Source organism: Drosophila virilis, chromosome 4 (genome assembly GCF_030788295.1).
Source record: "Drosophila virilis strain 15010-1051.87 chromosome 4, Dvir_AGI_RSII-ME, whole genome shotgun sequence".
Classification (NCBI taxonomy): Eukaryota; Metazoa; Arthropoda; class Insecta; order Diptera; family Drosophilidae; genus Drosophila; species Drosophila virilis.
Window position 1 is genome coordinate 17,272,466 of NC_091546.1, and position 60,948 is coordinate 17,333,413.

Below are 60,948 nucleotides of genomic sequence, written 5' to 3' on the forward strand. Positions count from 1 at the left end.
TTAAGGGTAATTCTTTTGCCTTCAAGTCGCTGGCATCGAGCGAAAAATGTTAACATCTGCACGTTAAGATGGTTTTCCACCTTGCATCTGACTTCGTCAGTACCTGTCTCGCTTTCTGAGCTTTGCTGATGGCATCTACTGAGCTGCCGATATATGTATAAGTTTATCGCGATCCTGTTGACCGCGCGACTTTTGCAGCACGGTTTGCTTGCAACGCGTGCCGCATGCTATGGATGATATCTTACTGGCATAAAAGTACATTGCCATATGTCACGTTCTGGTGGCCGCTCGTGACGCGGTCATGTGTGTGCTGCACGGCTGTGTTTGGGTTACAAATGGATTGCTGTGTGTTTGATTAACGCACGGACACACCCCAAACAGGTGACAGACCGTACGAATCGAGGACCATGCCTCGTAATGTTATCATCACGTCCACGAGTTACGTACGCTGCAAAGAATAAATAGTTAGACTGCGAAAATGTGCAGCATTTATTATGATTCAATGACTCGTCATCAAATCAACAGGGCGTACAACCATTCCATATTACTCATACGCCACGTACTACACGTTAAGGCCTTTGAGTCCCTTTATGAAAGTGAATTATTATTATAATTGTTTTATATTATTCATAAATTTGCATTAAAAATTACTTTTGTTTAAAGAATTTAAGTTTAGCTGGCATATTTAGAAGTTACCTAAATTTAAATTTATTGTAAATTGCATGGTACAGTCAAATTATATAAAACGAAAGGGATATTTGAATAAAATGAACACAATATAATTGAAGCTTGCAATTTTTAACAGCCTTTTTTATAGCCTTTAATAATTCATTATAAAAAAAAGGTTACCCTGTCCTCAGGCAATTCTTTACACTTCAAAACTGGATAACATATTTTAATTCCATTTCTTACGAATGTGCGCCTAATAAATTCCCAGCCAATATATAAAATACAAAATATACTGGTTTTCCGACAGTATTATAAAAAGTCTTCAAATTCGAGGACATTTAAACAGTTGTTTCTATTCTACCCTTAAAGCTGAAGAACCTGTTTGAAAATTACAACGGAATAACCTTGAAGACATTAAAAGTTATTTTGAAAAGTCGGTCCACAATTGTGACAGATTCTTGTCAAGCAATACCGCCTTCAATACTTTGGGCTGTCGCCTGGATAAAATCAAACACATTGTGCCACACATGTTGTCTATTGCCCTATATCTGAAAAACAGGAAAAATGATTAAATGGTTGTTATTAAAGATAATACACAACATTTTTAGGTTGACTTTTGCATTGAAATTTGTCTGAAATTTTCTTTGGAATACTAGATAAAAAATTTTACATAACTATGCCAATTTATATACATATTTTCAGAATCAGCTCCGTTGCCTCAGAAGTATCACGAACAATCGTTAAAAAACAACCGCAAGAATTCAATATATTGATAAGCTAAGGATGTTTGTTATTTTGAAATATTAATAATTTTTTGTGTGACCGAAAACTTACCATTCTTGCCCTTTTTGGCCAAAGCTTTATCTACTTTTCTACGCTGCTAGATGAAGTTCTTTCTTCGGTCTCCACTTTGTCCATATCTTCAACTGCTAAAGGCTTGTTGGTAGAAGACTCGCAACTTGAAAAGGAAATTATGCTATGATCGGACGAATAATCACCGTCTGATTCATTTTCAAGCATTTCTTGGAGATCTTCAGCATGCGTTGCTGAGTAGAAGTGATTGTTGCAATGCATTATTAACCCAAAGTTGATCGATTTAATAAGGACTTTTTGCAGCTGAGCTTTGGTTTGCTTGCGAGTTGCTTCATCGGGTTGCGCACCGCTAAACTCTGTCAGCAGATCGTCAAATGGAACTGGCGCCAGAGTTTCGCGTAAATACTGAACAACTGTCTGTTCATCGATATTAAGAGTCATTTTGAAAAATTCGGAACTAATTAATTATGACTGTTTCTCTACAAATATTAACGTAGAAAGCAATTTTTCTCTTTAAGAAATATTAAGTACGAATGATTTATGACAGTTTTTACATGGCACATTTAATTGACTTAAGCTCTTCATTCGATTTCGATTTTTAGTTTAATTATGATTTTATCGGCAATAAAAACAACTGAATTCTTTTCAAGTGAAAATTTCCTTTCCTAAGCAATTAATTTATATGCATAAAAAACATATACGATTAAATAAAGTGTATAACTTCAGTTGATAATTTTAATTACTTGACTGTGTTACGTTTGTCAAATTTGTCATTAAGATAACAATAATTGGACACAGATTTAGGATAGGATTTTTATTACAAACTGATTATTATTTGCCTCATGCACGTTCAATTATCCTTTTTGTGCCATTCAAATGTTTAATAGATTATTGTCATCTGCATGGCTTATACATTTTTCGATTATATTTACAAATTTACGAGGCGTATGAGTATTTGTAATAATACGGAAAACATAAAATAATCGTAAGCTGCATACTTACAGTTATTGTCGGCCAGAAACATATGTAATATTATTAATTTAAGAGCTCCATATTTCTGTGCGTGACTGTAAGTGGATTTTTAATGATAACCGATCGGTTGAGAACTGATTTTACATAGCATTTTCTATTTAATATTTAGCATTTAATCGCATAATAATAATTCCATTCTATTTTAACTTAACTTTTACCTCTATTAATTATGTTAGTGTGTATCTCGTAATAAGGAACAAGTGATATTATTAATTTATATATACACAAGTTAATCTTCGTCACGTTAATATTATTCATTTATTCATTTTAAAGCAAAATACATAAACTATTTGTGCGCTGTTTAAACCACACGCGGCAAACTTCCGCTGTGAACTAAATGTTAAATTTCTGTGTGTGTTGCTTTTGTTGCTGGCGAGCAGTAAAATAATGGGAAAATATCATCAGTGCCAACATAACTGATGGTAATTTGGCCAATTGTTTGCAACATGTTGCGCATCAAGCCTTAGCACAAGCTAAACCATTTCTTATATCGTCGAGTCCTTAAACTTGGTTTTGTCCCACTGTCAAAAAGATAAGTGGACGACTAATATAAATTGTAGGAATTGCTACACACGCCTCGTTTCAATTGGCGAGCTCATGTGCAGCCTCTCCTGAAAGTATGCTAAGTAAATACGCTGTCGAGAGCATTCTGTATATGTATAATGACCCTGCCAACACATCTGTGCTTACAGTGTTTTGGGGATGCCACGAAAGAGATATCTTTCCTCACAAAGTTGTATTCCCAATTGTTTTTGTTGGTTTGCTTTCCTTGTGAAATATGGCCAATTATGTGGCTGAAATATCATGTGGTTAGCTTCTTTGGCTTCTAAATCTATATTTAAATGCTTTAAATGGCTGTGCCGCAAAAGTTCACACAGCAAATTAGCGAAATCAATTCGAGCATTTTGTCGAGAGTGGCTTGGGGTCAAGAGTTTTTAACACGCACACTGACACATCCACAGCTCTCGTAGCTCTCGGGCAAACATTTTGTGAGGTCATTTGGGAAATTGCTGAGCAAAACTTGGACCAGGCAAAAGGGCAAAGTTTCAACCAGTAGCTTAAATTGCATATTTTTGTTGATTTTGTTATAGGGGAGTAAGAACTCAATATATATATATATATATATATATAGTGACATATCCATAGTCGCACCCACCCTTTAACATAACTTAGCACATAAGCATAAGCACAATTATAAACATTTCTAATATTGTAAACAAAGAGCCTGGTGATAACATCGACATTGGTCAAGATCAAACTGTCCCCCTTTGGTAGACATAAACAATTCACCCTAAATATCACGCCACTGTCAATGTTCCCATCAGAGTACTATCCCACGCATAATTGCTGACGCAGCTCAAACTTCACTCAATTTTGACTCAAACTCTCTCAAAGCGAAGTTTGCTAAGCGACCGCAACAGTTAGATAAATCAGTTCATATTCGGGAAGCAAATCTGAATGTACTCAACAAAAGTAGCCGTTAAGTGAAAATAATAAATTGAAATATATTTTTTTATAGTAACCTAACGTGTAAAACTTAATTGGCGCAGCCGGTAGGATACGTCGGGAAAAATTAAAGATCGCTAAAGGATAATTAATTCCCAGATCTAACGCACAATCGCGACCGAAAGTGTTGTCGGAGTGTAATAAAAATTTTCTCGAATACGTATCCGCACAAGAACCTTCGGGTCATTAGTAGCTTAATAATATTGACCCTTTGGGCAATAAAGCTACTACAGTTAATAACGACTGGCTTTGCATATCGTTTGATCCCTGCAATACGTTATTACTGAGTCTTTTTAAGACACACACACAAAAAAAAAAAAAACATTTACACAATAATCCATCACAAACTTTAACTTAAAATAAAAGTGCAAAATCAAAGAACAATAAAGTTCAAACCTACAAACTCAAAACTATTCAAAAAAAAGTGTATTACACCAAGATGACAATGGAATTATCAGAACAACACCTCAACCAGGCCCTTTCACAACTTAGACAGGTGCCAAGCTTTGACGGATCAACGGATCAACTAAACGCCTTCATTAAAAGGATAGATTACATCCTACACCTGTATCCAACCCGAGATGTTAGACAACATAGCATCTTATACGGAGCCATCGAATTGCAAGTCACAGGAGATGCTCAGAGAATATCACAAAGGACAGCAGCCAACACTTGGCAGGAGCTGAGAAACGCATTGATTGAAGAATACAAAGTGCAGACACCATTTGAAGAACTCCTTCGACGCTTATACAACACGAATTACCAAGGAAACGTCCGTAAGTTCATCGAGGAGCTCGAGAATAAATCTTTTGTTATTTTAAATAAGTTAGCACTAGAAAATATACCTAGCAATACAACCCTTTATACAAATGCTATGAATAACACAATCAAAGATGTTATTACAAAAAAATTACCAGATAGGCTTTTCATGATGTTAGCCAGACACGACATTACGTCGACACAAAAACTAAAGCAAGTAGCTCAAAGAGAGGGATTATATGAAAATAGCGTTACTGAAAAACCTAAAAATAATAATGTTCAGGGAAATCCAAATAACAATCGTAGGAACATGGGAAATTATCAGCAAAATGCTAACCCAACCACCATTTCAAGTGGCTATTCCAACACGAATCAGAGTTATCACGCACAAAATAAACAGCATAATAAGTCCGAAGACAATCAGAAAGCTCACCACGAGTTCCAACAGAAATTAAGTCAAGGTAGATACCAAAATCCCTTAAACTACCAAAATCAGTCCCATTCACGCTTGAATGCACCAAACCCTCCGACTAAACGTCAAAGAGATAGTAACAGTGGGCAGATGAAAATGGATACATCCGAAAATTTTCATCAGCAAGCCTCGGAACAAACAGAAGAAATCCATTCATAAAATTGATTATGAATGACGAAGTTCTAAAATGTGTCATCGACACAGGTTCAACCATAAATCTAATGAAAACAAACCGCTTAAATTTTCCAGTTTACAACGAAACATTAAAGGTTCACACCATAAATGGTGTTATTGAATTAAAACAAAGTATACGATTAGGAGCAAGCAAAATTTGTCCGAGCAAACAAAAATTCTATATTCACGACTTCTCAGAGCATTATGATGTTCTGATTGGGAGAGAATACCTTGAGGCATGTCAAGCAAAAATAGACTATGCACAAGGATCCGTAACCTTAGGAGAATTTAACTTTTGTTTTAGATATAATGACGAAGAGGTCGAAGAGGACATGACCGCACAAGAGTGCCTTGATCCACCCTCAACAGAGGACAGACCATTTAACTTCGCTATTAATAATGAATTAATAGAAAACAATGAGTTTAGGCTAGAGCACCTAAACTCAGAAGAAAAAGAAAAAATAAAAAAAGTTTTACATGAATTTCGTGATATCCAGTACCATGAAGGTGACAATTTGACTTTCACTAGTACAATTAAACACAAAATTCTAACAAAACATGAGGACCCAATTTACAAGCGTCCATACAAATATCCTCAAATATACGATGAGGAAGTAAATAAACAAATAAGCGATATGATAAAACAAAATATCATACGTAAATCCAAATCCCCTTACTGCTCACCAGTAATAATCGTTCCAAAGAAAAACGATGCATCTGGAATGCAAAAGTTCCGGTTAGTCATAGATTACCGCAATCTCAATGAACTAACTATTAATGATAAATACCCTATCCCGATCATGGATGAAATATTAGACAAACTTGGAAAATGTCAATATTTCACAACCATTGATCTAGCCAAAGGCTTCCACCAAATCCAAATGGATCCTGGTTCAATACCCAAGACCGCATTTTCGACTAAACATAGCCATTACGAGTACACTCGCATGCCATTTGGTCTTAAGAATGCACCTGCAACGTTCCAACGTTGTATGAACAATCTCTTAGAAGATTTAATTTTTAAGGATTGTCTGGTCTACTTAGACGACATTATTATTTTTTCCACTTCATTGGAGGAACACATTTTGTCGCTACAAAAGGTATTTAAGAAGCTTAGAGAAGCTAACTTAAAACTACAGTTGGATAAATGCGAGTTTATGAGAAAAGAAACTGAATTTCTCGGTCACATAATCACAACTGAGGGTATAAAACCAAATCCCAACAAGATACAAGCAATTGTCAAATTCCCAATTCCAAAAACCCCAAAAGAAATTAAATCATTTCTAGGATTATGTGGTTTCTATAGGAAATTTATACCAAATTTCGCTAATATAGTAAAACCATTAACACTTAAATTAAAAAAAGGAGCAAAAATCAATATAAAAGACAGAGACTACGAACTAGCGTTTGAAAAGCTAAAAGTACTCATAACATCCGACCCAATTTTAATATACCCTAACTTCGAAAAACCATTTTCATTAACTACAGACGCGAGTAATATGGCAATAGGGGCCGTCCTTTCGCAAGAGCATAAGCCTATATGCTATGCAAGTAGAACTCTCAACGAGCATGAGTTAAATTATTCAACGATTGAAAAAGAATTATTAGCAATCGTTTGGGCCACTAAATACTTTAGGTCCTATCTCTTTGGTCGACAATTTCAAATCCTTAGTGATCACAGACCACTCGTCTGGTTAAATAATATGAAAGAACCTAACATGAAATTACAAAGGTGGAAGATCAAGCTAAATGAGTTTGATTTCCAAATTAAATACGTCCCAGGAAAAGAAAATTATGTGGCAGATGCTCTGTCCAGAATTCAATTAAACGAAAACTTCTTAGGCGAAGATACAATTAGCACAAGAGCAACAATACATAGTGCTCAAGAAGACAACAGTAACCATTTACAAATCACAGAAAGACCACTTAATTATTATAATCGACAAATAGAATTTGAAAAAGGAACCGAGAACGAAACAAAAGTTACGAATTACTTTCACAAAACCAACATAAAAATTACGTACAAAGACATGACTAATACGCATGCCAAAGAATTAATAAAAGAATACTTATGCACAAAGAAAAGTGTGCTATACTTCCACAACGAAGCAGATTTTCCAATTTTTCAAGAAGCCTACTTAGAAATAATAAGTCCGAATAATTCAACAAAGGCAATGAAAACTAGTACAAAATTAATAGACCTTCAAACATATGCAGAATTCAAAGAATTAATATTAAAAAAGCACAAAGAATTATTACATCCAGGAATTGAAAAAACTATCAATTGGTTCAAAGAAACCCACTATTTCCCAGATTATCAAAATTTAATTCAAAATCTAATAAATGAATGTGAGATTTGCAACATCGCAAAAACAGAACACAGAGATACAAAATTAACTTTCGAAATAACTCCGGAAATCGCTAATATCCGAGAAAAATATGTAATGGATTTTTACATAGTAGGAGATAAACAATTTTTATCTTGCATTGATATCTATTCAAAATTTGCATCATTAATAGAAATAAAAAGTAGAGACTGGCTAGAAACCAAACGAGCTATATTACAAGTGTTCAACCAAATGGGTAAACCCATCGAAATAAAGGCAGACAAAGACTCAGCTTTTATGTGCACAGCTTTACAATTATGGCTAAAATCAGAAGCAGTAAATATTAATATAACCACTAGTAAAAATGGTATATCCGACGTAGAACGATTTCATAAGACAGTTAACGAAAAACTAAGAATCATTAACAGCGACTCAGACGTCGAAAATAAACTTACAAAATTTGAAACTATACTCTACACGTACAATCATAAAACAAAGCACAAAACGACTAACAGAACACCAGCGGACATATTCATATATGCAGGTACACCAGAGTATGACACTCAAGCTAATAAAGAAAAACTAATAAATAACCTCAACAAAAAACGAACAAATTATGAAATTGACACTAGATACAAACACTCACCGTTAGTTAAATCAAAGACGACAACCCCGTTCAAGAAAACAGGAGAACTAAGACAAATCGACGACAAACATTTTGAGGAAACTAACAGAGGCAGGAAAATAACACATTACAAAACCAAATTCAAAAAGGAAAAGAAGACTAATCAAAGCAAATATAACAATTACAGGTCAACAACAGACAGCGATCAAAACATACAAGCACCAGCTTAAATTAATTATTATAATATTACTATCAATAACTGTAAACTATATAAATGCACAGAGTATTGAAATTAATCCTATCAAAGCCCATAACGGATATCTCATATTTAAAACAGGAACCATAGACATTCCGACAGATTACGAATTCCACTGTTTAACGGTTAATATAACAAAAACCGAAGAAACTTTTAACAATTTAATTGAACAAAGTAAAGAATTCAATAACCTTATACAAATCGAATACCTAGTAGAAAAATTAAACAGAGAAATAAACGGCTTAAAAATAGCCAAACGCAGCAAAAGAGGTTTAGTTAACATAGTAGGAACAGCATATAAATACTTATTTGGAACATTAGATCAAGAAGACAAAGCAGAAATTGAACAAAAAATAAGCAACTTAGCAGAAAACAGCGTTCAGGTTAACGAATTAAATTACATAATAGAAGCTATAAACAAAGGAATAGAAATCATGAACGAACTAGATCAAGAGAAACAAAAAGGAAAGAAATTAGATATCCTTATATTTAACTTACAACACTTTACAGAATATATAGAAGACATTGAGATGGGAATGCAGCTCACAAGATTAGGAATTTTTAACCCAAAATTACTAAAACATGACTATTTGTTGCATGTTAATTCTGAGAAATTGTTGAATACAAAAACTTCCACTTGGTTTAAATCAGATACAAACGAAATACTGATAATATCCCATATTCCTCGAGAAATAATAAAAAGCCCGGTATTCGAAATAATTCCATACCCGGATGAAAATAATAATATTTTGACAGAAATAGCTCATGAAAAATATTTTACCCAAGATAAAAAAGTTTATAGCAGAGAAACAAAAAAATTAATTAATAATGAATGTTTAACAGGAATTTTAAACCAAATAACATCAGAATGTAGTTATACTAAAATTTTGCAAAATTTTCAAATCAACTACATAGAACCAAATATAATTTTAACTTGGAATTTACCAAAAACTATATTAAACCATAATTGTATAAATAACGAAATAACAATAGAAGGAAACAATATTTATTTGTTGGCTGGCTCGAGGTCCCGATGATCGAAAAAAGCAACGTCGTTTACCAAATACCATGTGGCGGGGATAACAACAACAAGTGCAATAGTGTCTACATAGGTACAACAAAATCGAAGCTAAAAACAAGGATTAGTCAACATAAATCGGACTTCAAACTAAGACATCAAAATAATATACAGAAAACAGCACTTATGACCCATTGTATAAGAAGCAACCACACACCAAATTTTGATGAAACAACAATCTTACAACAAGAACAACACTATAACAAGCGACACACATTGGAAATGCTACACATAATTAACACACCAACCTACAAACGACTAAACTACAAGACAGACACAGAAAATTGCGCTCACTTGTACAGACACCTCTTAAACAGTCAAACAACCTCAGTAACAATCTCCACGTCAAAAAGCGCAGACGTGTAAAATAATGTATGTAAAATGTTCGAAATAATGTTTAATTTATTGTATTATAATTGTTAATTGTTTTTTGTATCTTGGTGTTAGTGCCCTGAAGACGGTTTGCCGATGTGCAACCGAAATATATCGGAAGAGAATTGAATAAAATTGTTTTTCATTGTTTGTTTTAACAAACACGGACCTCGAGCCAGCCAACAAATAAATATTGAAATATGGAAAGGTCGCCAGAGCCATCAATAAATATCAACGGAAGGCACGCCGTATGCACAGCAACCAACATGAGCTACGCAAAAATAAAAACTAAATACAAGGATTCGAAAAGAACAATTAATAAATTCCAACTAACACTGGTAAAATTAACTAAACTTAAATCTAGTTTAAAATTTTTGTTAAAATGTAGAAAATCAAATTTAATACCTAACTTCATCAAAAACTTGACACAGCATTTGACCATACTGACCACTGACAATAAAACCCACCCTGACATAACAAGAACATTGACTAGACACACACATTTTTACCATACCAAAATATTAAACTTACTTATAAAACACAAACACAACCTATTACAAGAACAAACAAAACATATGGAAAAAGCAAAAACAAACATAGAACAACTGATGACCACAGATGACGCAAAAGCGTTTTTTGAGAGCGAGAGAAATATAGAAAACAAAATAACAACAACACTCAAGAAAAGACAAGAAACGAAACACGATAAGTTACGAGATCAACGGAACCTAGCCTTAGCGGATAACAACACGCAAAGAGAGTGGTTTGTAAACAAAACAAAAATAGAATTCCCGCCAAACGTCGTAGCGTTACTCGCAAAAGGGCCGAAGTTCGCTCTCCCAATCAGCAAGAGAGATTTTCCTCTCTTGAAATACATCGCAGACGGTGAGGAGCTAGTGCAAACAATAAAAGAAAAGGAAACACAAGAGTCGGCGCGCACAAAATTCTCTTTGTTAGTCAAAGAGCATAAAACCAAGAACAACCAAAACAGTAGGGATCGAGCAATACTGGACACAGTGGAACAGACACGAAAATTACTGAAAGAAAATATAAATATTAAAATTCTATCGTCGGATAAGGGCAACAAAACCGTAGCAATGGATGAGGATGAATATAAAAATAAAATGACAAATATTTTAGACGACTTATGCGCGTATAGAACATTGAGACTGGATCCGACATCAAGACTACAGACAAAGAATAACACCTTCGTAGCACAATTATTCAAGATGGGTCTTATTTCAAAGGACGAAAGAAATAAGATGACTACAACAACAGCGGTACCTCCGAGGATATATGGACTACCAAAAATACACAAGGAAGGAACTCCACTGAGACCAATATGTTCTTCCATAGGATCTCCATCTTACGGGCTGTGCAAATATATAATACAAATATTAAAAAATCTGACAATGGACTCTAGGTACAACATCAAGAACGCGGTAGATTTTAAAGACAGAGTCAACAACTCCCAGATTAGAGAAGAGGAAACATTAGTATCTTTTGACGTAGTATCCTTATTTCCCAGCATACCAATAGAATTAGCACTTGACACAATAAGACAAAAATGGACCAAATTAGAAGAGCACACGAATATACCGAAACAACTATTTATGGACATAGTTAGATTTTGCATACAGGAAAACAGATATTTCAAATACGAAGACAAAATATACACACAACTTAAGGGAATGCCAATGGGATCACCGGCTTCCCCAGTAATCGCAGATATATTAATGGAGGAACTGTTGGACAAGATTACAGATAAATTAAAAATAAAACCAAGACTCTTGACCAAATATGTAGATGACCTTTTTGCCATAACGAACAAAATAGACGTGGAAAATATTCTAAAAGAATTGAATTCCTTCCACAAACAGATAAAATTTACAATGGAATTAGAAAAGGACGGGAAATTACCATTTTTAGACTCTATTGTAAGCAGAATGGACAACACACTCAAAATAAAGTGGTATAGGAAACCCATAGCCTCCGGACGAATACTCAACTTCAATTCAAACCACCCAAAGAGTATGATAATCAATACAGCACTAGGCTGTATGAATAGAATGATGAAAATATCGGACACAATATACCACAAAGAAATTGAACATGAAATCAAAGAACTTTTGACCAAAAATGACTTCCCCCCAAATATAATCAAAACATTATTAAAAAGACGACAAATCGAAAGAAAAAAGCCAACAGAACCTGCTAAAATATACAAATCACTAATATATGTACCACGACTATCAGAACGCCTCACAAACTCAGACTGTTATAACAAACAAGATATAAAAGTAGCACACAAACCGACGAATACATTACAAAAATTCTTCAACAAGATAAAGTCGAAAATCCCGATGATCGAAAAAAGCAACGTCGTTTACCAAATACCATGTGGCGGGGATAACAACAACAAGTGCAATAGTGTCTACATAGGTACAACAAAATCGAAGCTAAAAACAAGGATTAGTCAACATAAATCGGACTTCAAACTAAGACATCAAAATAATATACAGAAAACAGCACTTATGACCCATTGTATAAGAAGCAACCACACACCAAATTTTGATGAAACAACAATCTTACAACAAGAACAACACTATAACAAGCGACACACATTGGAAATGCTACACATAATTAACACACCAACCTACAAACGACTAAACTACAAGACAGACACAGAAAATTGCGCTCACTTGTACAGACACCTCTTAAACAGTCAAACAACCTCAGTAACAATCTCCACGTCAAAAAGCGCAGACGTGTAAAATAATGTATGTAAAATGTTCGAAATAATGTTTAATTTATTGTATTATAATTGTTAATTGTTTTTTGTATCTTGGTGTTAGTGCCCTGAAGACGGTTTGCCGATGTGCAACCGAAATATATCGGAAGAGAATTGAATAAAATTGTTTTTCATTGTTTGTTTTAACAAACTCGGACCTCGAGCCAGCCAACAAATAAATATTGAAATATGGAAAGGTCGCCAGAGCCATCAATAAATATCAACGGAAGGCACGCCGTATGCACAGCAACCAACATGAGCTACGCAAAAATAAAAACTAAATACAAGGATTCGAAAAGAACAATTAATAAATTCCAACTAACACTGGTAAAATTAACTAAACTTAAATCTAGTTTAAAATTTTTGTTAAAATGTAGAAAATCAAATTTAATACCTAACTTCATCAAAAACTTGACACAGCATTTGACCATACTGACCACTGACAATAAAACCCACCCTGACATAACAAGAACATTGACTAGACACACACATTTTTACCATACCAAAATATTAAACTTACTTATAAAACACAAACACAACCTATTACAAGAACAAACAAAACATATGGAAAAAGCAAAAACAAACATAGAACAACTGATGACCACAGATGACGCAAAAGCGTTTTTTGAGAGCGAGAGAAATATAGAAAACAAAATAACAACAACACTCAAGAAAAGACAAGAAACGAAACACGATAAGTTACGAGATCAACGGAACCTAGCCTTAGCGGATAACAACACGCAAAGAGAGTGGTTTGTAAACAAAACAAAAATAGAATTCCCGCCAAACGTCGTAGCGTTACTCGCAAAAGGGCCGAAGTTCGCTCTCCCAATCAGCAAGAGAGATTTTCCTCTCTTGAAATACATCGCAGACGGTGAGGAGCTAGTGCAAACAATAAAAGAAAAGGAAACACAAGAGTCGGCGCGCACAAAATTCTCTTTGTTAGTCAAAGAGCATAAAACCAAGAACAACCAAAACAGTAGGGATCGAGCAATACTGGACACAGTGGAACAGACACGAAAATTACTGAAAGAAAATATAAATATTAAAATTCTATCGTCGGATAAGGGCAACAAAACCGTAGCAATGGATGAGGATGAATATAAAAATAAAATGACAAATATTTTAGACGACTTATGCGCGTATAGAACATTGAGACTGGATCCGACATCAAGACTACAGACAAAGAATAACACCTTCGTAGCACAATTATTCAAGATGGGTCTTATTTCAAAGGACGAAAGAAATAAGATGACTACAACAACAGCGGTACCTCCGAGGATATATGGACTACCAAAAATACACAAGGAAGGAACTCCACTGAGACCAATATGTTCTTCCATAGGATCTCCATCTTACGGGCTGTGCAAATATATAATACAAATATTAAAAAATCTGACAATGGACTCTAGGTACAACATCAAGAACGCGGTAGATTTTAAAGACAGAGTCAACAACTCCCAGATTAGAGAAGAGGAAACATTAGTATCTTTTGACGTAGTATCCTTATTTCCCAGCATACCAATAGAATTAGCACTTGACACAATAAGACAAAAATGGACCAAATTAGAAGAGCACACGAATATACCGAAACAACTATTTATGGACATAGTTAGATTTTGCATACAGGAAAACAGATATTTCAAATACGAAGACAAAATATACACACAACTTAAGGGAATGCCAATGGGATCACCGGCTTCCCCAGTAATCGCAGATATATTAATGGAGGAACTGTTGGACAAGATTACAGATAAATTAAAAATAAAACCAAGACTCTTGACCAAATATGTAGATGACCTTTTTGCCATAACGAACAAAATAGACGTGGAAAATATTCTAAAAGAATTGAATTCCTTCCACAAACAGATAAAATTTACAATGGAATTAGAAAAGGACGGGAAATTACCATTTTTAGACTCTATTGTAAGCAGAATGGACAACACACTCAAAATAAAGTGGTATAGGAAACCCATAGCCTCCGGACGAATACTCAACTTCAATTCAAACCACCCAAAGAGTATGATAATCAATACAGCACTAGGCTGTATGAATAGAATGATGAAAATATCGGACACAATATACCACAAAGAAATTGAACATGAAATCAAAGAACTTTTGACCAAAAATGACTTCCCCCCAAATATAATCAAAACATTATTAAAAAGACGACAAATCGAAAGAAAAAAGCCAACAGAACCTGCTAAAATATACAAATCACTAATATATGTACCACGACTATCAGAACGCCTCACAAACTCAGACTGTTATAACAAACAAGATATAAAAGTAGCACACAAACCGACGAATACATTACAAAAATTCTTCAACAAGATAAAGTCGAAAATCCCGATGATCGAAAAAAGCAACGTCGTTTACCAAATACCATGTGGCGGGGATAACAACAACAAGTGCAATAGTGTCTACATAGGTACAACAAAATCGAAGCTAAAAACAAGGATTAGTCAACATAAATCGGACTTCAAACTAAGACATCAAAATAATATACAGAAAACAGCACTTATGACCCATTGTATAAGAAGCAACCACACACCAAATTTTGATGAAACAACAATCTTACAACAAGAACAACACTATAACAAGCGACACACATTGGAAATGCTACACATAATTAACACACCAACCTACAAACGACTAAACTACAAGACAGACACAGAAAATTGCGCTCACTTGTACAGACACCTCTTAAACAGTCAAACAACCTCAGTAACAATCTCCACGTCAAAAAGCGCAGACGTGTAAAATAATGTATGTAAAATGTTCGAAATAATGTTTAATTTATTGTATTATAATTGTTAATTGTTTTTTGTATCTTGGTGTTAGTGCCCTGAAGACGGTTTGCCGATGTGCAACCGAAATATATCGGAAGAGAATTGAATAAAATTGTTTTTCATTGTTTGTTTTAACAAACACGGACCTCGAGCCAGCCAACAAATAAATATTGAAATATGGAAAGGTCGCCAGAGCCATCAATAAATAGAAGGAAACAATATAATAAAAATCTTTAATTGTTCATTGCAAATTAATGAAATTTCAATTTCAAACAATATGTTAGATTATACTCAAAGCATTTACGTAAGCAATGATGTTATAAAATTAGAACCACTTTCGTTTGTACAAACGAAACAAATTATAAATGCACATACAAAATTTAACAATGTATTCCAGATAATTACAATAACCATATTTGTAATCATATTAATAAGTTTAACACTGTATTTGACATATAAGTTCAAAAGCATACCTAAGAAATTAATTATAAAATATAAAAAACCCAAAGTAGAAGAAACACCTACAATAATAGGAGATATACCAATTCTAAAAGAAGAAAATGTTACACTATATCCAAACTTAAACACCTGAGGACAGGCACTTTTCTAATGGTTGGGGGAGTGACATATCCATAGTCGCACCCACCCTTTAACATAACTTAGCACATAAGCATAAGCACAATTATAAACATTTCTAATATTGTAAACAAAGAGCCTGGTGATAACATCGACATTGGTCAAGATCAAACTGTCCCCCTTTGGTAGACATAAACAATTCACCCTAAATATCACGCCACTGTCAATGTTCCCATCAGAGTACTATCCCACGCATAATTGCTGACGCAGCTCAAACTTCACTCAATTTTGACTCAAACTCTCTCAAAGCGAAGTTTGCTAAGCGACCGCAACAGTTAGATAAATCAGTTCATATTCGGGAAGCAAATCTGAATGTACTCAACAAAAGTAGCCGTTAAGTGAAAATAATAAATTGAAATATATTTTTTTATAGTAACCTAACGTGTAAAACTTAATTATATATATATATGATTATATTTATATATATATATTTTTTAAATCAGTAACACTCTTTGACCTTAGCTTACTTGCCCTGTCTACTGATTGCCTGCCAAAGAAAGTTGATATTTAAGGCACATTTGTTCATAAATATATTTTTCTTATGAAAGTTAAAGACAAAATATTCTTAAATGTTCAACTTAAACGGAAACTTAACAAACCTGACACTGGGATATTTTGTTTTCATCCAACCCGGCCCAAATGTCTGTGTCTGGCAATACTTTCGTGCAACATTCGGCAGCCCCGTACCTCAGCACGATTGATAATGTTTTCTTGTTGCTGCACCTTGAAACTGTTATGCTGTACTGCTTCGCTAAAGTTGTAGATTCGCTTATTTACCTAAATTACAGTAATCTGTTGAAGTTGCTCATGTGTAATTCTCACACATCACTCGGCTCGGCTCGGATCAGCTGCAGGCGTTCAGATAGCGAGTTTACGTATTTACATATGCAAATGTGAATATTTGAACACACTTGGCTCCGTGTCTAATCCAATTTCAATGGCGTAATCCACCATGACTGACACTAAAAGAGAAGTCGAAAGACGCCTGACAATTGGCGGGTTAATGCCTTGGTGGATGCCAGTTGCCATTGCTTGCCCAGAAGATCTTTACGCACCAGGGCACTGCAAATGCTTGAGTACTCAATTGAATTACTCAGGCACATGGTATATATGGGCTTGTAGTTGAAGTACATAAAATATCGTATTTCAGTTCAGCCAGAAGCTGTATAAGTTGCGGTCTTTAATGCCAGCATAAAAACTCAAAGTTGACCACTTTATCTCAACTTTTCTTAAGTTTTATGAGTGCACAGATTCTATGAAGATTTCTGTCCTGACTCAAATACTTGCAACGTGCTCGGCTTAACAGTCAAGTTGGCAACTTTATTAGACCACGAAAACGGGTGCATTCAAAATGAAATTGCATTGCATAAGGCTTATCAAAATGTTTCAGACAAGCGTGGAATACAAAAATATGTATCTATAAACACAATTAATTTAACTGCCTACTCAGAGTTTTTTTTATATTATTTTATTTTATTTCATTGTTTAAAATATAAATTACCGCTCCGCAAAGTATATAAACAGAAAGGAAGTGTCTTTCATACTGCAGGCTCCCGTTTGAAAACACAATTTAATACGCCACCACACTAGTAAAAAATAGTTTTATGAGATCTCTCACGACTGTCGCTACTATAAATATGGCACATAGCAATTTGTGTTTAATGCATTTTTAAGCTGCTTGTGTGTAAGAGGGGGCGTGGAGTGTGTGTAGGTGTAAATGGAAACATCAACTAGATACGCCAGTAGTGTGTGCATTTCATCTGCGTGTACTATATATGCATGTAATTTTTTGACTGTATATATTTTTATGTTTTATTTTCCACAATGTGAATAATCAAATTATTTTTGATGGCAATGTTGACAAAAAAAAAAATTATATTTGGTTGATATAGTTAGTGAATGTTTGGTTCTTGTCGAATTCTTGGGCAAGCATCTACCTTAATTTCATTCCTAACTTTTCGGTTTTTCTCTCAATTCTGTTACACTCAACATTTGAACGAAGCAATTAAAAATGAGCTCATTTTGTGCACCTGTCTGCCAACTTTTAACTATTTATTTTCTACATTGCAACCAACCAGCAGAGTTCTTCAACAAAATATTCTCTAAATTAAATAAGTTTGAAGGCAGCATTCACCTGGCCAATGGCTTCACTTAGCCTGATTGATGGTCTTCAGTTTTATTTATTTCATTGTGGTTTCTTATATTTAATTTTCAAGCTTTACGTCTTTGATACAAACAATTAGGGAATAAATAAAATTAATATGCTCGAGCTATTGTTTACTCATTATTATTTTTTTAAGGTACATTTTTTTTTCTAATTTGGTTTATTATGAAGTAGTTGTTGCCATTTAATTTATTTGCTAAATTGAATTAAATCCTTGTCCAATATTCTGCAACCTTTTTTGCCTTCAACAAAAATTTTACTGTGAGTCACTTTATTTATTACAATCAATTTTCGAAGCTTGCGTAATTTTGGTATGAAAAATAATAATATTATTAAATCTAATTAAAAATGCAAGCCTTCCTTCCTTAAAAGTTTCTTAGCAGTTGTCGGAATTTTTATTTTTAATATATTTTTAAATATGCTACAGCCTCTGTCGTTTGTTTATGCTGCACATGAACCTAATTCTTTTTTTTATTGATTTGAATAAATTATTGGCCTGCAAAAAGACGAAGATTTAAATTACTGCATGCACTTTTATGCACTGTGCGTGTCTCTCTATCTTGCTCGAATGCTGTGGTCTAGACAGCATTCAAGAGCCAGTTAATGTCACGCATTCAGCTTTAATACCCTTTTCATTTCCTCCCCAGCACGATGTCTTGGCAAACAGCGCCACATTTGTTTTTGCTATTATTGTACTTTAAATGTTGTCATTGCTTTTACAAGTCAGTTACACAGTACACAGTACAGTAAAATATATGTATGTGTGTATCTTTGTAGGCTTGTATAGGTTTGTGTATATAACAGGCTCTCAAGTGTGAATTGTAAAATGAGTTCGCACTTAAGATTAAAATCAGTAAACATTGTGGTTCACCTCGGCCGCATATCTACATACAACCTGAGGCTTTTCAAGTGAAGTGAATTTATGCTTATCTTAATTAATGCGTGGCTGAAGGTGTTAAAAATAGACAGATATGTTGATGTGCAGATGGCAGATAGCAAGATAATATATTTTCCTTGCGAAATGCGAATTTAATTAAGTATATGTGCAACCAATTACAAATACACCCATCAAAATAATTGAAGACATGTTGATGCAAAAAACTCAAGGCAGGTCAATGCACTGCCTTCTTTCACTAGTGTTTCTTGAAGGAACATACGCCTCGTTCTCTACCATTCAAGAATGTTTTCCAATAGGAAGAAAATTTCAGATCCTTAAAATGTCACACAATGCTACAGATGACTGGCAAATGGTAATCAATAAATCACAGTAAACATTCATAAAAGATTCTTTAAAAATAATTTTATACAAATAAAGGTTCTATAAACTGTGACGCACTGAAACATATAGTCTTGGAAGTTGGATATAGGATATCTAATATTTCAGCACCAATGAAGAATAATGCTCACTTTCCTTGTTATAAAAGTTACAAGGCTACAAAAGAGCAGCAGCAACTGGCTCGCAAAGTAAAAAACACCACACAAAAAGGCCCCAGCTGTGGCCCCAAACTTTTGCCATTCGCCTGGTGAAAGCTTTTCACTCAACATTTCACAGTTCCTGTCGAATCCTTGCCTTACTTTAATAATGACAATTTACTGCCTTACCTTTTACAGCCCTTAACTGCTTATTCACTTGATGGCAACCAGGCTTGGCATTCCTTGCTTTTTGTTGATTAGCTGTTGTTATATATTATGAGCCCATTATTTAGCTTTAATACCACCTATCACGCACACAAATGATCAAGAATATGTGCATATATTCTTACAAGTTCAATCACCAATAAAGTTTATCAATAGTTTAATTAACAATTGATAATTGGTTAAAATCCTTTGTTGAGCAAATGAGACTTAAGGGTTATAGTCTTTTGTATACATAGATATAAATCATAACATTCTTCTTACTCAATATACTGGTTATCAGTGGCTTAGTTAATGAGCTGAATATTATCTTTTATTCACGCGTTTACCTCAAATTGTTGTTATTGTTGAATAACCAGCTATAAAAATTAGCTTCACAGCGTAGCCTGATAATGTACCTTAACGATCTTTTGCGTTCTTAAATTCTTAATATCACGACGATAAATGTATGTTGTTTCAATTGACTTCTGATGACATTTGATAGTTTCGCGTACCAACTGGTATTTGGCATTCGAGTCAGATTTATTTATTGAGACATTTATGCTTTCGAGATTTATGCTTCATTTTGATTGAAGTTTATGATTGATTAAGTTTGATATTCGCTCTTTTCTTAACCTTGGCTTCGCTATGTAATCACTGAGGAATCTGATTTGTATTCTGCATGAAATATATTATATATTTTATACATACATTATTTTAAACTTTATATTAATTTAATATATATATATATATATATATATATATATATATAGATATATTACATTATATATATATATATATAGATATATTACATTAAACTATTTATTAATTTAATTTTAATGCATATGTACATCATCATATCATACGTAGTTGCATTAAGAACCTGATCCATGTTTGTATAAGCATTCTTATTAACATTAATTAACAAACTTTTCAGTTACAGGACAATTAATAATTGAAAATACAGTTGAACCCTCTACGTCCGGCTCTGCCAACAAGATTCACTTTATTGTGTGTCTTTGCGTGCATCAGTGAGTTTGTGTGTATGCGTGCTGCTGTTTCATGAGAGAAAACTTTTAAATAAACCATCAACTGCAGGGAAAAATGTAAAAAATCAGCATAAAAAGAGATTGACAGGTGCTATTTTGCTCTGTAAAAACAATACATATTTGTACACCCTGTACGCATAAGGGGTCTAGTCGAAAGAGCCTGACTAAGAGAAACTCTGTAACTAGCTGTGAATGATAGTGTAAATAATGTAAGCTTTTATAGTTGAAAATGATCTAAGCAAGCTTACTTTTAACTGAATTAAGGTACAAAAGCATCCTTATAGTTCTTTGCTGTTTCTTTTTAAAAGGCAGCCTTAGATGTATTCCCAGTTGATGGTTGATTTTGATCAATGCCAATTAAAGGAAATGAAAAAAGTTTTTAATTCTAATTAATATCATATTAAAGTAACCGATAAGAAATAACATGTTGTTAAGCTCACGGTTTGCTTGGATGGTCAACAATTTCTTATTCCTCATTTCTTTCTTTTTTCTGTAGTACAATTGATTTGGGTTTTAGCCAAACTTCTTTATTTGCTTGCTCCACGCACAAGTAAATTGATTTCTAAGGCTGTGCAAGCGAGAATGGTTGGGAAACATGATGAGTTGGGGAAAATGGGGCATGGACCACTTTTCCATTAAATAATGTTATTAGCCGCAACAATTTCAGTTAGCCTTTGTGTTTGAGCCTTTTTGTGCAATTGCTTAGTGTTGGCCAACTGACCATTTACAAAGCATTTTCACTTGGCCTTTTTGCCGTTTATTTTAGCTGATTTCATTGTGATGAATTCTGTAAGCTGTGGGCTTACTGAGAGCCAAGCCTCATATTACAAGTATTTACTCAGCTGTACGAAAGATTTTCGTCATCATTTCCTAATGGATTTTCTTGTATGTACTTATCAAAGGGATGGTGAAAGCAATTTTGACGATGCGTTGATTACTTCAATCAATTTGTTTTAACTAAAACAGATGAGCGATTTTTTCAAGCTCAAGTCTTCAAAATTTGTTATAGTATATTTTAAAAATTATAATTTGACATTTTCTTTTGATAATTGGCTTTTGCATGAAGGAACATTTATCTGCAAATTTTTATTTTTGATTATCTAGAACCTTCAGTATAAAGTATAAAGGATACAGTCCTCTCCCAGTAACAAAATTCAATAATATTATTGCATTTCATGCTAAATTGCTTTTATTTGGATAACATTCAGTGCACGACTTAGCACCGGCCCTTAAATCATAGGAAAAACTGACAAATGGAAGAAAAAACAAAAACTTCTGAAACTTGTATGTGTGCATCTGTGATATTTTGCAGTCAATTCAAGGGGGCTCAATAATGACCAAAAACTAAAGGCCAGGCCAATACGTTCATTACAGTTACTTAATACATGATTCTCAAAGCTTATTGATATTGATTTTCTGCTGGTATGGTGTGGCCTGGTCAAAAATCTGCGACTATCTGACACAGACCAGGCAGCCGTCACTTGTAAAATATCTGACCCTTAATTAAGTATCAACAGGCAATGTAACTTACTTGGTTGACTGCTCTTCATGTTGGCCATCAAATTGCATTTACGTTTTGCCTTTGTTGTCCTTTATTGGTGTGATATCAGTGAGACACATACCCAAAATAAATATCAATCAATGCCCTTACAGAACTTTCAGTCCGTACTGTTCGAAAGTTTTAATTAAAATCACGTCAATTTATTATTTGGTCGCGTATAGTAACCCTTATCATTACACCCTTGCACAGGGCATCATAATTTTGTCGCAATATTTGCAATACATCAAATGACAAAAGTTTTCATATAGCAAGCTAATACATCGACCTTTTTAAAATATGATGATGATAAATAAAAGTTGCATACGAAAATCACAAAGTTAATGAAAAAATGCGCTGTCTCTTCAGTTGCCTACCATAAAAACTGTTCTGCTTAAATATCCGCAAGGGTATCATATCTTCGAAACTTTGAAGAGAATTAAATTCCTTGCTTAATTTATTTGGCAAATAATTTCTTGACATTTTCTTGCATAAATCTCTATCCAAATTGTAATTAAATTTGCTGGCATGTTAACATGTAATTAATCAATGCTAAATATTATACAAGATTTGACTTTCAACTCTCATTGAGGCTTATGTTGCGTGTGCCAATTATGCATAGTTACTGATCTTAAAATTATAATAATTTTCTATTAAGTAATGGAATTTAAAAAAAACTGTAACATACAATTTATTGAAAATATAAATTAAATGTTGCACATGACATTGCCTACTTCTAGGGTGGAATTGCTACAAGAGAAGTAGCTTTAATTAATGCGAATTTACGTGCTATAACCTAGGTATATCCTTGTCGAGAACTCATCAGATAATAAATACTTTCTTAACATAAGTTATATGGTATTTACAACTGTTATGGAACAAATGAACATTTCTGGAAATTAGTTTAGGATTTTCCGGGCAAGCAATTAGTAACATATTTAATTTTAATTTATGTAAATTAAAGCAACATTTTACTCAAACTTGAACACTTAAGCAGCCCAAAAATAATTTTCCTTTCCAGGCAACGTACATAAAATGAAATCCACCCAAATATTCTCCGTGCATGAAACGCAAAGGGATAATTTTTCGGCTGAAGGCAAGCTGTCCTCTGCAAATTGTTGAATTATATATAAGCATGCATATGTATGTGAGTAAAGTATAAATAAGTGAAGAGCAACAAAAAGTTTTACATTTATTTTTTTATTTATCTTTGGACTGGCAAAAAGCAGCAGGAAGACACAGCAAATGTGCCACAAAATTGCGCCAATGATGAAAGCCAAAGTTCTTCTTACGACGCCCCATAAAGATGATGGCAATGCCCTCAGATGCCCCTAATTGAGTGGGAAAAAGGAATTTTTCCATTTGTCTGCATAGCGTCTGGAAATGTGCGTTTAAAAATGTATACTCGTAACTGCGACAAGTTCTTAGGAGCCCCAAAAATAACGCAGCCAGTGCAAAGCCAACGCCACTTTCACAATTATTATTTATGTGGACAACTTTCTTTCATTAACTGTTTTTCCGGTGCCGGGAAAAACAAATGAAAACTTTTGCCAACTTGATGACTGCCTAATGTCCTTGCGTCCAGCATAGTATAAAACAATCATAAAATATTATTTTATTGTCTTTAGTTAGTCGTTAGATACGCTTTCTTTAAGCATTTACTCATTCAAGTTTTCGCACTGCCTTTGTTCAGCTTGGCTTTTGCCATTGTTGGTTTTGTACCGATTGTGTCCCTTTATTTGGCCACAACAAAGAGCGTGTTAATTAAATTATATAGCTTCAAGCCATGAAATAAAATTAATAGTTTCATGGAAAAGTAGGACATAGACATCAAAGTTAATGCGTTTCCGACCCGCTTTAAATATTAATTTAAGCTGCTGATTATGAGTATTTATTGACGAAGATGGGAACAGCCTTAATAGATGTCAACTGACAGATATTTAGTTCCTAATTAGTTTGATATTTAGCAAAAAAGCTTCAACACTTGCATAATGCTAATTTATCATCAATTTCCTATGACAGTTTTTTAAAGTATAGGTATGCTTGATTTACATTGGTGAAAACTAGACTACAAATTGTCTAAAATCGTATATATGTTATAAACCCACACTGCTTAATATCAGCAAAATACTTTAAACTGGCTGAGAGGATATAGTTGTTCAAACAAATCTTGGATTACATTTTATATTGGGCATAATGTTTGTATCTACGGAAAGTTAATGTACCTCATTGAAGTGCATTCGTGCAGCGCAAATTTAGTACGAATTCAACAAGACTTGCACAGTTGCCTGCATCTTACCAGAACAGACACAAATGTACAGCAGATGTTAACCAAATCATCTGATACTTCTTCAGCTACGCTTGAGCAAATATGAAGAATCAATCTGACGTATAACTTGCAACTGTCATATACAATGTTTTTTTCTCCAATAAATATTTCAAAGTTGTGTTTGGGTGACTCTGTAAGCTTCCATTTCCCCTTTTTGCGAATATCAACTTCTTTTTTCATGTGCAACATGTAGGATTTGCATGTCAGTTTGTATAAATACTTGTCTCCAAATATGCTCGGCGTACCGTATAGGGTTCAGCGAGCCAACAAGTCAGCAACTGTTAAATGAGCAATTTACACGGAGGGAGTTTACCTGCTTTACTCTGGCACCCAAATAAAATGAACGCGTCATTTCTGGTTCTTTCAATAACTTAAGTTAAATTTGTATTAGAATAAATTTAAAAAAATTAAAGGTTTTACATTTTTACATGTTTTTAATACTTTGTATATAAGATATTGTCTTCTTTTGATGAATAGAAATTATTCATTATTTTATATGTCAAGAAAAACTTTGTGCTGAAATAAAGAAAACCACTTTCACCTCAAGGCACGCCATATATTATAACTATGATCCGAACCGCCAACATAGGCTATGATATGAAACTAGTTGTCTTTCAATATATAAACTTTCGTATATTCGTGTTTTGTTATTTAAAACGTTGGACAACAAAGTGGCGTTAATGTCATTAAAAAAACATTTGCCTCCATTAAAATGTCAATTCGTTGACTTTATTGCATTACACTGCCAGACCATTAAACTCATTAAAATTTGACACTGTCCGTGAGGTTGAGGATAGTCTGGCAATTACATGGGTGTTGCCCAACCGAAAGCGAATCAGCCTGAGTTACGCATTCAATTTATCTATCTCACAATCCATGAGCTTCTCATTGTCTCCGCAGCTGAAGTGATTAACGTTCGTCGTTGCCCCATTGTCTGGCCGAGTGGAGAATCGGACAGCCGCGCGTTGAGCTGTGCGTTTATCAAATGTCAATTAAGCTGCGGTTTCCAGAGTGATGCCAGTGGACCCATTGCCCTCACAGAGCGCCATCGCTTACCCATTCTGGTTGCGTTTGAATTGGTTTTCGTTGCCACTAAATGTTTGGGCCTGTTGTTTGGTTTTTTTTTTTTTCATGTCTATGTATTGGCTGTCATACAGATGCGGAGGTTCGTTGTTCTGGTTATTTGCTGCAGTTGCCTTCTCCTTGCCTTATCCTGCATGCAATTTTTCCTTATTCATCCTTATTGTGGCCTTTTTGCGCGCTCTACAGACATCGAGTATCTGGCAATCATAAGATACGCTCTTCTTGGAGTTGCCTGCATTTTACGTTGCGCACTTTATTTCCTTTTACTCAACTTTTGATTGCTTTTAAATTCATCCCAGTCAGACAGTTGCATGCATATTAAATGTATCTCAACTGGGTACGTTATGCAATTGCAGACACACAAAAAGCGTTTTACTACACGATAGTTAAAGTCGTTTGATTATATTGCCGCGGTTTGCTTTAGTTTTGTAAGAACCAAAGAATTTTACAGGAATTTATCAAATCCTCTCCTTGTTATGTTGCGATTAGTGGTATTATCTTCTATAGTTGGAACTAGTATCTCCTTTTCTATATAGACACAAAGGTCAAAAACAAAGCAATACATTTTATTAACACCCAGCTGGTATTGTCGCATCTTATAAGATAATTTTCATGAAAAAGGGCACTTTTTATACTGATGTTATTGTATTCCAGAGAAATACGTTTATGGATTATTATTTAAATGAAAATAATAAATAAAAACCTGAGATTTAAAGTCACAGTAAAAAGAATTGAGGGATATTCAATATATTCATATGTTATTTAATCAATAATATTCTTCTGCTTTGACTTAAATCAGATCTGAGATGAATATCAAATAATATTAAAAACGCCTAGTTATTTGAATTTGTAAGGTATACCCCTTCTGTTTTTTCAGTGTACACATAGTTAAGTTTGCGCCGAAAATGGCTGTCACGGAAGTGCCCCAAAGAGCATTGGAGAACTTTGTCGATGGCAAACTGTGACAAAAACAACTTAGTTTTACTCGGACCTTTAACGGGGGCGTTAAATGCTTAATGTACAGCCTTGGCAAGTATATGTCATATACCACTGACAAAGTTTATCGGCTTGTTATATTCTCACAAACATTTGGCCGACAGCCGTCAATGGTCGCTCTGTCCTTGGTACATTTCAGTCAGCCTTTGTCCAAGCCATCAACGGACATCCTGTCGTGTCTGTGAGCTGTGGCATAAACAAGACAAGGATATGTCATGTTCTCTCCTGTCATACTTGAATACCAGAAGGACAAACAGGCAAATTGTTTATCTTAAGAAAGTCACGTAAAGTGTCCAACTTTGACTTGGCTAACAGCCTAGGGTCGACTTCAACATTGAGCGTATGCGTTGCCTTTCAGCTAATTTTTGATTTTTCCATCAAGTTCAGCATAATCCTGATTTAAATTTTAATATAAAGTAGCTTTTCACTTCGTAAATATTTGCCAACCCTTTGACGAACTCATGAGAAATTTAAATTATGTTTTGTAATTAAAACAAATCTAGTCTTGGCCAACAGTCTAATCAAGACTATTGCGAGTTACATACCGATTACAGATAATACGCTCTAATCTATAGCAAAGAATGGCAAAAACTTCCGACAACATAGCCCATACCTAACGCTGATAAAATAAGTTTCAAATAAACTTTTGAACGAAAACAATTGGCCCTTATTTGCCAACTGCAATTAAGGCAGGCTCTTCATGCACCCAAGAACTCAAGTCTTATGTTTTTTTCATCTTCTCATGAACGCGCCAGCCGCTATTTTCATCACCTTCTTAGTTGCTGCCAGACAATTTTAACAGTTTTCTACAGCAGTAAACTTTACTCGACCAGAAAATGAGGATACATAGTTAAGTATTGTAGAGTAAATAGGTTGCCTGAATACAAGGCTTAGTTTTTTCTTTGGGGAGTTTACAACAACTACACCCTTCCGTCCTCACTTAGCTAAAGGATTTTCTAGCGTGTTTGACGATGCCAAGCACGTAGACAACTTCCGAGCTGGAATCATGGCTGGCAAAAGTCAAGAATATTATATGTTTTGTGTTGACTTTTAAACACGTTTCTTAAAATATATTTCTTAAATCGTATAAAAGTTATTTGGTTTAAATTAAGTAACGCAGCTTGATTTAAATTGAATGCTCTCATATTTTATATGCATCTTCATAAGTGAATAATGACTCCAACTGAAATGATATGTTAGTGATAAAACTTTCCACCTTCTAAAAATTTCACTTGTGACTGCCAATCTATCTTTTAAAACTCATCTGCATTGGATTTTTATTCTGCGATCAAAGGGAATTACAATGGCATCCTTCCAATTCTTCCCATGATAATTTTTGTTGCTCTCTTACAGCTGCTCCGCCTGCTTCGGCTAACTTAAATTTGTCTGAGTTGGAGCCTCAAAATCATTAAGTTTCTGCAGTTAAGTTGAGTAAAAGTTTACTTGCAGCTGCATATGATCTTTGGGAGTTGCCACAAGGCCATCACTCATTTTTGGCCCAGCACGCACACGAACTGTGGCAAGTTTTATGCGCTCGCCCGCTCTCGTGTGGCACGTGGCATAAAGTAATTGAATTCTCCTGGAAGCTGTCAAAGTTCAATTGCATTTTAATGAAATTTTTCAGTCGCCATAGCTCAGCTAAGCTCAAATGGGAAACGGTTGCTCCCCAGAGCTCAAAAGAAATAAATAAACACAGATGTCAACTGGTGAATCGACGAGCAAACAAATGCATTTTCAACTAAACACAAGTTTATGCGCTGGCGGTTGTTGTGTTTGTTGGTCTTTGTTAGTTGGCTTTCCCGATTGCTGTGGCCATGGGCTAAAAAATTCAGCACTGCAGCTGACAACAGACAATGGCTTTCAGGAAAAGTCAACTTTGGCTCAGATAAAGGATTTTAATGGCTAAAATAAAAATGTGTGCTTTGAGCCAAGCGAATGTGTGCTTTGTATTTTTCGTTGCAGTCAATGTAGGTCAGAAAATCAGCAGAGACCTGAAAAGCTAAAGTTACTGTACCACAATCAAGCCAAATTATCATGCTTGCATAGAACATGGCTTGTCTCTAATGTTAATTAGTGTGCACAATGGAGATAAGGTTTTCTTTTCGATAACAGAGCCAAACCTTTCATCTGAAACACTACATAAGCGCTAGAGCTGTCTATTTAGCAGCGATCAAATTTAATGGATTGGTATTATCGAAAGGACCTGTTAAAAATATATTATCGCCTTAACATAAGGAAGTTTTGTAAGATTTATTTCTGACTGACCAAGTGGCGACCTCCTCTCAACAACATACTTTTGTATAATTAATTAATTATGTCCCTTATAAGAGACTAAGCTGAGCAGCTGTCATCTGCACCGCAAGCCACCAAGGCCCCCAATTTATTGAAAGTAACGTTTAAAACGAACTTAAGAAACTATTGGCAATATGTAAATAATACAAAATTTGAGTATTTTAGTATTTTACCACACTTATTAAATCATTTCTATAAATGGGTCTTGTGTCTGTTAGATTCCTTGTATACGATTGCAACTTGAGAATTATAGACAAGCTAACAAGTCGATGCCATGCGCATAAGCCAGGCGGATTGGTAAAGCATATGTGACAGGACAAGGTATGCGAATTCATCTAGCCAATAGTCATGTTTGTGGGCTTACCAAAACAAAAGACTGTCTGGCGCACCCCAAAGCCCACCGCACCTGTCACTGTCTGAGTGCCAGCGAATTGTTATGTTGCATTGTCTTTACTCGGTTTTGCCGTTGCAAATTGCGCCAAATGGTTACCAAGGCAGCTGCCCATTTCTGCCGGCTGTACAAATACGTAACACACAGAGGCAGGCAGTGCAATTAAAATTACGAAATACACATATTCAAACAGAGACGGGGCTTTTGTTTAGTACATTAAAAGTAAACTTCACATTATTAACTACGTATACGAGGCATCGTAAGCTAGACTATCAAATTTCCTGCTTTCCATGAAACAACATGTGCATCTGTTTTGAGCTAGTACTAAGTAAACATACATATAAAGGTCTATTGTATTTATAACTTTAATAAACAAACTTACAATTGGAACTATTCTGAAGCTGATACCAGCTCGTTGAAAGACATCAAAATGGATATAGGTGAAGGTGTCGTCCGCGCCGAAAGTGTTACCAGAGACGCGGGCAAACGGTGATACACATGATTGACGCCTCATTTGGAGCAATTTGACGAAGGAACCCGAAAAGCCCCCGTTGTCGATGTCATCATGTGATGACCCGCCCAAGACTTAATCGTCCCTACGAAATGATTTGGGCTTATTAACTTAATCGACACCTGGTCCGAGGTGGTTCCTAGCAAAGACTCAATCGCTATAAGTAGCTTAAACTTGAATTTTGGACTTATTCTTGAAACCATTGTCAAGTATATAACTCGTATTATAAATAAGTCGAATTTATTTAAGTCTGGTCTTTAAATGAATTCAGCCTGCACACGGCTTGATTCAGATATAAATGCTCTATTCCTTGATACGGGATAAGATGGCACAGAGCACAGGGCACAAAATACAAAAATATTTTGTACACACACACACAACATGTCGTATACTCAACCTCGCATCCGGTTGCGTATTTGCAAGCTTGAGTGTATCAGTATTCCCAGTTATTAGCATATTCTCGACATGCTCAGCTACTTAATGATGCAGAAATGTAAAAAATAAAGACACGCAAGCTGCCAAATTCTTGCATCCCTTTCAGTTTCAAGCCATTGATTATGCGTATGTCGCAAATGTGGCTCAGAGAAGAGCTGATTGCTGGCTTTGCATTTTCGTATCGCCTTGGCTTTATCTGGTTCGCTTGACGAATGGAAGTGTGCATACTGATCCCAATTTCACAAATTTATGTTAAATACGTGCACTGAAATATAAAGTAAAGTCAAATAGTAAGCAAACATGTACCTGGCCTTTTCCGGTTCGCAAATTGGATGTGCGTGTGATTTTTTCTCTGCACCTCCCACAAATCCACAGAGCAGAAGACAGATAAAACACGTAACCTTTCTGGGGTGCTCTAATACAATTAGCTAATCATATATGTGGTTGACGAAAACCATTAATTATTTTATTTATTTAATTTAGCTGTTTGCGGCAAGTAAAGCTTTTGATTTCGTGTATGACTTTAGATTCTCAAATATTTGAAAACCTTTGACTTAGACTTAGGCCACATTATTTGTTTAGCACTATTGATGTGTTTTCTTGCGTGCCTTTAAAAATGATAACGAAGCTTGATTCTAAGCCATCTCAAATTAGATATTGCCGTGTGTTCTGATTTTGTCTTGTTATTCTTGTGGACGTATGCCTTTTGAGAGCGTTTGTCGTCAACTGTGCTAATTTACTTGGCAATTTTTAAAAACTTAATTTACACCCATCAAAGTATCCCTATATTTATGAAGACTCTCTTCTGTTTTAAGCGGCCTACCACCAGATCTATCAATTACCATAGGATCTAAAATTAATGTTATGCTTTGTTCTTTTTAAAGCTGACATTCTATTTTTATATCGCCAGCAGTGAAAAGCAGTTTTGAGTCTGGGAAATGTAACGCCGCCTCCCGACAAGTAAAAACGCGAAATAATTTATCCAGACTCGTTTATATGAAAGTATGCTTACCTGAAATGGTGGGCCAATAGCCACCAGGAAAAGTGAACAAGTAAGAAGCATCGGGTCAACTGTGTGAGTCTGGGCATGCATTCGCTCTGATGGAAAGTCAAAAGTTGCCCGGCAGTGGGTCATAAAACGCATGAATGCACAGTAAATACGTGTTTGAATGAATGCGTCGAGAACTGGAGCACTAGGCCAAAAGTGAATGCGTGAACAGTTGACTGGTTAAATAACTATACAAAAGAATCAACGGGCTAGGATTCCGACTGGTTTGCATTTAAAGGGTGGCAGCAATGAGATGCCCTTGGTCCATCAATATTACAATAGGGTACGTGAGGTATTGTTATTGTTATATGATTAGATGCTACAATTTATCAACTACAGTTGATTTGCTTGCCAAAACTAATGAGGCGATTATCATGGAAATCGTCAGATTCCAGTAGGGAGCCACAATTGTCAACAATATTTTGATATGCTCCCAGCGATAGCACTGTTATGCATTACTAAACCAGCGAAACGGAGCTCCATGGTCATAAACCGCCGAAATTTCCCTCGACATTCTGTCGAAAATTGGCAAACCGCTTAGAGGAAAAAAGACAATAAATAACTCATATGCAGCATTTGCCACAAGCACTTGAGCAAAATGCGCAAGGCTAATCAAACCAAGTGGAGCATATAACATTCATAAATATAAGCCAAGTTTCTGGGAAAAAGTCATCACAATTTCCACTTCCCAGTTGGCACACCGCTGACACTTTCATTTGGCATATATATTTTTTTTTTTTTGGCCAAATGTCAAAAGGAGTCACATTTAGATTCAACTTCGCCAAAGCTGACACAGCGGGACATGCATATTTCCACACATTGTCAGTGTCAGAGTACAAAATCGGATTCAGCATTGGACCTCGAATTGCAATGGGGGGGTTACAGGTTTCGAGCAAACCAAATATGTAGATTTTTGTTCAATTTCATTTTTTAATTTACACCAAAATGGTTTAAAATTTAAGCGAAAATTTTTTTTATTTTTTCTCTGTAGGTGGTCTAGGTGAAAATTCACTTAACACGCCAACGCGCAATTAATTTGTTACGCACATGTAGTGGCATGGAAGGTACGATAAATGAAACCCGTCAACGGTACTCAACAAAATGGTAAGCAATAAATTATCGACTCGCAAGCACAACAATAACACCACAAGCAACAAGCTGCTCACAAGTGCAAAATCTGCTGGGGTTATTTTAATATCAATCTGTGGTTAGTAGTAAATAGATCCTTATGATAAAAGAGAATTATGAAAAATGTATGTTGTTTTTCTTCGTGATATCAAAATAAACATTTGTTAAAGTGTTTCAAGTAATATATATATATACTCAAAAAGATTCGATTAAGAGTAGAAGCTTGTTCTACTCCATACATTCTATATATATCAGAGTAACTGATGCCTAAGCACCGCGCTTCTATTGTCAATCATTTAGTTTTTTTTTTTAATATCTTTACAAATCGTAATTTTTTTAATTTTTTCACAAGTTGCTTAAAAACTCCCAACTTGGGACTTTGTGGTCTTTGTCTTGCAAAGACTAAACAATATAAAATGAATTTTAAGCCAATATTTGCTCCGCCGGGTCAATTCAGTACATACCATGTAGACGACGATGTAGACAAATAAAAAAAAAACTTGTTATAAACGCGCAAACATAAGTTAAAAAGCTGTCGCCAGTCCTGGGGATCGCGACATCCATTAATATGCAAATTTGAAAGTATATCAGTTAGCGTTCGAGCTTCTTTTTGAGCTTGCGCCTCTCAGCTATATATACTTGAACAAAGTTGAGAACATAAATTATGCACAGTCAGGAACGCAGAGGAGTAAACTATTTCGCAATTGGCATTTAGATTCTATGGACAGCATCTGTGAAATCATTTCTGTTCTCTTAATGATGTGTTAAATCGTTTGATGTTTATATTTAAATTGTCGTTCTTTAAACTTCTGTAGTATAATATTGTTGTAATATCCAACCGCTGAAAAACCTTAATTCACTTTTATTGTTTAAATTTAGTTTAATTATAACTTACTAATATAAATACTTACATGTAAGCCATTAAAGCGAGGCTGCATTTAAGCACAGTCGATGATCGCGTGGATCACTCCAACCTCCATTTCTGTTAACTGCCTTTAGATTATTGATTGAAGCTTTCGATGTTGCATCTAGTGTAAGCGTTTTCGGATAGAACTGGCCAGCTCTTAATGCAAAACGAATCGCTCGCTTCGCAGTGGATAAAGCCAGCACAGAATCACAATTTAAGCTTTGATCACTGAGAAAAAGAAACTCGTTAGTCCATATTAGCCACGGCTAGGATTCAAAAGTGAAAATCTTACCACTTGCCAATGGGATAGACACGCGTTCCCTTTATTGCCATTACGTGAAGATTCCTTAACAGACACGTCTCGGATACATGCTGCAGTGACCGGTCCCAACTATAGTCATCATAAGTGCAAAAACTTTGGGCACAACTCCGTATGTCCAACCAGGTGGTTCGATTTAACGCAATAGCTATATTGTGTTTTTCACTTACCCAAGGAAAGCATTCAACCTTACACACAAAAATGAAAATTAACAAGAATAGCTTAACCCAAATATGGATCTAGAATGCTCCGAGCTCACCTTGGAAAATTTAAGTGTAATGATATGATTGCCAAGCCGCAGAATATTACATTGCGGGCACAACTTCTGCCTGTTCTGCTGCATTTTTGTCACTACGTACAAGAAGTCTTCGGCTACAAAATGATTTTCCTCCAAAAATAACACAAGACCTATAGCCAGAAGGGTGCAGTTCATGATTATCAACGCTTTAAGGAAGTACAGAGGATAAGAACGCACCAGCATGATATCTGGTAGCCTTAAGTTGATGGAAAACGCGGTTCGCCTTCCACCACCAGTGATGCTTCGCCTGTGTAAGCTTTGCCTGTCTATAATGTCCATTTATATCTGGATAAAGTGCATTATTGCAATTGTTGATGATAGCTCTAGAGATATGAAAATTGTAAGACACGTTTCTTAAAATTTATATTTTATACTCACATATTTTTTGTAATATTCCGCGGGCAGTCGTTGGGATCCCTGCCAGGAAACTTATGCGGATGCGTTTGTAAAGAGTGTGGATAGTACATCTGAATCACCTTGCAGAATTCAATCGCTTGCACAAAATCGTTAATATTGTCGTCGTAGAACTCGTGTGAAAATACAAGCAATGCTTTGGAAATATCCCTGGCGTGAGAAAGACTGTTTACCGAGTACCTTAAATAGCTAAATTGCTTGTGCACCTACGAAAGAATGATGATAATAGATGATTCCCAAATATTCTGTACAGAGCTACAGGACGACTCACTTGAATAACAATAACCACAGAATTATTGTCCAGGGGACCGAATTTATTTTCATTTAGGATCACCTGCTGCTCGTTAATTTCATAGATCTTGCGCTTGATTCTCGAGATTGTGTCATTCTGTTCAGTACTCAAATCTTTTAACACTTAGGGAAGGAACGCCAGCAGGTTTTCTACATTATTTTACTTTACTGATTAACGCTACTCACATGCCTCTTTTTCTTTCATTAGTGCTATAAAAGGTGCTTCTTGGGCCGAGATGTTGGTCCATGATTTTTTTAGCGTACCTCCAGGACTTTTAACTTAACATTGATTTATTATGATTAAAAGCGTTTATTTATGGTGAAAACAAAGAAATGCTACTTACAAACATTTAAGTTACAACACTGCAACATAATAAAGCACAGCACCAGGAAAGCAATTGTCCGAACATAAAACCGAAGTGGTCTCTTATTCATGATTTTCATGATGTTCAAGTATCCAGTATTTGTTTACAATTATTATTTGATCGGAATGATATTTATTTAGCAGCAACTAACTATTTTCAATGCCTACTAGGCTTCCTGTGTCAATTTACATCTTAACAACTTGGTACAGAATAGCGCCGAGGTAACCACTTTAACCACTAAAATAGAAAAGCACTTTGTTATTCTATATTTGGCATCTCGACTTGGCCTAAGAAGCCATATTAACTGCCCTTAGGTAAATATTAGATGTACATCAAAGCAACTTCCAAGTGGAAGTCCAGGCAATTCAGTGAAATTAGTTTGGTACCCTCGGGCACTTGCTGCTGATGGCCAGCAGAAAGTAATTCGGCAGGTGAACGAGAATCAAAGGCCCTTTTATGGACTGATACACTGTATCAGAATCTATTGACATAAGGAACAAATATAAATGTGCCAACAACTGGCATCCAATAAGTACACAAAAACGAACTGTTGTACTTTGTTTAAAGGTTGAGACTACAGAAACTTTATATGCTATTGTTGTTCTGTTGGATTGCTTGCAGACGGTCAGAATATGCTTAAGAAAGTGAATTGCAATAATATTATTAAATAAATACATTAATGTAAATATTTATGTATTTAGTTATGTCAAATCAAATCTAAAGAATCCACACTCGACATCGAAATTTTTGCAGCCATTTTTCAGCGTCAACGTCAATTTGTGAATTGCCGGGTACTCGCAGCACTTGGCGGATTTTCATCCCAAGATTGATGATGATGATAACTGATACCAGTTAAGCTTCTGCTGGTGTAAGTTGTGGCCTTTTTATGGCTGGCCATAATATAATAGAATATTTAAGCTTAGACAATTTGCATTTATTTCTGTTTTCAGCATTAATATTCCTGCTGGCGTTGGCAACAAATTATGTGATTAAATGCATTTTTCAGTTAATCGTTTTTACATATTTAATGTGAACTCTTTAAATTTTTTATTAATTTAAGGGAAAGTTGCAATACTTTAACATTATTCAATTATTACTATTTTTATTTAACTCATTTAAGTATAATATAAATTAAATATTACCTCTAACAAAGTTAAGAGTGCTAGCAGTTGAATTTAAAAACCTCATATTTGTAAATAGATTATGAAATAAGAGGAAGCACTAAATTAATAAAAATGTTTTTACACAGTATGTTATGTTTATAAATAGTAAATGAATGGTAGTTTTATGGTATACATATTAATTATTAAAGTAAAGGCGTACCGAATCGCTTAGCCTTATCGAATTGAAAGAAATATTTTAATTTTGAGACCTTACTACGAACTCGACTATTGGGTAAAACAAAATAATTAGTAATATTTACTTTAATGTAGATAGATATTTGCCGCATTGGATCCTCATTGATCGCTGGCTATCAGTTGAACCATGATGCCCAAGCACATTAGATTTCCTATCCGCACAATTTTTCTCCTGATCATATTCTTTATCATCCTGACGTACTGCAGCTTTCTCTTCCGTAAGTTGGTATTTTAATCTTCAGAACTATTAAAAATTATCAAATTCAAAGTCAAAAGTTCTAACGTGATGCCCAGCAAGCCCCAACCATTCATCCTACGGAATCTTGATTATGGATATCTGGATAATTCAAGCGAGACAAGTGAAAGTAAGTTTTATTTATGATTTAATTTGAATAATCATATCACACTGTTAACATAATAATTTATTAAAAGGGTTGCATCCCAAGAAAATATTAAAAATTATGCAGCGGATCCACACAGCAAATAAACAGCAGTTGATTCTTAACGCAAATAAATATGGTCCTCTGGAAAATGACTCGGTAGTTATTGTTATTCAAGTAAGTTGTCCTTAATTCCTGTGGAAAGTATACAAGAATATTCTTTCAAAGGTGCACAAGCGAATTAACTACCTAAAGTACTTAGTAAACAGTCTTTCCCATGCCAAGGATATTTCCAAAGTATTGCTTGTATTTTCACACGATGTCTACGACAAAGAGATCAACGATTATGTGCAAGCGATTGACTTTTGCATGGTGATTCAGATATTCTATCCTCATTCTTTGCAAACTCATCCACATACATTTCCCGGCAAGGATCCCAACGACTGCCCACGAAACATTACAAAAGATGAGTGAGTAAATACAAAATACAAATCTTATAAAACGTAGCTCTATTACAATTACCTTTATCTTAGAGCTCTCATCAAAAAGTGCAATAATGCTTTATATTCAGATCATTATGGTCATTATAGAGAGGCAAACTTTACACAGGCAAAGCACCACTGGTGGTGGAAGGCAAATCACGTCTTTCATGATCTTACAGCTACCAGATACCATACTGGTCTATTCATAGCACCTTCTTATATTTTTGATAGTTATGATAAACACTTTTTCGTTGTAGGTCTTGTATTGTTCTTGGAGGAAGATCACTTCGTATCCGAAGACTTTTTATATGTATTGATGCTGATGCAAACGAGTACCAAAAACGTGTGTGCACATTGCAATATTTTGTGTCTCGGCAATTACCTGAACGAATTTACAGCCAAATCGTACCGCGCAAAGGTAAGATAATCTGCAATGACATTTCAAGCTTCTTTTTGGCCTAAATGGAAGCCATGGAAAAGCCATATTTCATTTGAACCTCTTTCATTTAACAGCATAAAGAGAAACGATATTGCTATAGGAAAAAAAAATCCATTATAAAATACTCTGCTCAGTGTTTCTGTTTGTTTAAGACACATGTTATGCTTATTGTAACAAGAAGTTAACATTCTATTTTTCCAGGCTGACTGCTCGACTTTTGACGCCTCTCACAATATGGGCTTAGCCTTTAATCGAACAACCTGGTCGCTCATCAAAAACTGTGCCCAAGCCTTTTGCTCGCACGATGATTATAATTACGACTGGTCTTTACTGCACGTATCTGAAAAATGCCTGAAGAGAAAGTTTACGGTGTTGTCAATCGAAGGTCCGCGAGTCTTCCACATAGGAAGTTGGCAAGTTTATAAGATATGGCTATCAGAAAGGGCCGATTAGTGACGGTTTCTTTTTTGCAGTGGCCTTCACCAAAAAAGCAAGGAATGCGAGGCCAGAAAATTGATTGCCAAAATAAACCAAGTACTTCACTTAGCATTCCAATTCGGCCACCTTTATCCACCGCTGCTAAGAATCACAGAATCAATTCTGAAAGTTAAAAAAAAGAAGCTCAACAATATTCAAATCAACGGAGGGTGGAGTGATCTCCGCGATCATCAGCTATGTCTAAGCATGACGTTACCCCTAAGTTCAGAGGGTATATTAAATTCCAGTTACCAAAGCAATAAAACAGGTGCTAAAATCGTTTGAGGATTAAATGTTTTATATATTATTTTAAGCCGTGAGGGTCCAATCTCTAGCTCATTCTGTTGGAACTATTGTTAGTATCAAAATGCACACAATTCACAGATGTCTAACAAAGACAGTCTAAAGTAAGTGGAAAAGGCATTTAACTGGTTATTAATAGACAATAGTTTCGATCAAATTGAGTACTCAAGGAAAATCAGAAGCTACAGATTACCTTACCTTACATGTGTTTCACCAAGAGTTATTTTTCTTAGGAGCTAATAGAACTGACAGTCAGTGAGACCTGCAGATGGTATTATGTACGCAACCGTATAAATAACAAGTTGTATGCTGCTTTTAATTATTTAACAATTTATTTGTTTTGAATTCTATCTAACCAGTTTCTAAATCACGCACTCATTATACCGCTTCAAGCAGAGAAGGGTGCAACAGTCCTCGGCAATGTCGCAGGTCATGCCTATTCCTTTGCAGGGCTGCTTGTTTTTCAAAATATTTATCTATTTAATAGATATATAGTATTATTATATAAAGTATTTTCTTGATTAGAACTTAATGCGAATTTACCGTACCTAGCCATTACCTACCTGTTCAGAAGACATTGAGGGACTCATTACCAAATCTCCAAGCATCTTTTGCCTTATCTCCGAATACGTTGAGTTTATCATAGAATCTAGCTTTCCAAGAGTCCTGTTCCCTTTCGCAAATGCGACTGGAATTAACCACAGGGCCCAAACCAAAAAGACACCGCTTAAACGCATTTCAATCAGCTACTGACTTCAATACTAAGGGCTTTTTCTTTTATAGTCGGCTCTAGTGGTAATTGCTGGCCGGCAACACATGTTGGTGCACCTGTTTAATAAACTCATTTAAATTAATTGCATAGGCTTAAAAAAATGGTAACTTGAAACTTACGGACTTGTTGTAATTGTATTTACAATTCTCAACAGAGCCCAGCTTAGACGGCAAAAAAATCTACTTCGGCAGCACCGCGTCGACAACCTTACACCCAATGTCCAAAGATCTCTTAGATATCTCGGATAATCCCTGTTAGAAGGCTTACCTTCACGAACTTTATCTTTCATGTGAGCCGCTAGCTAAAAAGAACATTTTGAACATATTATCTGTAGACTAAGCTTATTGGTTGACTTAAACGAAACGAAACGACGCACATATAGTCAGTAAGCTGCTGTATATCAAAATAGTCTTCCAATCCACCAATATGTTTTTCCTAAAATTTCTTCTTAATATACATAAGTTGTCCTCCATTCACAAATCTTACGACTGTTACCTAACCGAAAAGAGTTAAAGAGCCGAAAGAGCCAAACGGCAAAGTCTAAAATAAAAACAAATTTTGGTGAAACTTTTATGCAGCCTCTAACTTAAGCATTTCCCACATTTTAATGTGAGGTAAATGAATAGGGCTTTAACACTATCAGGCATATGCATTATATTTTCACGATATCAGGTTGGTCAGCCTATGTTTGTTTGCTTAAGTTATAGAAATTTCCTCGAAAACTGAAAATAATATATATATATATATGTCCATGTAAGTTACCCACTGTCCACTACCCACTAACTTCATGGTTGGCTCACGGCTTAATGAGAATAAAAATATCTGGCTTGACACGGTTGCAAGTCATGGGAACATTTTATTTTATTTCGATAAATGTACATTAATACGAATCGTATTTTATCTTTCTTTCCAAAATAGTAACATTGAAATTAACGTAGAAAATATTTATTTTCAGCCACAGTAAAAATCAAATATTCGTTTTCTCAAAAAAGAAATGTAGCTCTGTGATACTAAAGTCAACACAAGCAAAAAAAGGGAGGAATTGAAAATAGGTATGTTGGCACAACCGCAATTGATTTTAGATCCCGCCACAAACAACTGCACAATTGGAGCAAAGTGAAGGCAAACAATCTGCAATCTGATAACATCAAATGGAAAACGTTTTAAAGTAAGTCTAAGCGCCAAGGCAAAATAAGGAAAAATAATATTAGATGGAAGTAAAACAGTACACGTTGTTGGACATAGACATGTAAGTCAAATGTGAAATGAAAAAAGGGGTAAAAGCTTCTGTATAACTTGATAATGTGCACTGTTCGGAATCCTTCAATAAAAAATTGAACAAATAATAAAATAATAGAAAAGTTTATCTTCGGAATTCAGACTGCAGCTACAGTAATGTAAAGCACCGAGCAAAATGCTCCTGGTAAATAAGTAAAAACAACGAGAAAAACTAAAATGTTAAAGGTCGTAATTTTGTTGCAGTTAGTATATCCATATTAATACAACCAAAAACCTCTATATTATATTTCCCCCTATTGGAACAATATGTAGAAAGTAAAAATTGAATAAGAATACATTGCATAAAATTTTTCAACTTTGAAAATTTAAAGATCTACTTGATCGGTTTTTAAAAAGGTTAATTGTTGCATACAATTTTTTAAACCCAGAAGAATGAATACCTTCTTATGTTCGTAAGTGAGCACCTGGCCATTATCATTAATCCGGCAGGACACTCAAATGTATGCTACTAGAATACTTTATATAATTTGTACAGAGAACCATCTAAGCATTTTGTAACCAACAAAGCTTACTGCAGCCTGCTTCATAGAACTGGACAGGGGACAAACAAAGCTTTTAGAGCACTTTAATTGATACGAATTGAAACTGAAAGTGCATAAGAGGCCGTCAGGGACAAGCTGGTATTTCTGGCCTGTGGAGTGCCATGTGTGGCGCTCGAGTGCCAAACCCATCAAATCATAATTGAGCTGAAAAGTGTCCATCAATACGCTGAAATAGAACTGGCAGGTAACATAAATCAAAAAGTGCAGTAAATTGAAAATCTAATACAATTTGTTCTGTTTTTAACGACAGAGATGAATTGTTCATAACTTTTACTAAAATTAAACGTCACTTTAAGTAAACATTTGCTTTTCAACGATAAGATGGAATTAGTTTTAAATTTACGAAGCATAAAAAAATAATTATAAGCTGCAAAGCCTTAAGATAAGCCCCAAACTAAGCTCTTTATAAATTCTTTGATTTTTGTTCGGACAAAACACTTGTTGCTCCATGTGGATGTCTGTTTGATCCTATCAAGACTGGGAAGCAAATGGCAAGCAATTGTTTTGTTAATGCCACAGCTTACAGACGCCACAGGACATGTGTACATAACTTAAGCTAAGGATTACAGAACAATGCTACTATTGATAGCTATTCCAGCAGTCGGGCAGATTAATATCATACCCACGAACTTTGGCATTTAACATTTTGCCGCTGTAAAATGTTAAAACACTGATGCTTGGTCAAACCATTAACAAATATGGTAAATTTGTTTGGATAAAAACTATATGCCTTCCTTTTTTATACCTATATAGAGTGCGTTATAGGCTTGTCTCCATGGAAGGCAGTGTCTCCAAGTTCATCTTCGTTTCTATGCAAGCAAGTTCGTTAATTTTAAATCCACCGTATTTTGTTGCAGGCAGTAAATATATTTAAGTATATTTATAAGATAGCTATTACAGCAAACTGATTTGTCTCAAATTAAAAACTTATGTAAACAATTTCACCATGTTCCTAATGAGCTAAATCTAAATATTAAAATCGAACTACTACATCATGTAGCTTTCGAATTTTTTTATTTTTCAAGATAGACACACATACTACTTGCGATTCACATAACATAATTGCGTGCATCCTATAGGAAAAACAGGTCGATACAAACTGAAATCCAAAGTCAACATCCTATGAGTTTCTAAAGTAGCAGACTGAATTTTGGGACGTAGTCAAAAGACACCACGAAAAGAGCACGTGAAGACAAATTGCGTAAAGCATAAAAAGAAAACTGCCGCAAAGGACTGTCTGCCCTGAATTGACGTGCAAAGAAAAAACTGAGGAACGCAAATTGGCATCCTGTCAGTTAATCTGATTCGTTGTTCAGAGAACTCACAATTGAAGTCCACCCTTCATTGCTGACAGTCCCATTCCATTTTCTGAACCCAAATCTAAATTGAAATTTGATTAACGCACACCTCAACACACACGTCGTACACGTCTCTGGGACAAAGTGAAACGTTAATCACATCACCAACTGAGATACAGCGAGCTGAACAGTCAAAATCAGAGGACAGAAGCACTTATAATGGCTACATAATATTCCCCTCCGACAAACCAGTTGGACAGTGTCAATTTGTAATGAGTTTAATGGCCCCCAGAGACTAATGCAATAAACTACATCAAATTGCATTTTAATGGCTGCAAATGTTTTGTAATTGCATTTATGTCACGCGGCTTCCATTTATTGCTCTACATTGAAAATTATAAAATACATATGTAAAATTAATGTTTAACGTTGCATGTTTTAATTCAACATCAGCATAATAACCAGTCCAGTTTTTTATGTAAAGCGATACTTGATATATTAATTTGTATTAAAGCGACTCTGTTTGAAGACTCCTACTCTTGATAAAACGTTATCGTTTAAATAGCACTTCACAGTTGATTAAAATGTGTTAAGTGTCCAAGGATACTTACAATCTTTACAAAACAAATTAGCCTTTGGATAGTGTTTATCGTTCTTTGTGGTATTCGTTTTACTGCAAGCAAATTAACAATAAATTTAAACATCTTTCGATGTCAATGGCTTATTGTAAAAAAAATTAATGCTATTTTTCATTGTTATAAAAAAAAAAAAAAATCCTGAATAATATTAAATCACCAAGCGGCAGTTATAAGTAGTCGAAGAAGAATCCCAACAGTTTTTGTAATAAACTTAAATTAAATCATGCATCTTTTGCTTTGGATCTCTTGAAATTGCTGAAAAATGTTTCAAAGGGAACTAACGTTTTTTACATTCAATTTAATTTTAATTCATGTAAATTACTTTCCAATTTTGTGCACATTTTAAGACCCGAAAATTGATTTCATTGCTTATAAAATGAGAAGCTCCTTAAATATTCGCATCACGCAGCTGCCGCGTTAACAGATTTGACGTGCATTTCTCGCCTGGCAAAAAGAAAAAGCTTAGAGTCATAAAAATATGTAGCTAACAAACTTTAGAATTTGTATATTTTCGTAGAATATAAGTACTTATGAATAAGTAAAGAGCAGCGAGTTGCTACGCAACTTTTTTGGAGCTGCAAAAATGCCACAAAATGACGCCACAGATGTTGCGCTAAGGAAGATGAGGACGTTGATGATTGCGGTGGTGATGATGATGATGAAAATGTCCATTTCCCACTGGCATACAGATGACCTTTTGGGATTTTTCACACAATTGTATGGCCAAAAAATTGCTACACTTTTGGCAGATTAAGAAGTTCATTGCACCCATGAAGATTCTTTATACTCCTGTTCAAGAAATGCTAATTTCATAATTATGTTTTATTATAATTCATGGCGATTTTATTTCATTCATTGTTTTCCCAGACTCGGCAGAAGAGGCGCCGCAAAAAAACAAACAAAAACTTTTGTAGACCTCTTAACTTTTTAATGTTCTTGGGCCAAGCATTTCAAGCAACCATAAAATGAATTTGTCTGACTGTCTTTTGTTCGCATTGAGAAAACAATTCCTTTTCAGACATTTTATCCCTGATTATTCTTTTGCCCGAATTGGCTTGTTGCTTTTGTTGCCTTTGTACCGGATTGGCCCAATTTTGTGGTCGAAACAAAAGACGCGTTAATTAAATAACTCTAGAATAATGCAGTGGCAAGAAAATGTCCGTGCGGTGCGAGCTTTTTTTAAATCATCGATGACTTGACCCATTTCCAAGCAATCAATACAAATCTTAGTATACCTCGATAGCTTTAATAGCTGGAATCAGCAAATTTGTAGGCAGTTCCGAATGCGACATTACATATTTTCCAGTTTGAGTTTTAAAGCAGATACTTTCGAATTAAATGTTTGAAAATATGTATTTAATTTATCTATAAAATCTTTGCCTATCGAACATAAGTATTACAGCATATAATAGAAAAAGCGAAACTTCAGACAGGGAGACAAGTAGCCATCATGGGGTATATTGACTCAGCTTGTCAATCAATTAAAATATAAAATATATTATACCTTTCAAGTTCGGTGAAATAGTATTATATATTAAAGTTTATATTCCAAACATTATATATAAAAATATATAGCTGTAGATGGAAGATTCTGTATCAAATAAGGTGACATTCTTGCGTTACTTTGTTGGAAGTTGAAGAAACAAGTTAAAATCCTTATTTAAAGTTGATGGTAGTGGTTTTTGATACAAAATTTATATAGCAGCTGTAAAATAATGCAAATCTTAACAAGCCAAACAGCCGGTGAGAAGACCTTTTGAATTTTTAACAACACAGTAATGAAAAGAATTCATCAAGATTCAATTACCAGATGCGCTGCCCCATAAAAGAATGCAACATTGTGTTTGCGGCAGTGCACACATTGAATGTCAGCAGGTGACAGCAGTCAAGGGAAGTCGGCTTTACGACTCTGGGGATATCCTTAAGCTGCTCTCTCATTTCTTGACTTTGCATTTAGTCCGCCCTTAGCCGACTCTATACTCCTTGTCTACTCTACTTAGTAATCCTGAACATTGCCTGGTTTCAGCTTTTAGCATGTCTCTCCGGCACGTGACATTGCGGTGGGTCAACTATTTTTATGGCCTTACCGCACTTCTGTGGCACTTAAAAAAACCCACTGCCCGAGAAATTTGCTTATATTTCGTGGCCAGCATAAAGTAAGAGCAAACAATTTTCCAAACACTTAGTAGTCTTCTAATAAAACTTTTACCCTACTCTATTACTAACAATTAAATAAGTAGGGACTTGTGGGTTCCGCTTCATATTGCTAAGATCAAAGTCGATGTCATTTAGGGGCCCTTCTCAAAGAAATAAATTCAGCATTAAAGAGTGTCCGTTTCAGCTTATACTTGCAACAACAACACCGATCTTTTATAAAGATACTTTGCTCACCGCCTCCAGGATCATATTCATAGTCCGAATAGCACACAATAACCTCAAGCTAAACATAATTCAGCCAATGTTGCCATCACTTTTGTTATTGCAATCGGGTTATTCCTCGCTAGGCAGTCTACCTTTTTCTTTTGCTCTATGATAGTGTTGAAATTTCTGTATTTGGCAGCTGCTGCCAGATTTATGTGTTGTTATTGCGACAGCAGCGTGCAAAATGGCAAACTCGACTCCTCGAGTAGTTGCACACTTTACGCCTCGGCGTGTTTCATAGAATAGTTTTTCACAGACTCAATGTGGATGTGGCTTTGCCCCATGGAAATGGCACAGCTGATGAAAATTGTCGGCGACGGAGTCAAATAGTAATTGCAATTCAGTAGTGAGGAATGGTGTGTACTTTAACAGAAAATGATGTCACCGGAAGTGACGTAATCGGAAATTGTCGTTGACCTTAGAGAAACGTTCTAATTGGTAATGAGCGGAAACATTTTTGCGGAACTGAATTAAAAAGTGAAAAAATTCTTTAAATTTTCTAGCAATTAGGGAAAGTATCGGAGATGAAATATAAGCATGAAGTAAAGAACATCTTTAATAATAAACACAAGAGTTGAGTTGTATATAAAATTTTGTATTGTCACCTTAATGTGCTAAATCTAGTTTCCTTAACAACTAGTCCAGAAGTCTGCTTTATGTCGGCGAATAAAATTGCTGTCGGCATCAAAAGTACGTAAAGGGATAACCGAAAAAGTGGGAAATATAAATTAACGTACGGAAACAGTTTGACAGAGCAACCCAATATAAAATTCTTTTACAATGTTGCCAAATGAATAATAATTTTCCTGTTAATCTTGTCGAGAATAAACTGAAAAGAATATGCAGCCGCCATTAAGTAGTCATAAAAGAAAAGGGATCACCTCGGGCGACGGCCTCGTTACAAAGTAGCGAAAAAGGTTATTTCATTTTCTCTTTGCCCACACACACACACACATTCATGCACAGACTTTTCCCGCTTTCCCACACACACACTCGCATACAAATTAAAAATGCATTAAAAACAAATTGCTGACAAGCCTATAAACAGAAGTATTGAGTTAAACTTCATTAAGACCAGAATACACTTCTTACATTTATGTGGATATTTTTTTTAAGCTTAAGTGTTCTTCTCGAGACGTCAATTAAATTGTTTATTAAATAGTTGAGATAGTTATGTCAATGTCTGCCTAAGTTGGCGATTTACCATTGAGTGATGAACCCTACAAAATGTAAAGGTCTAAGCATCATACTTCAGGTAAATTAATTCGCTTGGTAGCTTTTAAATTCATTTAAAAAATTATGAATAAATTATTTTCCATTTAATAATGTATTAGTCCATATCTCAATTTGGAAAAACTAAGCAATGTTATTAAAAATATTAAATTTCTTGCCCTTTGACCGAAGCAGCAGGTAAAATGCTTAAGCTTGTGCCCAAATTATCAGCAAGTCTACAAGAAGAGGTGGAATATATGCTTTCACTTATATTTGTGTTTGTGGGTGAATTTATTAGTATTTAAACCTTCAGTCGAGGAACGAATGGCTTGCTTTCCTCTGGAGTCACGCGCACAAATAAGACGTTTTCCTGTTGAACTCTGTTTGCAGGTTTGTTTGTTGTTTTCATTGTGATTATTTATGACTGCTTTTTATTAAGTCGTTTTCAGCTCTTTGTTTAACTGGTGACACTTGCGGTGCTAATTGAAAACGTGTCTTTAATTTCTTTCACAGCTGGCTAAAGCATTTTAATTTCTGCCTGTGAACCATTATTCAAGGACCGTAAAATTTATAATTCAGATTGTGTCACGTTCTGTCATCCTCATCAATTAGGCTGTGCAACTCCGGTCGATTTGGGTTGGACAAAATGTTATATGCAAAATTCTTTTTTGCTTAAAGTGATTCAAAAATATTTTCGTGCAGAGTAAAGAAATTATAAGAACCTCAGCAAGAGCATAGATTGTTTTTTTACTGAGATATATTTGTGATAATTATCTTAAGTATTGCAAATTGAGGCAAAGGTTAAGATATAATTGGAAATAAATGTAAGTGATATTTAACCAATTTTGTTTTTCTGCAGGCTTAAGTTAAATTTACTTAATTAAATTTTCACATTCAAGTTAAACATATTAAAAAAGTGAAAATATGAAAGTACGCGAAATGCTTTAAGCGCTCTGATAACTAGAGATCCGAGCTTACAAATACAATTTCTCAAATATCTTAAGCTTGCGTCTGTAATCCGCCCTCTGAGTGTGAGCAAGAGACATGTGAAATTTCATAGGATTAAATACATACACATATGCTTATGCAACTCATACAAATTACAGCCAATGCAAGACAGAGCTGAGATATAAATTAAGTCGGCACTTTGGTAAATCATCCCCTTTGATGGCAGCAAAGTGTTTAATAAATTACAGTCGACTACGAAAGCAAATCGGCATTTTTAACTTTGAGCTTATATTTGTCCATGTTCTGGTCCTACATGACATATGAGTAAAACATTTGTCAAAAAAAAAGAATAGCTGAACAAGTTCTTAAGAGAGAAAGTTACTGGAAAAATTGAGAGCAATTTGTTGGCAGAAAAAAGATAAAAAACTTAAGAGAAAGTTTCAACTGGGTTTGGTTAGCAGTTAAAAGTTAAGGCAGTCAAAGTTACATAAGGGAACTACATCAACTCGTATCAGTATCAGTTTTAGTGGTAAACCACAGCTCAGACGGAAAATGTTTAAATTTACAGCGTGCATTCAAATATAAAATTTAATTATAGTCATAAAAAGCATTAAAATTGGCTTTGATATATATTCAATAAATCTAAATGTGAATTAAATTTCTGCAAGCTCATAAAAATATCGACCAAAATATAAAATTTAAGCTATCACTTGAAACTTTTGCCGTTGGCCCCCTCAAAGTTTTCCCGAGACAATTTCCCAAATGCTATGCCCACGGCGAATGGTGTGTGTATGTGTGCGTGTTAAATGCTTTTGACCCAAAGCCAAAGTTAGAAAACTCGACAAGAATTTCAAATTGATTACTATAATTTGCTGTGGGAACTTTTGTGGCCTAGACATTTTCGGCATTTAAATAAAGATTTGCAAACCAAACACGCCCAAAGCGTTAGCAACAAAACAAAATAAAAAGAAAAAATTCCTCGAATTGAGAGCAAGCAAACTTTTCAAAACAGCAGCAAGACCAGACGAAAACTATTTCAAACCTTTGAGAAGCAAAGGTAGCCGTTTGCAAAGAAAAGTGAATGACCCTAGACGGAAGCGAGTCGGGAATCCCTTTGACATGGCCAGACATGCATTGCAATACTCATGACATTTTATTTAGTAAGGATATGTAACTTTTTTAGATATATTCTAATAGTCTACAGCAATTCAAAACTGGATGGAAAAGGTTGATAACATTCTGCTCAGTTTGTGTTAAGAGTGAAAATATTCCATGAATAATGCAAAGTTGTTTTTGAATTTGCTTTGATAATCTGTATACGATGACGGTATGTGCATAAAACAAAGGGAATTTCAACAAATTGGTATTTAAAATTGCATAAGCACACATACGATAAATATATACAAATTCGTCTCATCACTGTTTAATAAATGGTATAGAATATCTAATCTGAATACAGTGTATATGTGTGAATGTGTGTGTTTGTATGTGTTTTGTGTGTGTGCTAACTTTTGTGTGCCTCGTAACGTATAATTAATATGTTTCGGTTAACCATAATTACTTGGCTCGATGATGTGGCTGTAGGTCCTAATAGTGAAGGGTTTTACATTATTAATCCCTAATCAATTTGGAGTAAGAAATTTTCAAGCATGAAGATAGCATTCTATTTTGTATGGATAAGTAAATCAAACTAAAAAGCTCTAGCTTCAAATATACATTTTCTTTTACATCTGGGTGGGAATTGAGGGAGGCTTCCATAAAATGTAATATTCCTTTTCTGTGTTTATAATAATATAGTGTATGCAGCTCTTATAGTTTTTAAGTCCATAATGGATTCTTATCGATTTTTTTACAAGATACCGGCAAAAAGAGAAAACCCGTTTTGCATATGGTACGAAGAATATATATTTTTTTTAATTTAAAGTCTTAAGATCTTTTGGTTTCAGAGTTCTACGCGTTCAGACAGACGGTCATAACTTAATCGACTCAGCTCGTTGTTCTGATTAAGAAGAGTATTCTTTTTAGGGTCGAACGTGCCTGCTTCTGCTTGTTACATACACTTTCTTAAAAGCAGTATACCCTGTTTTACGCAATGGGCAAAGGGTATTCAAGAGAAGCATGAACTGACCTCAACTATTTCTAATCATAATACAAATTATGACATGCACACCGTTCCCACCAGCTTGTCATCTGTTCAAGGTATATAGCTAAAATACAAGGAAATATAAAATTTTTCAACCAGAAGCAAATTAACAAAACACCACAAAAGAATTCAGTTTGGCCATTGACTACTCGCAGCTCTAAAGTTGCGTCTATGCGTGTGAGAATTGAGGTTCACCGATATATAATTTTGGCTTGCAACGCTTGCACATGCTTTTATTTCAATATAAATAATTCATTTAATTATTTATTGGCTTATGTTGAATTTTGCAGTTTCCACGGTCAACGCAACGAGTGGAAATAAATCCGCATTAGCGCAGCGAGCGTGATAAACATTCTGAAGTAATAAAACAAATGATTTCAAATTCTGCGTTTAATTAGTAAATTGTGTTTAGGTTTCACTTTATATTGTTTGTTAGGGGATTTATTATTTTTACATAAAACGTAATTGTTTGTTCAAAAAGTTTTTGATTTCCGGTGGCATTATTTAATTTTATGTAGCATAGTTTTTGGTACCACTTGATAAATAAATGCACTGCAAAGCGAGGGCTCAAATAACGGAAATATAACTTTATCGGGATCCTAAAACTAACCAGAAAATTAGACAAATATATTATAAAAGGGATCATATAAATATAGACAGAAGGTATATGTATGAACTTACCTTTAATTGGAGTGCAGAGATTTACTGATTGGATTGCATGCAGCGACATGTCGATGGAGAAGGACATTTATGGCAAAAGCAGGCAGTCCTCTCGAATAAGCAGCTTCATCAGCACCAGCAAACCGAAAATACTGTTTGAGCCTGCCTGAACAGCATTACCAAAACCGGAAAAGCCATCATCCTTAGGAACGTCATCATTCACCTCATTTGAGGACCAAGCTAACTTGATTGTGGGGCCATCGACGAGCGGAGCGGACCAGTTAACATTGCCAGCACTTCCGGTATTTGTATTCATGTCAACGTCCACAGAGGACTCGCCTTTGGTGTTGCCTGTGGTTAACAAGAACAAAACGGAAGCAACTGAAGCAGCCAATTTTGCTAAATCCAATGATTGGCAGCCTTCTGGATATTTGTTTTGCAGCAGTTTTGTCATCACTGTTTCAATGAAATTAAAAATTTACTATTTAATAAAATTTACTTAAATTTATTTACATTTATAGGCAAGTTCAACTGTTTTTTCTGTTTCATTAACCGCAGAATTGTAAAACAAATGATGGTATGTCCACGTTTATGCGAATGACAGCTGTAAGTAGTTTTTCATGACAATGAGCTGGGATTAATTTTTTCAATTAATGCAAACATGTTGTTAAATGCATACATATTTAACAGCACAATTTATTGTATTTGCTTAAAATTAATTGATGCCCAGAATAACTGCTTGCAGTTTTAAATTGTTTATTTTTCGCTTCATTGAATTGATAATTGCAAATGTAAAGTGATTGCAATCACTTCATTGATTGCGTTGAACCATGAATCAAATCATTCATCACAATTATATTCCGATAAATTTCCCAAACTCAAGATTCAGTCGACAGCACCAATAACCTTTTATACATTACAACACAGCCAAAAACATTATCAACGGACTAATATGTCTCTTCAGTTTTGATGAAAATACATTTGCTTGGACGCATTGTTAACAAAATCATTCCTCCAGTTATCACCTGCAAGCTTATGTATTATCCACTGCAGGTCAAATAAATAGTATTTTATAGGAATATTTACTTACAAATCGACAGCATAAGCTAGCATCTAAATTCCATGAAGAATATGAATATAACTAAATATCATAAAACATTGCATCCCATTTATAAAACAATTTCATTATTGCCTGAATAAATGTCGCACTTAGCGAAGGCGAATGCTCTAGCACTTAGGTTGGAGCATTTATAGAGCTTAAGTTGAATTTTCATTAGAGCTATCCAATTAATTTCCACTTGTTAGGCATGTCGAAGTCGTACTACGCACAAGTGGACTTGACTAAAATAACTTGTCTGCCGTTCTAACCAAGAATTCTCTAAGGATACAAATGCGACAAAGTCAATAGGCCAAGTAATTTTGTACAAACACAAGCTGAATACAATTAAACAGGCATGCAGATTGAATAAGGCATTTACATTTAACTAATTTGTAGATATATGTACTTTGCATATGTGTTATTCCGAATGTGCTCATTAGGCAAACACCTGGCTCTATGGCAGCTGAGCCCATCATTAGAAGCCGTCCAAACACACGAACCACCTATTAATTTAGAATACGAGAATGGGCAGAAGGAACTGTGGCAAAGGCAGGCAGAACATTTGTTAATTGGCATTCTATTGCATAATATTCATAAATACTTTACGTAACTTGCATTTACTTTATTTCATAACAACTCTTGAAACTTTGGAAACTACACGACTCCAAAATCCAACTGCGAACGAGAAAGGTTTGAATGAAGGATTCAAAACGCATAAAGATGTGCTCTGACATAGCGAAAAGCTTTCACGTTGTCAGCTCGTAAATGGATTTTTACGGCTTCCGGTAGAAATCAACAGCATTTCCTCTGGAAAGTGCACTAAATGTTGTCCGTTAACAGTCACTTGACACGCATGCCGACAGGCGAGACAGTCGAGTTAAATAGATAAAGCGAGTGAATTTGAATTCCTGGCTACCACGGCCCGAACCTGTCATGAGCTAACTGACAGTAGCGTATAATTGGGTATCCATTTCTAGGCAAATTCATGTTGTTTTCCGCTCTCCACAGCCCCGATCTGCCAAAGATAGTGATGCCAACCCTGCGCTAGTTATCTATTACCTGTCCGATTTGCCACTCTCTAGTATACTTTGGCCTTGAGGCTAGAAATGTAGCTCATTGGAAAAAATATTATTGAAAGCTGCCAACAGTTAGAGTTTGCTAGATCAATTATATAAGAGTGACAGTAACACGTAAGAAAAAAATTAAAATTAAGTTAATTGAAATAATTTAAGATCATCTTACATTTCCAAAACCTGCTAGAAATAAAATTCGTTTACACAAATATTTTTTCAGACTTTAATAGAAGAATTTTTATGCCAGTCATAGAATATATGCGCTTGTACTCTGACAATGCTAGAAAAGATTGGAATGATAAAAGGTTCTCTTCAACAAGGCTAATAAAATCTACTCTTGAGAAATCTAGTTACAAACCTCCTTTTTTAATGCTTATGTTTACTGCATACGCTTATAAAATTAACAACGCTTTTTCACATATATTTTGTTTTAATACGTATCTCTGCATTAAAATACGTCGAATTTCTACTTTAAAGACGGGAAAGAAATACTTAAAATTTGTAGGAGAGAATCATACACTTAGTCGCGACTTAATGCCAATTGTACCAATGGCAGCACCTTAATAGACGATAAGTCGGCCAAAATGGCTTCGATGCTGTCAAGTGAAGCCACCTGCATTATGCTTTCCTTTCGAAAACTCAATATAATGATGGCAAAAAGTGGCAATATCTCCAGGCTATCAAAACCGAGTATCTGCAAAGCGACAAAGAAGTTAACAATTAATTTCAAGACGAGCAGCTATTGCAATGAAGCGCTTACCAAGTCCCACAATACTAGCAATTGATCTGGTGGCAAATGTCCAGAGAACCCACGCATAAGCCATTTAAAAACTACACGTAGACTATAAACAAAGAATACTTTTCAAATTTGAATTTACAAAATCGTTTATGGCACTCACGGTTGTATCTGTAATTCACGAAAGTGCGACCACAGCTGTGGCTCGTATGTCTGTAACAACTTCTCGAATAGCAGGCACAGGCTAACAATGCCCTGCGGATGCGTATTGATCGTGGTCAATCGGTGGCAATAGCGTATGTAAAAGGCCCGAAATGTATAATAAAGGCACACCGGCGAATCATACAGATAGCAAAATGGTGCCGCAAACATGCAGATGCCGTGAAAAGGCACCACGCCCGAGGGCGGACCCTCATAGGTCTTGCCCTTCACCGGAAACGATTCATACTCCACACAGTTGGCAATTTCCGTGTCCCGCGAGAAGCATAACAGCACCTGGTAGAGCACATCTTCGAATACAAAATACTGGTCATCATTTGAAGCCGTCAGCTGTATATCCTTAAAGACAAGCTTATCAACAATATGATCGGTGGTCCATACGCTGTTACGCAGCTTCTGCCAATTCTCAATGTCCTGTTTAACCAAAAAAAAATTAATTGTTAGGGCAAGATAAGACGACTGATATTATAATTATATTTTTTTTTTATAAAATATGCATGCAATTTAAGGATCCTATCAAATCTGGTCTAGAGATATGTTTTCTTGCTGAAAATGATTTATACCAAGAATTATTTTAATTTGGAACTCACATAATCGTGCAGCTTGCTGCCCAGCACAGATGCCCAGAGGGCCCCACGGTAGGGTGCCGGAGTGCAGCCCTTCTTTAAGTACTGCTGGCACATTGGGGCGTGTCTGCTGTCCAGGATACGCTGGCACTGCACCGCCAAATCAGGCACACTGTAGGGATCGCCGCGCAGCAGATCCGCATAATGTGTTCGCAGTTCAAAGAGATTTTTAACGGGCAGTGCAATATGCGAAAACTCCCATTGCGGTATTTGGCTGTAAAATAAAGACGCATTATGCTTAAGAAAAGGAAAACCAGCTCAAAGTACATACTCGGAATTTTCATTGGGCCTAGTGGGTCCCTTAAGCGATAGTAAGACTTCCAACAAATCCTTGGGCGCATATACCGGACGATAATTAGCTAGATCTGCACGATTAATTCATATAATTAAATGATGCACAAAAGCAGTCTATACACATAGACTTACCCATATTGTAATTGCTCAACTCATTCCACTTGGCGACAAAATCCTCGCGATCGGTGCTAATGCGCGGCTGACCGTGCAGCGGCACCTTCAGCTCGCCACACATTGCATTTAGGCTCTTTCGCACACGCCGATCCCATAGCACGCCGGCGCGCTTCAGATAGCCCAGTGGATCGCTCTGTGCGGATTTCTATGTGGAGAGTAAGTAAACTTCTTGTGCGCTTTGGCATGTCGCTCTACTGGCGTATCATAGCTTACCGTTGTTTGTCGGACATCTCCTACCTCGAGTTTTTTCAAGCGACTGCGTACCAGATTGTAAATCATATTGCGAATTTCAGTCTCCAGACCCGCCGCCTTGATGGCATCCTCCAGCGTGTTGCGCATATCATTTTTGTCGACGCCGGGACTGGCAACGAGACGCTGCAATTCCTTATAGATGGGCTCATAGCATTTGGTATTCTTAATGGCTGTTATAACTTTTGCGGTCGTGTGATGAATGCTACTATCCTGTAGCTCCTCCATGCCTGCTTACTTCACAGGTTTGTTCTCTTAGCCTCTCTGCGTGGTTGTGCTGTTGCTGCTGCTCCTATAAAGCCGAAAACATTGGCGCGTTGAACAGTCGCTTGATTTGTATCGATCAAACTTGTGTCGCCTGCTTTGATTTCCATTTATGTATGGGGCACACTACACACGTACACGGCTTCGGGCCAGTTTATGAAGTCAAAACTTTTGAGCGCTTCTTAGTTACGGAATGCAACCACTTGTTTGGCAGCTTTATCGACGCAACGGACCCACCACTCGAGGCGCAGGCATTAGACAAGGCAATCGCGACGTTCATTGCAGAATAAATTCCAAACTATAATTAAAGCTTTCAAGTCCAACGAAATTTACACGTGACAGCTTTGTTATCGTTAGTGCTCTACACAGAGGCATATTTAGTGTTTGTGTGCATATGCACGCTGGATTGCTGAAATGATTCGATCCGGCTGACTCTAAAATACTGAACTCCAAGGGTACACGAACCTTAGCCATTAACAAGAAACACACAACGGTTTAAAAGTTTCAATTTTAAAATTGTCATATACTGGCCTTTAAAAAGAGGGTGTACCGTTTATGCAATGTTACAAGATACAGGCTACGACTAGAGAACCAGTTGAAATTATATTAGAGATAATTTAATAATAGAAAATAGCAGATCTTATCCCAAGTAAACGGATAATATAAAAACTTGTCTATTCTCAACCGTATTGGTCTGGACTGCAGCTTACCTTGTTCTCGTGCACGTTTCTATGAGTTTCAAAAAATGTGTTTCGTTATCGGTTTGAGTCGATGCCTCTAACACCTGACGTGTACTTTTACAGCCCCTTTGCTTTTACCTTAATTTAGCCTATAATATTACCATGACATTTGCCATTAGTTTTGCCAATATTAGTTTTGCGGTTGTTATATTATGTTCCAGCTAATTAGAACGAAATTTTAAAGCCTGAGGACGAAACCAGGCTTGGCGAAATATCACCTAAGCCAACTGAGTTGTAATAATATTGTATGTTATATTTGATTCAATGCAATAAACATTTATATGATAAATTGAAGAAAAAATAAAAAATAATATTGTTAGTTTCGATTTTTTTCATTTGAAAATATCAATATCAATCGCATTGTTGTTCTACTTAATGCTTAGCATGATGTCCTTGAGCGAGAAACCCTGATTATCGAGCTTCTTATTCGTAGCATTGCTCGCAAACGATTTTGCAGTCAAACTGCGATCAAGGTTCGCAAACTCCTTGCGCTCTTTAAGGTCGGTATCTGACAACATTTTAGCAACATAGTCACCCACATGTATGCCTAGTCCGAAACCAATAATAAGCACTTCATTCGATAGCACCAGCTTATTACGCAATAGAACTCCCAAGTACTCTGCAATGCATACACTCGCAAAATCTGCATTATGCACCGATTCGGAAAAACAGGGGTAGAAGACAAGTTTCGAGTAGTCAACGGAGATGATGTTGTTAGTGCTAATGGCCAGCAACCGCGCTCGGACGTCAGGAATGGGTGCAGTATTCAAATTACTCGCGAAGCTATGTAGCAGCACCGTAAGCATCCTTTTTGTATTGGCAGGAAAATCCTGCGAATTAGCTGGATTTAATTGACGTCCACCTAGGGTTTCATTGCTATTAAAATTGGAAAATTAAATACGTTGCTTAATAGAAAAACAACTTATTGCTTACTTATGGAGCACGAATGAAATATTCGAATTTGGACACACATTGTGTTGCACCCGAAAGCAAGGAGGATATATCTTGCATTTCGGGCTGATCAGCGTTGAATTGGCGCTGGCTTCGAGAAGAAAATAAAAACTAAAAAAACCTTGGAGGGGAAAAAAAAGATTAGAAATTAGTTATCTGTTTTAAAATTCATTTATGCTTTAAGTACCAAGAAGAAGCCAGAGCTTGATCATGCTGCTGACTTCTCTGCCTAAGGGACTGCAACTGAAAATCGTACCTTCAATTCGGGAGACTTTAAATTAAAATGTCGTTATATATGCGTGACTCCATCTATTAGTCAAGCTGTTTAAATAATATTTAAAATATTTCCTGGTTTTATTTTCCAAATATAATACACTGTGCTAAACATAGCTAAGTTATCGCAAAGGTATACAAAATACATTAATATTAAAGTTATTATTGATTTCCGAATGGGAAGAGTTTGAACCTTTATTGTGACGATGGTTCGAAATTCTCTAAGAGTGGTTTATAAGGATCCTATTGTTTATGATTATAAGCCCGTATTCAGTAAAAAAAATATGAACAATAATAAAATGTTTTCTAAAACCAATCAGGAAGAGCAAAACGGTTATCCAAATAGCACCATACCAAGCCACTTTTTAGTTGTAAGGAATAAAATTAATAATAATATATCTCATTGATCGTTTCGAAACTCTAATATATTTAAATCACACACTCTTTGGAACTGTTAAAGCATAGCAAGCTGCAACAATCTTCGGCACGACGGCAACTCATGCCAACTTTTAAACAAAAATATTTCGTCCTTTCATAACGCTCGACCTGCAAGTAGATAATAAGCTTGTCGATAGACTAATAAGTCAATTTTATATACACAATACTTCTGTCCAATTTTTCAAGGGTTTTATCACTAAACCTTTCAATATTTTATATCTCCATGAGTAACTTTCCCATCCTGTCGTCGACAGTTGATTACTTTTCATATTTGCAGAGATCGCCAAATACAGTACTAGTACTATTATGAAAATGCTCTCCGACCGTTTCATTTTGAATTTAATTTTCTACGGACTACAAGGCTACGTATATTTTTCGTTGCTTTTATAAGCAGCTCTGCAGATTCTTTAATTTTGTGCCAGAAAACACATGTGAATTTAGTTTGGATTAATTGTTATTAGTGCTATAAAATTGGACAATGGATTTTATTTAATTTTGTTGTGAGTCTGTAACAAGTACGTACAAACTTAACAGATTTAAGAGATCTTTTTTTATGTAGTCACAATATGTTTTAATATGGAAAGTATTAAACGTACAACAGTATGTTCGAGATAGGCTTAACTCGAAGAGTCTGATTATCAGGTTCAATAAAATATATAAACATTTTTACTTTTATTTTATTTTGTAAATATTACTTTCATATTTTTGCTTACAATTAAAAATAAAATATAATTGCACGATACATGCTGCCGTAATTTTAAAACAATTGTGCTTAAAACAGTTATTTTCTTATTCAAAAACAGCTTTTATTTAAGCAGTTTTAGCTAAACAGACCTTGCGAACTAGCTATACAATGAATAATTATTGCCCCAAACAGATGGTGCACATCACATTAGCTTCGGTATATAAAAGCTTGTAAAAGTTATTAATACAATTAGTATAAGACTTGACTTTAATATATGAAAAATGCAATCTATCAAAATTGTTGCTGTAGTCAGCTTGTTGCTGGTGCTTCTTAGAGTTGGGAATAGCGCTAATTTTATCGGAAAAACCGGAAGGGAAAGATACCTTTCGAAGGCTTCTATTGCAAGCAGTAAACCATTTTTTATGGATCGTTCTAGGAATCTGACAAATGTACAGACTGAATAATATTGCAAATAATTTTCATTATATGATTATCATTTTATTACCCACAGACAGATCGTATAAATCTGATGGATAGATGCAAAGGCATTGGCGGCAAATGTCACCTTGCCGAGGAGTGTTGCAGTCTTCAATGCGTGATGCCTTATGGAGAATGTGTAAATTATTAAACTCAATAAGGAAATAAAAAACAAAATAGAATCTGATCGCGGTATTTAGTTTTCATTCATTTAATCTCTGTTCTCAAAGAGAACGAGAATGAAGGGCACGCCGAAGATCTAATGGCCCTGCAGACGCAACCTTTTCATAATGCTCATAGTCCTCGTATCTAAGAAGCACAGGGAAAATAATAGGAATAATAGCCCACAATGAATGACAAATTAATTTTCGACCGAGCGTGCCTATGGCAGCTATATGATACCGTGGTCGGTTCTTAATAGGACATGCATCCATATATGAGGAGCATAGTAAAACTAATTAAATGCCGAGTTTGGTAAAGATATCTAAATAAACAACATGTTTTTCATACAATAACCTACTGTTCGACCGATCGTTCCAATTGCAGCTATACGATATAATATTCCGATCCGACATATGTGCTGGGAAACAGATAGACGGACAGACGGATCAAGAATACATACACTTTATGAGGTCGGAGATGGCTCCTTCTATGCGTTACATATATCTCGATAAAATTATAATACCCTCTGCAAGGGTATAAAAGGAGTACATACTATATGTATATTGATTTTGATTAATATGAATCGGATGAGATTTGACCGAGTTATAGCGGTGAGAAATTTTGAGCTATGTCTTTATAGGATAATAGCGGGTATACCCCCTCCTTGACCATTAAATTAGATTCTATCAAAATGAGTTGATATGCGGCTGATCTGATAGTTAACAAAAAAAGTTGAGTACAAAAGTTTTTTGCGATATCTCCCTCATGCAGGTGAAAAAGTACTGGAGAAAGATCTTAGATACGTATGTTTATTGGAATTATCCATATTGCACTTGATTTAATAAACATTATTTAGCTATGAAACCAAATTTCGGGCATATTACACTTTATATTTTACATAACTTTAGTTTAATTATTTATTTAATATCTTTATGCGCTCTTTTTAATCAACTCCAAAAGTGCACACACCTATTGTAAGTCTTCACACATTGCATTGTGCAGCACTCCTCGGCGTGGAAACATTTTTCGTGAACCTCTCTGCAGTTGTCTACCATTTGCTCGATTTGAAACTGTGATTGAAACGTAGACATAAGATTATCAATTTTTGTACATATATCTCTAATATTGTTATATTCTGCCAATACCGCTGTTAAATTCCTTGAGGGACCCATTATTAAGTGTTGTAACACTTTATACTTATTCGTCGCAGTCAAATGGTATTTTTTCCATTCTGTCAAGCCCATCGGAACAGTACCTGCTCCAATAAACATTAGCCAAAAGAAAATGCATAGGAACGGCTGCATTTTATTTATAGCTTATTTTTCAGATTGATTGCAGTAGTTCTTTTAAAAATGCTTTTATAGGCAGTTCCAACAGAATAAACATCATTTAGGACAAGGTCTGCGTTTAAAGTTGGTGCAAGAAACCACATGTGAGTGTTGTTTTATTCGATTATGGTTCGAGTACATATAATCAGCTTGTAAAACAATAATGAAATCAATGAAATCAAATCACATTCTTTCATTCCATTGCATTTGCCTCCAATCTCATTTGCCTCATGTCATAGTAAACACAGTACCTTCGCTTAATGCATTGCAAGCTGCAACAGTCCTCGGCCAATCGACATCTTTTGCCAAGGGGCT

The 60,948-nt window shown here is 35.2% G+C and overlaps 7 protein-coding genes and 2 long non-coding RNA genes across 19 annotated transcripts in view; 5 read left to right on the plus strand and 4 right to left on the minus strand.

Moving 5' to 3' along the window:
• LOC26530877 (ras-GEF domain-containing family member 1B-like) overlaps positions 1 to 2,838 on the minus strand; it is a 13,826-nt gene extending 10,988 nt beyond the window's left edge. For 2 of the 6 annotated variants that reach the window (XR_004304397.2, XR_011416557.1), the window contains exons 1-3: positions 2,673 to 2,825; positions 1,504 to 2,549; positions 1 to 1,446 (exon numbers count right to left, since the gene is read on the minus strand). The exon at positions 1 to 1,446 is cut by the window's left edge and continues 1,591 nt beyond it. Coding sequence is in view for 1 of the 6 variants with exons in the window: in XM_070208842.1 (XP_070064943.1) it covers positions 246 to 251 (6 nt within the window). In the remaining 5 variants the exon portion in view is untranslated. Of the gene's footprint in view, positions 1,447 to 1,503; positions 2,550 to 2,672 lie in introns of those variants that run through there. The other 4 variants (XR_004304396.2, XR_004304395.2, XR_011416558.1 and 1 more) reach the window with 4 other exon arrangements.
• A 6,836-nt stretch (positions 2,839 to 9,674) lies between these two features.
• LOC138911180 (uncharacterized) lies at positions 9,675 to 13,018 on the plus strand. Of its 2 annotated transcripts, XM_070208839.1 has the most exons (3): positions 9,675 to 10,083; positions 10,159 to 12,863; positions 12,939 to 13,018. In XM_070208839.1, the coding sequence occupies exon 2, from the start codon at positions 10,284 to 10,286 to the stop codon at positions 12,855 to 12,857; it is 2,574 nt and encodes an 857-aa protein (XP_070064940.1). In that variant the 5' UTR covers positions 9,675 to 10,083; positions 10,159 to 10,283; the 3' UTR covers positions 12,858 to 12,863; positions 12,939 to 13,018. The 2 variants fall into 2 exon arrangements, with proteins under 2 accessions (XP_070064940.1, XP_070064941.1); XM_070208840.1 differs by lacking the exon at positions 9,675 to 10,083 and having other exon boundaries at positions 10,093 to 12,863.
• Positions 13,019 to 13,062: 44 nt separating this feature from the next.
• Positions 13,063 to 16,870, plus strand: LOC138911181 (uncharacterized). Its single transcript, XM_070208841.1, has one exon. It carries the CDS (start codon positions 13,064 to 13,066, stop codon positions 15,635 to 15,637), a length of 2,574 nt encoding a protein of 857 aa, XP_070064942.1. The 5' UTR covers position 13,063; the 3' UTR covers positions 15,638 to 16,870.
• Positions 16,871 to 33,113: 16,243 nt separating this feature from the next.
• Positions 33,114 to 35,609, minus strand: LOC6627967 (alpha-1,6-mannosyl-glycoprotein 2-beta-N-acetylglucosaminyltransferase). Of its 3 annotated transcripts, none has more exons than XM_002051584.4 (9): positions 35,453 to 35,609; positions 35,295 to 35,387; positions 35,089 to 35,231; positions 34,782 to 35,023; positions 34,581 to 34,726; positions 34,365 to 34,513; positions 34,079 to 34,293; positions 33,791 to 34,014; positions 33,114 to 33,720 (listed from the first exon to the last, which is right to left on the minus strand). In XM_002051584.4, the coding sequence occupies exons 1-8, from the start codon at positions 35,550 to 35,552 to the stop codon at positions 33,801 to 33,803; spliced, it is 1,302 nt and encodes a 433-aa protein (XP_002051620.2). In that variant the 5' UTR covers positions 35,553 to 35,609; the 3' UTR covers positions 33,114 to 33,720; positions 33,791 to 33,800. The 3 variants fall into 3 exon arrangements, with proteins under 3 accessions (XP_002051620.2, XP_015028225.1, XP_015028224.1); XM_015172739.3 differs by having other exon boundaries at positions 33,114 to 33,729; XM_015172738.3 differs by having other exon boundaries at positions 33,114 to 33,738.
• A 1,289-nt stretch (positions 35,610 to 36,898) lies between these two features.
• Positions 36,899 to 38,894, plus strand: LOC6627966 (alpha-1,6-mannosyl-glycoprotein 2-beta-N-acetylglucosaminyltransferase). Its single transcript, XM_002051583.4, has 8 exons — positions 36,899 to 37,049; positions 37,101 to 37,196; positions 37,264 to 37,388; positions 37,440 to 37,681; positions 37,745 to 37,890; positions 37,951 to 38,111; positions 38,334 to 38,545; positions 38,606 to 38,894. Exons 1-8 carry the CDS (start codon positions 36,959 to 36,961, stop codon positions 38,892 to 38,894), a joined length of 1,362 nt encoding a protein of 453 aa, XP_002051619.3. The 5' UTR covers positions 36,899 to 36,958.
• A 1,701-nt stretch (positions 38,895 to 40,595) lies between these two features.
• Positions 40,596 to 47,896, plus strand: LOC116651463 (uncharacterized). 3 transcript variants are annotated; one of them, XR_004304465.2, is made up of 3 exons: positions 40,596 to 40,852; positions 47,290 to 47,484; positions 47,544 to 47,896. It is a non-coding gene; the product is annotated as an uncharacterized lncRNA (long non-coding RNA). The 3 variants fall into 3 exon arrangements; XR_004304464.2 differs by having other exon boundaries at positions 40,597 to 40,933; positions 47,608 to 47,891; XR_004304463.2 differs by having other exon boundaries at positions 40,601 to 40,852; positions 47,608 to 47,889.
• A 5,531-nt stretch (positions 47,897 to 53,427) lies between these two features.
• Positions 53,428 to 56,108, minus strand: LOC6627963 (TBC1 domain family member 19). Its single transcript, XM_002051580.4, has 7 exons — positions 55,280 to 56,108; positions 55,025 to 55,211; positions 54,870 to 54,963; positions 54,563 to 54,812; positions 53,917 to 54,386; positions 53,778 to 53,859; positions 53,428 to 53,711 (listed from the first exon to the last, which is right to left on the minus strand). Exons 1-7 carry the CDS (start codon positions 55,541 to 55,543, stop codon positions 53,538 to 53,540), a joined length of 1,521 nt encoding a protein of 506 aa, XP_002051616.1. The 5' UTR covers positions 55,544 to 56,108; the 3' UTR covers positions 53,428 to 53,537.
• Positions 56,109 to 56,632: 524 nt separating this feature from the next.
• Positions 56,633 to 57,543, minus strand: LOC6627962 (uncharacterized). Its single transcript, XM_002051579.4, has 3 exons — positions 57,458 to 57,543; positions 57,253 to 57,391; positions 56,633 to 57,195 (listed from the first exon to the last, which is right to left on the minus strand). Exons 1-3 carry the CDS (start codon positions 57,480 to 57,482, stop codon positions 56,688 to 56,690), a joined length of 672 nt encoding a protein of 223 aa, XP_002051615.2. The 5' UTR covers positions 57,483 to 57,543; the 3' UTR covers positions 56,633 to 56,687.
• Positions 57,544 to 58,932: 1,389 nt separating this feature from the next.
• On the plus strand, positions 58,933 to 59,330 carry LOC138911259 (uncharacterized). Its single transcript, XR_011416725.1, has 2 exons — positions 58,933 to 59,115; positions 59,178 to 59,330. It is a non-coding gene; the product is annotated as an uncharacterized lncRNA (long non-coding RNA).
• Positions 59,331 to 60,948: the final 1,618 nt, after the last annotated feature.

Coding starts and splice junctions, on each gene's coding strand:
- LOC6627966 (XM_002051583.4), top strand. CDS start 36,959: ATGATGCCCAAGCACATTAGATTTCCTATCCGCACAATTTTTCTCCTG. Junction 37,197..37,263: donor TTCAAGCGAGACAAGTGAAA/GTAAGTTTTATT, acceptor ATTTATTAAAAG/GGTTGCATCCCAAGAAAATA. Junction 37,891..37,950: donor AGCTACCAGATACCATACTG/GTCTATTCATAG, acceptor TTTTCGTTGTAG/GTCTTGTATTGTTCTTGGAG.
- LOC6627963 (XM_002051580.4), bottom strand. CDS start 55,543: ATGGAGGAGCTACAGGATAGTAGCATTCATCACACGACCGCAAAAGTT. Junction 54,387..54,562: donor GCAGCAAGCTGCACGATTAT/GTGAGTTCCAAA, acceptor TTGGTTAAACAG/GACATTGAGAATTGGCAGAA. Junction 53,860..53,916: donor CGTGAATTACAGATACAACC/GTGAGTGCCATA, acceptor CTTTGTTTATAG/TCTACGTGTAGTTTTTAAAT.
- LOC138911180 (XM_070208839.1), top strand. CDS start 10,284: ATGGAAAGGTCGCCAGAGCCATCAATAAATATCAACGGAAGGCACGCC.
- LOC138911181 (XM_070208841.1), top strand. CDS start 13,064: ATGGAAAGGTCGCCAGAGCCATCAATAAATATCAACGGAAGGCACGCC.
- LOC6627962 (XM_002051579.4), bottom strand. CDS start 57,482: ATGATCAAGCTCTGGCTTCTTCTTG. Junction 57,392..57,457: donor CAAGCTCTGGCTTCTTCTTG/GTACTTAAAGCA, acceptor TTCCCCTCCAAG/GTTTTTTTAGTTTTTATTTT. Junction 57,196..57,252: donor ATTTCATTCGTGCTCCATAA/GTAAGCAATAAG, acceptor CAATTTTAATAG/CAATGAAACCCTAGGTGGAC.
- LOC6627967 (XM_002051584.4), bottom strand. CDS start 35,552: ATGAAAATCATGAATAAGAGACCACTTCGGTTTTATGTTCGGACAATT. Junction 34,514..34,580: donor GGCTACCAGATATCATGCTG/GTGCGTTCTTAT, acceptor TTCTGGCTATAG/GTCTTGTGTTATTTTTGGAG. Junction 34,015..34,078: donor GTCTATCCCATTGGCAAGTG/GTAAGATTTTCA, acceptor TCTTTTTCTCAG/TGATCAAAGCTTAAATTGTG.